Raw genomic sequence first — 57,234 nt, 5'->3', positions numbered from 1 at the left:
ACTCAAGGCCTGACATTGCATATTGTGTTGGGTGGATAAGCAGATTCATGGAATCTCCAAAACATAGCCATTTAATTGCAGCAAAGAAGCTCCTAAGGTACTTGAGAGGGACCTTAAACTATGGAATCATGTATCCTGCTGAATCAAGCAAATACAACAAAGAGCTACATGGTTTTTCTGATGCTGATTGGTGTGGAGACAAATCAGATAGGAAGAGCACTACTGGATATCTCTTCTTCCTTGGTTCTGCTCCCATTAGTTGGTGTTCCAAAAAGCAAGAGGTGGTAGCCTTATCTTCTTGTGAGGCAGAGTATATTGCAGCCAGCATGAGTGCTTGTCAAGCTGCTTGGTTGAGTGCTCTTATGGCAGAATTGAAGGTGGAAACAGAAGAGGTAAAGCTAAAGCTAATAATGGACAATAAATCTGCTATAAACCTGACTATGAATCCCTATTGCCATTACTATCCACTTGAGGAAGTATAATATACACAAAGTGGTATATATAAGATTATGCAAACTTTAAGAGTAAGAAATATGATAGTCCTCATATTATAATAATGACAATATTGGTAAAGAGAAATAGAGGATAGTATGATAATATATAGTCCTATATTATTAGAACAAATACAAAAATGACAAGAAATAATAAACAATGTTAATTCTTGGTTTTGTAATTCAGTTTTGTTAGTTGATGGAACTTTCTATTTGTAGGTTGTTAGTTAGTTAACCATTGCTATAAATAGTAAGGCATTTGTATTGTAAAATTCTGAATTCTTCTTCTCCTCTTTGATCAATACAACACACTAATACTCATTGAATTTCCCTCTTGTTAATTTCATTTTGTTCTTCCTTCTTCTTCCTCTGTTCTTCTTCTGCTTCTAACAAACAATACTATGACTAGATATAAAAAAGTTGACTGAGTGGAAGTATATAAAAAAGAAATAGATTATCTAAACAAATATATTATAAAGAATAAATATATAAAAATTTGTCAAAACGAGAGAAATTTAAGTGTTTGTTTGCCTGATTAAAAATTCTATCTATTAATGGAGAGATAAATAGATGCATTTTTCTTTATTTTAATGATAATAGTGTCATTTCATTATAATTAAAAGTGTAAATATCTCATTAAAGATTATATTTTTCTTTGCTTTTTGATGCATTTGTCTCTCCATTAATAAAGAGAAACCTACGCCGTTTGCATAGTTGCAAATTTTTACCTACGAGACATATAAAAATTGTCTTTTTGCAATAGTCATTTGTATGTATTGCATCTGGGCATTTTTCCTGGGCAACACGGACAGCCTGCAGATGCAGATGTGAGGTAAGAAAAGAAAATCAAATAAATTAAAATGGAATGTGATTTAATATCTCAAAAAAATTGTGATATAATATAATTTGTTTAACTTCTTATAAAATATCAAAGTTTTTTTAAATAAATTTCTTCAACTACTTTATATTTATATATATATATTATTCTTTATTTCTTCGACTACTTTATAAAATATCAAAGTTTTCTAAATATATATATATATATATATATATATATATATTATTGCATTATTTTTTTATTTTTAGAGTAAGTACTCATTTTAGTCTCTCATATTTTTCAACATTACCAGTTTAGTCATTCAAACAAGAAAAGACCTAAAATAGTCCCCAAAAATTGCAAATGTGGATCAAATTAGTTCTTTTTGGGGTCAAATTAGTTCGTATAAAGTGTTGTAAAATATGCTTAAAAGAACTAACTTGACCCAATTTGGTGATCATTTTAGGTCTTTTCTTTTTTGAAGGATTAAACGGTTAAAAAATATGACATACTAAAATGAGTATTTACTCTTATTTTTATATTGCTTATCAATGTTTGTTGGCCACCCAAATGACCTGTTTGCTCATTTGAAAATGAGCAAGACATGTCATTTTGTCTGTTAAGACAATGTGGCCATGGTCGAACATGCTTAAAATTTTAGGAGCATTTACAGGCATGGGTAAAATGGGTCAGAGATACCATTTTGCTGTATATTGATACTAACAACTTGTCATGTGTTTGGTGCATGAAGAGAACATAATATAATAGGATATAGATCCTTTGTCACAAAAAGACTTTGTCCCTAAGTCCCTATCAAATAATATTTTATCAAATAATTTATCATATTAATTCATGTTTTTATAACCTTTTTTAATTAAATGAAATATTTTGATTGGTTTGGACACCATTGAAAACATCGATGAGGATATGAGATCTGTATCCAATTGATATAGTGCCTTGCCCCGTTCTTTTTTATTTTGTCTTTTTAGGCAATGTTTGGGAGTTGTGAGAGAAATGAAAGGAGAGATCAAATGGTTAGGAAAGAGAGGAAGGAAGGGAAAAGAAAGACACTCGTACATCTTGTTGGGACTATAAAATTTAGATTAGGAAGAGTAAGCTAATTATAATGTAATTTTTTTTTTGTTTTTCATTTAAAAGTGTAATTAATAATGAGAAATGAACAATAATATATAATTATATAATATTACTAAAAATATTTAGGTATTTGGACATTTTATCTTTACAAAACCCCAAATAAGAGAACTTAAAAAATAGACAGGTTCGAGAAATCATTCAAAACTTTTACCTTTTCTTCATCCCACTCCTAAACAAGATAAAGACTTTACAAAATCATCACTTCATTTCCCCTCCAAAACAAAGCCGTATTGGAACCAAAATGTTCTTCTATTTAACTCTTCTATCTTCTGTTCTATTTTAAAATTGTGCCAGACATAGAACAGATGCAATACTGTTCCATCCAATTGTGACACTTCTATCAAATGTTACCGAAGGGTCTTACATAGATGCAAGTCATTTCTTGAGGTTTATGTATTTCATAGATAACAATTATTGAAAATGCATGGCTATTTTGTCTGAGAAATGTTTTTCCATTATTGAGCTGAAACTTGACTGAAACTTTTCTCTTTCAGGTAAAAAGCTTAATAACATGTTCCACACTGCACGTATCAATTGCCTAGCCTGGTCACCTGATAGCAACTTGAAAGCTACCAGTTCACTTGATACATGTGTGATCATATATCATATATGAAATTGGAAAGCCAGCCGCAAACCGCATAACCATAAAAGGTGATCATTTAGGAGGGGTGTATGGCTTGACTTTTATTAATCATGAAAGAGTGGTTAATTCAGGAGAATATGGTTGTGTTCGAGTATGGAATCTAGTTTCAGAATAAACTTAGTATTACAACCTCAATGCATAATGCAGTTTTGTGTTGAGAAACTGATAGTTGTGCTGCCTTATATGGTGATGATCATCATCATTCATCAATGTTCTGCAATGGTTATGTATTGCTGCAAAGGAAAGTTGAGATTACAATAGTGCTTAGATTAGGCCAATATTGTATTATCCAAGGTGGATTTACATCTGCAGAGGCGAGGAACTCCAAGTTGTTGGCAAAGAAATAGGCAATAAATTTGTCTTTGTCTAAGCAAAGCATCAATACAAGTAATAAAATAACACTTTTGTTCCCTAGTTTCAGTTAGACCAATATTGTCCCCTTGATATTTGATTTGAAACAACAATTACACTTCCTAATCTCTGTTGAGGAAGTGTAGATATTCAATTAGGCCTAGAGGTAGATTTCATCTTTAACTTACTTTATATAGCTATGTTTTACTCAAATATGGATCTTTCTTAAACCTTCCTTTGATATGCAAGAGTTTGTAGAGAAAGAAGTTGTGAGATAAAAATGATATATTTCTCCCATTTGGTTTACATGAGAAATAGGGAAGAGAGACTAAAATTGTATGAGACCCCTGCCCAAAATCACTTTCTCTTTGTATGCAAAGAAAGGAGAAAGGAGAAGAGAAATGTTTTACAATGATAAAAATACCTTTCACTTGTATTATTTTCTTACACAAACTACTATCCAATAAATTAACTGATTTAATGGGGGAAAAATGTTGGCAATTTTATTACAAGAACAAGTTTTGATACTTTATATCATAATATTTAATTTAAAATAAACTTTATAATATTAATTATTTAACTGATAGTAAAACACTTCTTTATAATCTATTTATTATATGTACATTTTTGTCATTCAAATATTTATTTTTATCTCTTTCTTTTCTATTTCTCTCATATCAAACAATACAAAAATCTATTAATTTCTTTTCTATTTGTCTTCTATCACTTTCTTCCATCTCTTCTCTCATTTTCACTCCCTCAACTAAACAAAGCTTAGTGGTGCAAGTGGCATCCGCGAGTTATGACAGGTACCTATGCACTGTTTCTATTTTCCACACATCAACCTTGTCAATTTGTAATGTCCTGAAACTCAATCTTCTCTGTCTAGCACCTATTTTAAAATACATTCTCTGCTATTTATTGTGAGATACGAAAAAAATAAAATGTGGTGGAAAGAAAAAGAACACAAAAATAAATTTGTTTTTGACATGTGTGGTCATGGTTTATGCAACTATGAATCTCTAAGCATGGATGTACTTGACTTTTTTTAATAAATTGAAGTAGATTTGTTATATGAAGGTTAACATGCAGTTTGAGAAGCCAGAGTTCCAAACTACCAATAAAGGATTTCAACTGACAAGGTACTTATTATGTTTCTCTTATGTTAACCATGTTTAATTTCCACTTTTTTCTCACCATTTTCTTATATCGTGATTCATTCTTATTATCTTCCTTCTTTCCATCTTCTTTATCAATCCATGCAAAACATGAAAGACACATGGGCATATTCAAAGATTTTATTGCAAAATATGAAAATTTATTTCACTCGGGCCTTAGAAATTAGGAACATGAAAACATGTGATACCCATTATGAAATAGGACTTGACCTGGGCTGAATCCCGAAGAGATCTGATGTCCCAAAGTATGTCCCCGAACTTGTCCCAGACCAATCACAATGAAGCAAAGACAGAAAAAGTCATGAATGTTTAACTTTTTTTAATTCGTGTGACATGTTATGATTAGTTTGGGACAGACTTTAAAATATATTTAGAGACATGAGATCCTTTTCCCTGAATCCCCCACTATAAATGATTAATATCCAAGACAACGACCCTGGGAAGGAGTGCTACTTCCCCTTGTCTACTTCATCTTCCAAGATCCCTTTCCCTAATTAGAATAGTCTACAATGTTTCACTTCAAATTCCTCACTTCAAACACATAGTAAGTGCATGTGCTCTATGACAATAATAATACACTACTCTTTCCTAACTGGTTTGGCTATCAGCATTAAATGTGCATGATTAGCACACTAGTAAATATATTATATCATCAATCTCAAGTTACAATGTGGTCCTGTCGGTTACACTGCAGGATTATACATGTGACATACGCGTGCTTTCCACCCAAAGAGTACTACTATCACAGTACTACAAACAATGTACATTGTCAAACAGAAAAGTGAAAAATAGTAAATTGTGTCACACCTTGTGTATTTTGAGAATATCCCACACCCAACCAAATATAATAATTGACAACCATGGACATCTCGACCTCGTCCAATGATAAACATCAATATTAAAACTTCAATTACATTTTTAATTGATATGACATGTTTTAATTTAGTAATATATGTTCTTCATCTTAACTTAGGAAATAGGATACTGAGAAGAATCAAATACACATTTTAAAAATAAAGACAGAACATCATCTTAAGTTAACTAGTACACTGATAACATTCAATCACAAATACTTCACCAACACAATTGATCAAAATAAAAATAAAAAACCAACCCCTAATACAGTCAAACATAAAGGACTTTAAAGCCAATCACCATGCTTTGTACGTTGTTTTGCTTTTTTTTTCTTCACTCTTTAGCTCTACAATCTATCATTACATTATTGAACAGTTGCTACCAGTGTAGTCATCACTGAACAAATGTGCTGCAGAGTGATCACTCCCTCCTTCAACTGAGTAACTAGGCATGGTGGCATAGTTATAATTTGCAGTGTGTTAAAATAGTTGAGCACCCTAACCAAATTAACTAACCGACTAACAAAAGCTCAACTATTTTAACAGGGTGTAGTTATTATGATTATGATTGTAGTAATAACCAGTGTTAGGAGAAATATAAGGGGTCCTGTTATACATCATTTGAGGTTGTTGTTGCATAGCATGCCTAGTCTGCATGTTCAGATCATTCATCACTAATGGTGATGGATGGTTATTGAAGCTATTCATGTTCATGATTAGAGATGATGGGTATTGTTGTTGAGATGTAGCAGCAAAAGCACCATTTGGTATAACAGCAGAAGATGCTGGAACCAATGTCCTGAGACTAAACAGGAAAACCTCCCAAACCATTGAAATTTGGGCCTAATACACTGCCACTAGCAACATTATTTGCATCATTCCCATTAAATGCAGCTAAATTTATCATAACACCAATAAAGATTCACATAATGTACAATTACTCACATTTTAGTTGTTCATTGTTACCACATGCCATGAAGAAGTATAATCTTCATTGTCATCCTAACTATCATCTTGTGTACCTCCTTATTCAAAGATATAACCCAAAAAATCCACGACTTGATTATTAATAATAAAGTTTCTTATCATTTATTGATAAGGAATGGTAAAGTGGAACTTGTCCATTTGCATACTGATCATGTGTATAATAATCATATGGATAATATGCCGGATGTATTGGATTGAACTTTTGATTGCTTTGTGATGTTTCATCAAATACTAAATCATTAAAACTTTGTGCAAGACTAGAATAATTTTAGAATAATTGTCATTTAATAACTTTGGATAATGATTTTTAATAAAAATATTATATCAATTAGTAATGGAGTGATTTTATAAAAAAAAAAATAATACATTGCCCATATAAATTAATTTCATGACCCTATGAAATAAAGAGGTGAAATGGTGGATGCATATTTTTGGCATTAATTTTTTATCTAGCTGGGAAAAATAGAAGGGTGTAATGTGAATCAATGTGATGTTAATTTAAAAATATTATGTTATTTTTGTAGTCAAGTCTAATACTTCATTTGGTTGGGAGAAGAAAATAAGAAGAGATAAATATGTGAAAAAGATAGTGAAAAGAGAGAAAGAAATGAGAAATAAAATAGATTTTAGTGTTGTTTGTTTGTATAGAAAAAGAAGAGAAAAATGTGATTTTTCTCCCCCACTCGGATAAGTATTTGTTGTCTCAAATTATGTTTCAAATCATGTCAAAAATTAATGAAAATATTTCATGTCAATTAAAAAATTAAATGTTCATTATTTTTTGTTTCAATATTATTGGTATAGGACATGGTTTGAGACACAGTTTGAGACAATATAGATCTGAGTCTCTCTTCCCCTCCCATTTTCTCCTTACATGGGAGGAGAACCTTGAAACTCCTAAACCAAATGAGAGAAAGATGATATCTCTTCTCAACTTCTCTCCTAAACCAAATGAGAGAAAGATGATATCTCTTCTCAACTTCTCTCCTCTCACTCTGTTTCTCTTTTATTTCTACCCTTGAAGCCCAAACAACACTAAACACCCTCCCCTCTCATTCTCCATAATCCCCAACATCCCATTCCAATTCACCTTACATTCTCTCCAATTCCATTCTCTCCTTTTTCATTCTCCAAACTCTTGAAAAATTCTCAAAATCACATTCCCAATTCACGTTCTATTCTCTCCACTACTCCTTTCTCATTCCCAAAAATTCCTAAAATCACATTCGGCCACTATTCCCAATCCATATTCCATTTTCTAATCTCTCTTCCTTCCTCTCCCAAGTTAACCAACAGCTCCACCGTGACACACATGCGAAAGAATCAGCAAGAAAGACTCAGGGAGTGAAAACAAAGTCACACAACAAAGAGATTATCGATCACACATAAGAAAGTTTGTCGAATAATTGAATTAATGGATGTACTTTTCACTACCTTCTACTCTATATCTCTTTTGCTTTTTCTAAAGTTTTTGTCTTAGTTTCTGACATGAAAGTGTAATTTCAAAACAAAACGGGATAGGATGGAAATAAACAATTTTGTCGTTACAAGACCGTTCCTTTGCGGCGCAACACTATTTTGTTGCGGTTTTTGCTATGAATTTCATTCACACCGCAATTGTGGTGCGTTGCCGGCCTGTATCCGCAATGTTGTTGCTGCGTTAAGTATTGCGGACCGCATTTTTAATCACTGTATAGACCAGAATGAGAAAAATGAGTGAGGACAAGACATGATAAGGTAAGCTAGAGAGAGGAAAATAAATGTGAGGGACAACCTTCAATTCTATGAATAAGTTTCTTCACTTACTGTTTACACCCATCACAGTGAATGAAATTATTACCTACCTGTAGTACTTTACTTTATATCCATGACTTTAATTAATTCATTGAAAAATATATATGATAAAATTTATCGAGATAATGTATCATTGGTCTATAATTTTATACGGCACTAGCAGTAGAGGGCCCCTCTATATGAGGAAGGATGAAATGTGAACAATTTCAAGACTACATGGGCAGAATAGATTAAAGTGGTTAACTAAACACAATGAGAGTTAGGACTAATCCAAAAATATATAAGATAAATTTCACTTTTTAACCTTTCTAAGGCCCCAGTTCCAATCCTTCCTCGTTTTAAAGCTATTTGTAGTAGGGATATATGCACAAAGCAAAATGGGGATGGAAAATGACTTTTGGTTTGGACCTTGTGTTTCACATAACACTGTTTGGTTTGGGAAAGAAAATAAGAGGAAAGAAAACTCAAGGAATGAAAATTGAAGGAAAGAAAAATAGTGGAAAGTAAAATGATTTTTTAGTTGTTTGGTATGAAAGAAAAAGAGAGAGGAAAGAAAACATGTGTTGAGACTAAATGACACAAATATCCACAATTAAAAAGATACAAAATTAACATACAAATATTCACATTTATCTTAAAATTAGTGATGTATAAAAATATATTTATATTAAAATTAATTAATTAAAATATTATTAATACAAATTTCAAGGCAACTCAATCTATTATGTTTATGTATCTTCACTATAATATCTCATCTATGATTCTTTATGGGTAAGATTGTAGTTTTACTTTGATTGTAGGTTTTCTCACCCAAAATTTTCTTCCCACCCTATTTTTCTTTGCTAAACAAAGGAGGGAAACATCCAAATTCATCTATTTTCTCTTTCCTCCTTTTCTTTCCTTTCCTTTTCAATAGAACCAAACAAGGCCTAAAAGTATAAATTCACAAGCATTGTTTTTAATAGCAATTGTAAATTGTTGTTCTTAAACTGTTCTCAATCTCAATAAAATAAGAATATTATTACTTTGTTCATTGTGTTCTTAAATAAGAACGAGGAGAGAAATAAGAACAATGAAAAAAAACGAAAAAGATAGATGTTTGGTTAAAAATGAAGTAGGTTGTGAGACTCAAATAAGAATAAGAATGATGATTGTCATTGTGGTGAAAAAGTACACATTGTTCTTATTTTTTGAGGAGTTGTAATAAATTATAAAATAATGTGTGAGACTCAAATATAAGAATGAAAATATTGTTTATCATTGTGATTGCTTCAAGGGTATAGGTTTAGAGAGTGCACACCATCACACAAAGGTTGTAAAAGAAGTACACCAAATGTGTAAGTGTGGACTTGGGAGTGAGAAGGGTGTGGGGGTCCTTCACCATTGTGTGGCCTTGTTTGTTAGGTCATCATTACTTGTTAGTCCCAAGCACCTGCATGCTGTCTCCACAAAAAATCCCTTTTTTCTAGTATTCATTTGTGCCTTTGCTTCTCCATGAAGTCTGTGATATTTCTCTGCCACGGCCCATGAGAGTAATATATTAAGCTTTATCTGTCTTATACATACCCCTGTTATTGTGTAAAATATAAATAAATGCTGACATCGTCTACAAAATATATGTTATCATTGGAGTGTTGAGTTAATTAATGATATGTTAAGAGATCAGTGATGTGAAAACAAAAAACAATTTATGAACATAATTTTTTACTCTATTTATTTAAAAAATTGTTATCTTGATTTGTATTTATTCTTTTAACTCGAAGTTCGTAGTTACTCCATTAGAAATGCTGATATTATGTATGAAATTGCGAAAGAATTGATAGTATGATACCAACATTTGCTTAGAGAGAATTTCAAGATTTTGGTTGTTTGGGAAAGCAACATACTGATTAAGTGATGGTAATGTTTCCACATTCGACTTGTTCGAGGTTCAATATAAATGCAGACCCTTATTTTGGCCCAAAGGGTAAGTCTATCAACAGGCGCGACCCTGCTAGGGACATGTGAACCAGGCAAGCCCGAACTTCGATATTCATAAATCATGACTTTTTTTTAAATTTTCTTACCCAAAATTTAATTCTAAATAATAATACCAAAAAAATATAAATACATTTATCTCTGATATATTATATATCTTTATTCAAATTTTTCTAAACTGAACACTGATAATAAATATCATGATGTTAGACAGAAATTGTAAAACCAATCCTAAAATAAAACGGGTTGATTTGATTCGCCACTAAAGTGGGCCGGTTTTTGAAGCAACCCGTAATGAGACACCTCTGTAACTTGTCTTCACGAAATCAACACAAAACTCAAAACGCTGAGGTTCCTTCTCCTCCTGCCGGAAAACGCCGTCTCCGTCGGCGTTAAATCTGAGAACAGCTCTTCCAGATCCCACCGAAACCTTCAATTATTTGGTGAAACTTTGTTAATCCCTCCCTTTATGGTTGATTTGATGAATTTAATTTTCTATTATTAGTCGGTGCTTTTAATCTAGAAAATTTGTGCCTTTAATAATTTCTTCTCATACATCCTTCCCTCTTTCAATTTCCTTCACTCTAAAATTTTCTGTGTTAATTTCCTATTAATTTATCTGGGTTTTGCTTTTGCATGCTTAATCGTGTTATTTTAATCTGATTATTATTACCATACAGGGAGTGTTACAGTATAGCAATTTAGAAAATGCTTTCTGGGGTGAAATTCATTCCCCGTGACAAGGTCAGTAATATTTGCATACTCCTATCATTATGTCATTGTTGTTATACTTATTCCTATTCCTAAGTTTGTTTGACTTTGTTTTCTACTCACATCACTGTGTTTACACTAGGTGAAAGATGAGGACTTGGATTCTATCTCGAAACAACGAAAAAAATCCGATAGTAAGAGGGAAAAGAATAAGAGGAAAGGGAAGAGTTCTAGGAATAGTTCTTCCGGTGACGAGGACTTTGATAAGATAAAGAAGGGTTCTAGAAAGAAGAAGTGGTATTCTTCTGATGAAAATTCTTCATTTTACTCACCCGAAAGTGAAGGAGAGAAAGATGATAAGAAGCATAGGAGGAAAGCGAAAAAGAAAAGGCATGATGGTTCATCAGGTGATTCTGGTGAAAGGTCAAGAAGAAGATCAAGGTCGAGGAGTAGTAAAAAGGAATATACATCTGAGGATGGCTCTTCATATTCTGATAGTAGTGATAGTTTTTCGGATCGACAAGGGAAGCACCGAAAGTCAAATAGAAAAGATAAGAGTAAAAAGAACAAGATTAAAGATGAAGCTACACATGTTTCAGAAGATCATGTAGGTCAGAAGGACATTGTGAGGAAGGAAATGGGATTGAATTGGATGCTTAGGCCTGAAAGTAAGAAGATCACAGGTTCAGAAACAATAGAGACATTGCCCGAGGAAGTTCCAGTTGAGGAGGTATGACTTACTGTGTTAATTTCCCCCCTTCAACTTCTAGTTCTCCTGTTGGGTTATATAGTTATCGTCTCATTGTTTTCCATTTTAAACCTTTTGTTGCTTAACTATGAGTTCTTAATCAACCAAAATTTGTCATTTTTTTGCTATTTTTGCATGAAAAATAAAAGGATTAATGCTAAGGGGAAGATAAAAGAAATATGAAAAAAAAACGAGTGACAAAAAAAGTCTATTGTTATAGTGGCATCATTCACCATTTATTTTTTAATGAGTAGAAAAAAATAAAATAGAGTTCAATGGGTGTTCAATCAGCGCATGATACATCATAAGTGTATATGAAGTTTAGTTGTAAGTCAATGGTGGTTAACACATTGCTGGTAGATTATGTGCTAACAGTGTAAAACGAAATATTGTATTGGACAATGGTCTTTGGTAAGCTGCTGCGTTTTGAAAATTTTATAATTTGAGCCTTTGCCCTATAGATGCATGTCTAATAGTATTCTTGTATGGATATTTTCTTATATATACCAGCAACTCTGTTGCTTCTGTATATCCTACTTGGCTCATTTATTGCAGAATGTTTTGTTTTAAGTTATGAAATGAGTTACGGTTTTGGTTTGACCTTTTAGACTCCAATAGATAAAAAAGTTTGTCAAAATTTGTGGTATCTCTAAAATGTTTTCATTATGCTTGCAGCTTCTCTTCACTTTTTAATCTCATGGGCAAGGTAATGTGTTAAAAAGACTAAATACTTTGTTTCCTTTTTCAGTCAAAGAAGGCGAATCCTAAGGAATTGAATCCATATCTGAAGGATGATGGAGTTGGTTATCCTGAAGAAAGTGGTGGTGCTAAAGTTGGTGTAGACCAACTTTTGTCTTCCTCCCTTGTTGGGGATGGGGGTGCAAGTTGGAGACTTAAAGCTTTGAAGCGTGCACAAGAGCAAGCAGCTCGAGAAGGGAAAAAAATTCAAGAGGTCTGGTTCATTGTTTGACTTGTTTCTACTTAAAAAAAAGAATTTCTCTATTCATCTTGTGAACATTTTGCTATTCGATTCATGGATATGTACAGGTTGTGGAAGAAAGGTGGGGTTCTCTTGGTGAGTTGACTGCATCTGTTGCATCACATGCAGCTGCTCCATCTCGTGCCCATCTACATGCGATAAAAAGTAGACAAAGAGGGATAACTGAAGAAAATTCTCCAGATTCCGATAAGCATAAGCGAAGGAATTCTACAAGGGTAACTTTGAGAACAGATACAGAACTAATTTATATTTATTTCCTAGTCCTTAAATGGATTATATCTTCAATAATCTGTTATGGAGCTAATCTTACTTTTCTGGATGTCTGAAGCATATTCCATTTCACTTGTCTAATTTGGCTCATGAAACACTAGCAGGACTACTTAAAGGATGTTTCTGTTCGCCAACGTGATATGAAAGCACCTAAAGTTCAAGATTCTTTATACTGGGGGAAGCGAAAAAGTCAACATGCTGTAGCTGAGGGTGCTGGGATCATCTCTGCTGCAGCATCTAGCCTAAATAAGTTTTCCAATGATGGAAGCTTTATGGGTGAATTCGCCAGCAAGAAGAGTAGTAATTCTGATGGTTCTGTCTTGAACAGCGTTGAACCGGAAAATGTTTTATCAGAAGCAAACACACCTGGTGAAAGCAGTGCAGTGCTCAAGACTGAGATGAGCGCAAACCAGTTGGCAGCTAAGGCTATGCAACTTCGTTTGAAAGGAAAGCATGAAGAAGCAGAGAAACTAATGGTAAGGCGTTAAACATAGAGTGTATTAAATTTGGCATTACATTCTATTAGTTTATTCCTTCTTACCAGATTAGATCAAATGGAAATATCCATAACCAACTGCTTTTTCAGCTAATGGTTTCAATATTTGTGATTTTGGTTTTTTCTCCTTCCAAAATGGAGACAAACTGGCTCAGAAGCCTTGAATAGTCTATAATGAATTATAATTGTCTCCATGTTTTTTCTCTGGTACATGCTGCATAAGCTAGTTTACTTTCCATCAGCATTTCACTATTCACTACTTGTTTGTAAAGTGTCTCTTTGTGAATCTTTCTTTATCATTTTCCTTGAATTTTATGCATTTTGTCCATGCTGGACTTCTGTTCCATCTTTTCTATTGTCTTCTGAGGTGGATGGGTGGATTTGTAAGAGGATGGAAGGGGACTGGGGAGTTAAAAGCTAGCTTTGTAGTACTACAAATTCTTTCTTTTGCCTTCATTTTATGTTGCTTTATATTGTCAACAAAACATATTCTTCTGGTTTTGTGATATTTTGATTTTGTTATCTGGTTTTTGATTCTCTTTCTGGTCGGCAGGAAGAAGCAAAGGTTATGAACACAAAGCAGGGAAATCAAGATCATACAATTAGACCAAGACCTGAGAGAAGTTCTACCAGGTATTTGCTGTCTTGGAATTCTGTCTAGGACACTTTTTTATTTCCCATAATCCTATACATATGGTTGATTTATTCATATATGTTGCGAAAACATTGTGCCTAAGGTGGTATTTTTTGTATACCATTACCAGCAAAATGGCAACTCTTATTCATCTGATTATTGTTGGTTTCTACAGCTTTATACGTATTATCATAAAACTTTATTACTTGTGTTGATTTCTCTGATGACATTTTGCTTTATTCAAGACATACCATGCTGAATATACCCGCTCAACAGAAGAAAGGAGAGGATGATGCTGATATGCATCTTGCTCGCACGATCATGCAGAACAAGCAGTTTAAGGTTTCTACTCGGGCTGATGATGAATATGACTTTGAAGATGGTCAAAGTAGAAAGAGTAGAAACAAGCAAGGAGGTGATGATCACAAGATTATCCAAAAAAATGTTCATGCAAATCGATTCATGACCCAGCAAGAGCGATGCCTCTTTTGTTTAGAGAATCCAAAACGGCCTATGCATCTTGTTGTGTCAATTGCAAATTTCACATATCTTATGTTGCCACAGTGGCAGCCTGTGGTGCCTGGTCATTGCTGCATTTTACCCATTCAGGTGAGTTTAATTTCAGCTACTGTCATTGTTTCTTTCAGAGTTGAATCTTGTTCTGAGCATGGACCTGTCTGTAATGAACACAGTCCCTGCAATGTGTGATTAAGTTCTTTAAACAATGACCTTTTCTTCTACAAAAAAAGATAGTTATTTAACAAAGAATTCAACACTTGAAGATTTTTCTTCATACCTATAATTTATTTTAAATTAACTTTATTGATGGAGGAAAATATTGAAATAGATCAAAGTGCTGAAGATTGAAGTGTTTCTAATGCCTTTAGGATGGTAACTTGGTAACATGTAATATTATATTAAGTTGTTCATATTTCATGTTTACTAAATTGGAAGGGGGTCAAAAGATTTTTGAGTTGGTTAGATTGTGCCATAAGGAACTATATTATTTTTATTGACTTTTTTTTACATTTGCAATTTTGTCTCATACTTTTATACGACAGCATGAATCAGCTACACGAACCATAGATGATAATGTATGGACAGAAATTCGAAACTTCAAGAAATGCCTAATTATGTTGTTTGCAAAGCAAGAGAAGGAGGTAGTGTTTCTTGAAACTGTGATGGGATTGGCCCAACAACGACGCCATTGTATGGTTGAGTGCATTCCTTTACCCAAAGACATTGCCAAAGAAGCTCCTTTGTACTTCAAAAAGGTGAGGTGCCATTAATCATTTTTTGTGGTGTTGCATTGCTTACTTCTCTCATCACAATCAACGCTTTTCATTTATACATCCGTGAAATTAAACAACTCGTCTAATTAGCTTGCTATATTTGTATCCCTACCTTCTATTCTAGAAGCCCAAATTAAAATACTTTACTGTTTCATATAATATGAGTTTGAGGCTCGGCGTAACATTAATGTTGGTTGCCTTGTGACCTAGAGGTTATTGGTTCAAATCCTGAAAACAATTGTTCGCATGTGAGGATAAGTTTGCATACATCTACCCTCCTTAGGCCTCACTAGGTAGAAGCCTTGTGTACCGGGCTGACCTTTTTATTGTTTCATTTAATACTTGTTTTTTATTTGTTGGTGTGTATTTTAAATGTTAAACTCATTTTCAAATTGAGTTCATCACAGGCAATTGATGAAGCTGAAGATGAGTGGAGCCAGCATAATGCCAAGAAACTTATTGATACAAGTCAAAAGGGATTGCGCAATTCAATTCCGAAGCACTTTCCATATTTCCACGTTGAATTTGGTCTAAACAAGGGTTTTGTCCATGTTATTGATGATGAAAAACAGTTTAAGAGCAACCTTGGGCTGAATGTCATAAGAGGCATGCTGCATTTGGCAGAGGAAGACATGTATCGGCGACGACAGTACGAGGCAGTGGAGGTACAAAAGCAAGCAGTCGCTAGCTTTTCTAAAGAGTGGGAACCATTTGACTGGACAAAACAACTTAATGAAACATCTTGACATTGCATTGTACAGGTTTGGTCTAGACCACTTTGACATTTTATGAATTGTCTCAGCAACTTATGTTATTCACAGTGGCATAATAACATAAATGAGTTTGTACCCGAAAAAATGAAATGAATTTTGTAATCCATATTAATTGTCTTACATTACAAGGAAAAGGGTAAGAGAATGATACTGGTTAATGCTACCTTTGTTCAATACAAGGATTGGTTCATTTACTATGTTTGTTCAAATCCTCATTGGTTTGGTCAATATTTTTAATGAAAGAAATGGTAGTGGAGTTTGATTCCACTGATTCAGTAGCTGATATGTTTCGTCGATTGAAGACATATAGTGAGAGATAATTATAATTTGCTACTGAAAGTAGTGGATTCAACTGTGAACTTTTATGGACTCCGTAAAATTTGAATCACCTTAAATTCATGGTTGTGTTCTTTTGTGCAGTTTGTAAATTCTCGAAGGTTGATTCTTTCCTTCCCCTTAGAATGAAGAGAAAAATGCTGAACTATGAAAATAGCAACAACAAAAAATCTAAAATATCACAGAAATAAGAGTAAGAAAATTATATTAAGTATTCTCTCCTCTACATATAATTGTGGGGATCTTCCTGGGATTCGCGTTTTTTAGATTAATTTATCTTAGAAAGTTCTGCATGTGTTAGGTTTTTTATTTCTTTTTTTGGTTATCTGGTTTTTTATTTCAAAAGAGTGCAAAACTAGCCCGTCATCAACCAAATGTTTATTTTTTATATAACAGTCATAAAAGATAATAATACATATATAATTAAAAGTTAAAACCATTGATCCATATATATGATAACGTCTCCTGAAACACAACCAATTACATTTAAAAAGTAAATTAAAGTTAGGAAAATATAAAATGTTTGGCGAAATATACTAGTATTGTTAAAAATTATAAGTGCAGTTTTTCCTTGAATTACTCTTTTCTTTCATTATAAGTGCAGTTTTTTCTTGAATTTTTTCGTTTCTATTTAAGACTAATTCTCAAAATTTAGGAATGTAATAATTATTGTTTTAATCATAGCTATTCATTAGTGCAGAGAGATATACAATTAAAGTATATTAAAATAGAGAAAAAATTTATGCACTCACATGCATCTTTGACTATTAAAATATATTTTATACTGTCATTAAAATATATACACATATTAATTTTAACTTTTCAATATAAATAATAAAAATGAAAGAAATTGTGAATAATATAATGAATATATATTAACCTTCACAATAAGGCATAGACATCACATTTATTAAAATAAGGAGACTTGGAGAAGAACATAATAGGAAATAGTTTGGGGCATGAATTTGGTGGATTCATGATCTAGAAGAAGGTTGGTGATTATTGAAAAGAATAAAAATATGTTAGCTATTTTGAGGATCTAGAAGCTTCACCTGACTCAGCAAAATGGAAGATGAGGTCGAAAATGACACTCCCATCCCATGCTATGAATAAATTCACTCTTACACTCTCTCAATTCCATTCTCCACTGCCATTTCTTCTTTTTCAATACTTTCTCTTCTCTTCCTGAGTTTGGAGCAAATCAAGATCAGTAACAGAGTGATTCATTCCATATTTTTAATCAAGGAAATCATAGTTGAGCTTCACTTCACTCATTCTCAACTATGTTTCCTTTATTAAAGATATGTACTGAATCATTATCATCTTCTTTCCATTCCAACCACATTCAATCTCAAATCCTCATCACGTCTTACTAGTTTTTCGTCGTAAATATCTTTTTTATATTTTGTTCATGATTGCAAGGTAAAGATTCAAACGGTAAACCTAAGTTGTAATATTATTTTTTATGGTTGCTGGATTGTTTTTTCGTTCTGCATATGACTTAGAATGGAACAAACCTTATTTAATCACCTGCATTTTTGTGTAGGGATCACATTCGGTGGTTTCGGTACCCCTACATATTTCATATTTGTGGTATGTATGTAATAATTAATATTTTATATACAATCCTTTTTTCAATCACATAATAAAAAACACCAGGTACTACTTGGCATAATAATATAATAAATCAAAAACTGAAAATATGCTTCACTTGTAAAATTCAGGAAAGAAGAGTCATAAAATCCAAAAAAAATATCATTCTGGTTCAATTCTAGAGATCAAGCACATGAAGAATCAGTGTGAGAAGAACATTAAGGGAACCAAAGAAATAATGAGCAGTCGAATGGTACTAAAACTGGAACAGCATGAAAATAGAATAGCAAGAAGTAATGATGGAGAAGAGAATAGCTTACTAAGAACGAAGGAAAGAGAGATTATGAGATTTTTTCAAAATGAATAAGTTGGTGGGTTTATTGTGTGGATTCATACGGTAGATGATGGGCCTAAGGCCCAAATGTGTACGGCCTAAAATTATTTTTCATATGTTGTTGTTTTAATAATAAAATAATAATCAACCCTATAATATTATTTGTGACAAATTTGCAAATTATCCTATCAAACTATAATCACATTTCTAATACAGATATTAAATCTTGTGACAATCAAGGTGTTTTTGTGCTGAGAAATGTAAAAACATATACTACATTAATGGTAGCAGAGAGCCAAGAGAATTGAGAGTAAATGTAAATGAATGTATACTTTATATTGTAGACTATAATATTTATTAGACACATTCATTATACCATTTATTATTCATTTGAATTACTTTTTAATAGTCAATGTTGATTATATATAAATAGTAGATAATATAATGACAGTATATTATACTCATACATTATTAATGTGTACATTTTATTCTCTATATTGTATAGATTTAATGAATATTACAAGGTGTAGTAATTTATATGTACAAGTAGAAGCTACATGATGGTGACATGGTCTCCCCATTCTCCACATTTAGCCATTTTCTTGCAATATATTTTATAATTTGTGGTAACATAAGATTCATACAAGGCTAGCTTTTGGTGCTTGAGGTGTTTCATTATCTTGTTTCTAACACTGGTAGTGTTTAGCATGGATACGGATCACATGTCCCATAATTTTCTTGTCTCCCTGTCTCGCACTAATCAAATTTTACAAAATAATATTAAAATATTAATTTCTGTTTTTATAATTTTTCTTTTTAAATGGATAAAACTTTCTTATTGATTTGGTACACCAAATGGGACACGAATGGGACATGCCATCCTTATCCGTTTAGCATACCCATATATTTATTCAGAGCGTACATTGAATTGACAGTTTCATCTCCAGATACTTTTACTTCACATGGACCATGGGTGTTCAATATCTCAAGATGACCACATTAGAAATTGGGTAATATAGCTACTAAATTTATTCTAAACATAAATATGTTACTCCTATTTTTACAAGGTTTGAAGTGTATTTTAATTTCTTTAGTATTAAAAGAACCTTCGCACCAAGTTTTATCTAGAATACTTTCACTTCAAAGTTTTCTCCACGCAAAATAAATTTTTAAACATGAACTAGTCTTCATTAAGTTGACTAAAAAACTCTAGAAAATATACATTTTGGTTTAAAGGCCCCTTGCCGTTAACGGTTAGCATAACTAGTTATATTGAATGATGGTAAAAAGAAGCTAATTCCTCCTTGGAGATCAAGAAAGTAAGTTTTTCTTGTTTGAATAAAGTCTTTTTTTTTTATGTTTGAGGATTTTTTTATTTATTGTAACGTATATACATTGGAGAACAAATCTACCACATTTTACATATTTATTATGTTTACATACACATTTAACACATGTTGAATTGTTTTATAATATATGTTTATTAGTCAGTTAGTTTAACAGCATCAACAAAACGTTCATGGAGTTCAACAGTCCAACGAAGGCGAGGTTTCGGGTCAGTGGTAAGGACAAGACCCGAGTCACCTTGAACACACATGGAGGAAAAGAAAAGAGATTCAAGAACAAATGCGATGCAAAATAAGGGAAGAATAGTGTGCGTTTTGAAGGGAAGAGGTGAATGGCTTTGGTTACTTCCTCTGTGTATAAAGCACAAATACAACAACAAGATCAACAACAACAATAGATCAACAACAACAACAAGATTAATAAGATCAACAATAACAAGATCACCAACAACAAGATCAAGTGATTGAGAAAATTCAATTACGTTAGGATCGAGATTCCGATCTATTACATTGTCACGATATCAAATTCAATTATCAAGCTGGAGTTAATTAACATTTATCCTCCAACTTGATGGGCTGCTAGAGAACAAAACTACCACATTTTACACATGTTGAATTGTTTTACAACATGTGTTTATTAGTTTGTTAGCTAGTTAATTTACACTAAAAATAAGACTTTTCATACATCGATAAATAGATATAAATTCTAACATTATATTTAAAATAAACCAACTAGTTATATTGATCCTTGTTGCTATGTTGTCATATGATTAAATAGCCATGTTTGAGTTAAAAAAGAAATCCAAAGTGATGATGCTAAAAGACAAGAAGCCTCTCTAGCGCAACAAACATTTAAATGAATACATTACGTCCACTCCAATTATGGGTTGGTTTTGCTAAACATTGCTTTAACGATAATGGTTAAGGAACCTTGAAAAAAAAGTAAAGCTAATGTTGAAACACCCCTTTAAAAGTCATAAATTATATTATCAAACAAAATTCTTTATAAACATTTCCAAACACCCCTTGAATGAAGATTTTTTTTGTAGCCCTACTTATTAAAAAAATGAATTTTGTTTCTATTAAAGTTTTTGTCTTCGCATACACTAGAGATAAAACATTTGTTAAGATTGTATGAGAGTCAAATATCTATATTCTATGACAAAAAAAATTACGTAAACATGGTCTTAGGAGTTTAAAAGTGCCATGAGTGGAATATGTATCAATGAGGTCCTTATAGACAATCAAATCCGAACTTATGAACTTATGAGATGTAATATTAATCATTATCAACTAAACAAACTTTCACAATTCACACTACACAACCTTACTTATGATATTAGTAATTTTAAAAAGATTATTTAACTTATGCATTAAATATACAACTTATTTTAAAAAAAACTAATAAGCAATCGAAATATAGAAAAAATGTATGCACTTATAACTTATGAGTTTTATACAATGTTATTATATTATTTGTCATCCATATTTAATACTATTCCAAAAAAATAATTTAAATAAATGATTAATAATAAATGATGATACATAAATCTTTATACTAACTATCATTACATAGATATTACACTCATCCAAATATTATATTGTAAATGGCATTATTGATGAACATAAATCTTCCAATCATGAAATAGTAGTTCAAACTTGGAAGAATCACATACTAATCTGTTAAGCAGTCTCGGTACTTGAGAAAGAGTTCCCATTACTTTTGTCAACACTTGGGGTTTGGTGTTAGTTTGCCATTAATTCTCATCGTTGGTGAATTAAAAAGCTCATCCTAAATCCACCAAATATTAATATATTACAACGTAGTTAAGACTTACGAGTTAAGATACAGAGAACCTTAAGCTGAGAGTTGAAGAAAAGTGACATCCTCTTTTTTTCTTTGATATAACAAAGTCAAGCATATCTGGTGCCTCTATGCCTTCTCCTTGGATTTCCTTAACTCTACCCGGGAGCACATCTGCTGTATCACAAAGTGTGTCACTCTACGGTGCACTGCTTTGATTGGTTGTAAAAAATACATTTAAGTTAAAAAATAATGATTAAGTATTTTCTGACCAACTATAAATAATAACACATAAAGTGATACACTTTTATGAGACAGTAGATGTTCACCCCAACACCGCCTACTTTGTATTTTGTCCATATTATATTTGAGCTTAAATGTACAACTACTCTCCCATCCATCCGTTATTATTAGTAGAGAAAATGATATATGCATTGACATTGTAAGAGTTTTTTTACAGAGGTAATATATCATCTATCATTTATCTCTTAAATAAAATTAATATAAATGAATAATAGATGATACATTGATTATGTATAAATTTTTGCATCATGAATGCCTTCGTATTATATTCTTTTCATATATACTAATGATATATGATCTCAACAGTTAAGCAATGAGCCTTCTAACATTGTAATTCTAGTTTCCCTATCAAAACAAACATTGTAACTAAACTAATACACTTAAAACTAATGTCTAATGCTATAAATATCAGTCATGATACAAATATTGTAGCTCAACCAGTGACTTACTAATTAATTTTCATACTAGTAAAACTAGTTAAAATGAACATAATATATTTCTATAGAATTACAAGCAGACGAATACTCAAATTTGTATTTCATATTTCATAGTTGACTTAAAAATCAAAATCACCAAAAAAAAACATGATATAAGAAATTCTATCTTAAATTGCAAAAGTTCAAACCACAAGTATTAATCACACTTAAAAAGCTCAAAATATAAATAAAGAAAAACACTTCATAACTTTATGATGATAGGTTCAAATACCCGTAACTCAACCACAACCATAGCGAAATAAAGTGGTTTTGCATAGTCTTTTTCTTTAAAATGTATATGGCTCAATTTAGCCTACATTGTCTGGTTCGATGATTTTCACCCATTCTGATACGTGAACAATGAAATAGACATATCATACCAATTATGAGTTTGACTCACCAGTTTTACAATTGATCTACTGTATTTATAAGACTGCTTAGAATTGGTTGGTTGGTTAATATGTCAATTAAAGTATATGATCAACGAGAAGCTCAAGTCAATACATTTTTTGCCCTATTATTTGTGTCATTTTTTCAAGCTGTATAAAAGTAACTCAGTTACCATTTTTCTACTCTCAATTACTGTAATAATATTTGTGTATGGTAAGTTAAAAATTTATATATAGTTTTTGTATCATTCACAATTCATTTTTATAAATAGTCAATGATTAATGAATGGTGAAGATAAACTGACGGTGTATAAAACTATTATAATGTTAGTAGATACAATTTTTCTCTTTATTTAATTATTATAGAAAATGAGAAAAACATGTACATATTGATTATGTAAGAGTTTTTTTTACAATATTACGTGCTATTTACTATTTATTTTTAATCATCATTGATTCATAAATAAGAGTAATATAAAATAAGATAAATGATACATTAGCCTATTTTAAGAGAATTCTGGGCTAATAAAAAATATGGATGCCGGGTTAGGACAATGATCCTAGGTCCAACGAAAAATCAAATTTTATAGAATAATGTACAAATATTAATTTATGTTATTATATTTTTATTTTTAATCAAATAAAATTTTCTGATTAAATGAGGACATCAAATGAGACACTCAAATGGGATAGGTGATCTCTATATACTATCCACTATCCACTAGGCTAATAATAATAATAACTAACCAACATAACTATTTTGTTGCAATTAGTCTATTTTAAGTAGGGATGGCAATAAAAACCGAATTCGTGGGTACCCGCTCGAACTGAATTCAAATTTAATGGGGAAAACCTGATGTGATTGGGTTCAGGTTTTACCCGAGTTTAAATTTCGGGTTCGGTTTGGTATAACAAAGACCCTAACCGAACCCACCCCAAATTATGGTAATTCAATTTAAAATTGAAATTTCTATCATTTGCCAGTTGTTTTTAATTTCTAATTTTACTTTACATACTATTGGATATTCAAACATAAAAGAAATGAAATAATACAAGAGAAAATAGAAATGTTATAGAAAAATTACACGAAAATAATATCATATTTTCCTTAATACTTTATCATTTTCGGGTTTTTTTCCGAGTTCGGGGATGATATTTTTATTTTTAACCCCGTTGAGTTTGGGTTCGGGTTTGCGTTTTGAATTTCAGGTTTGGGTATGTGCAAACCCGACCCCGACCCACCCCGTTGTCATTCCTAATTTTAAGAGAATTCTAAGAATTTGTTCGTATGGACCCGACCACATCAAATCATTACCAGATGGAAATTAAAGAGAGACACGATTCACTTTCATATTTTGACAAATTGCTCCTTCCTCGAATCTCACTCCACAATAAATTAAAACGCGGCTTAATAATTGAGACAACTAACTTTCTAATACATAAAACACACTTTTTTTGCACGTTGCTTATGCTTAGATCCTTCCAATTATTTAATTTAACAATTGCAAAGGGAAAAAAATTACTATCCCCTATGCTTATAAATATGAGATATCATTGCTCTAGAATTTCCATTACCAAATAAACACAGTATATATCATACAAAATATCCAAATCAATATGAATTCTACTTCTTTGATCAACTCTTCACAATTATACCACCCCTTTTCAACCTCAAATAATTCTAGCTCTAATAATAGCAGAAAACCAAGGTCCTATACTATAGTCATGTCATCAAATAGAGGAGCAGCAGATCAGAACTTTGGAGGAAGGTTAGTGGATGAGAGCATGATTGTGCTGAGGAAAAGGATTCATGAGATGAACATGATTGAGAGGAATTATGAGCCACCTTCTGAATGGATGGATTGGGAGAAGGGTTATTATACAAGCTATAACTCCAACATATGTGAAGCAATGGGTTTTCTTCAGACCCAATTGTTGAATACTAGGCCTAGTTTGGCTCTTGGGGTCATGGCTCTTGTTGCAATCAGTGTTCCAATTTCATCTGCTTTGGTTTTGTTTCATTTTTTGGAGTTTAGCAAAGCTGCTATGGCTGGTATTCATCTTAGTTAGTTAACTTGTTTTATTAATTACATGTCTATGGAATTAATGGTTTGATATTTGGATAAAAAACCATTTAATTAATCTGAAATAATTATAAATAGCATATAATTATGATGGTATGGATGGTTTGAAATATATTAGTTTATGAAGTCTTAAATATTGGAATGAAGTGAGATAAACTAATACAACATATTAGATTTAAATCTATTGTTATAACATGTATGAATTAGAAATCTTATATAGATATTTGAGTCAATAATTGTGCTATACTCTACTCTTTATGATGTAGGCACAATTTCTCGAGTATGGTTAAAAAAATTCTCTTATTTTCCTCTTTCTCACGATCTAATGCTATTTATTTGATTGTTTGAAGTCAATGATATACAATAATCACTTTCATTACACCAACAATAAAATAATAAGATTACATATTAATTAAGGATTGTGGTGATCGATCCTTTTACCTTAAATGTAATCGAGTCTCTATATGGTAGAAGTAATATTTGTAGTTATAAACTATTCATTTGATTCAATTTTTATATATTGCTTTTATTGTCAGATTCTCTCCAATGATGCAACTTTTGGAAAATTCATTTGAGAAATCTTGCACAAAATTATTGTTATCTCAATCATCATTACGTCAGCAGCTGTTGCTGAATCATAGATAAGAATAAAAGTGATGATAAATTTCTTCCCATCATAGTTTAAACATGTTTCCTTATATATTGTAATAAATCAAGAGAAGTAAACTTTCCAAAAATACATCATATTTCCTTCTCTTTTCTCAGTATAAAATAGGCCTGATTAAAAAAAGTGCATTGTTTGCTAAAAATATATGGACAATCATTACATCATTCACTATTCATTATTTGATTTTTTTTCTAATTGAAATCAAAGGAAAGGGGTCATTCTGACAATAATAAAAAAGTGAAACTACCTTTTATAAAATGTTTATCTTACATTCATTTTGGGGTGTCATGAGAGTTAGGAAAATATAAGAAAGAAATTAGTATATGTTCACTCATGTCATAATATAAAAGGAGGAGGGAGATAGGAAGTAAATTGAGGTGTAAATGATTATGTAAGAGAAATGAGTGTAGAAATATAAGGCCAAATAAATAAAAATTACTAGCATTGGTTTAACCTTGAGTTTCTAATATACAACAATAATTAGATATTATTTTTACCAGTACATAATTCTCATTTTTATTCAAACTTTGATGTAAAGTCTTATGTAGTTATTCTGGTAAATAAAGTTGGGATCTTAGTTTTTATTTTATCCTTATAATTTTTATGAACTCTTCACTTTTATTCAAACATTGGGTTAAAAAAATTCATAACTAATTTCTGTTCTTAAAATTAGAAACACTCATTCTTCAGCCTCAAAACTTAAAAATGTAGATTCCAATCTCGCTAAAATTTATTTTAAATGTTATTGGCATCCACCTAATTTAAAATCTTATCTCTAAAAGGAGATCTTATGGCTAATTCACTATACAGATGAAGTAAGTGTCTCGTTATGTGAATCAAAGTGACAATCAGACTTCAAGAAATTTCAGATGAATAACATTTTTGGAAAAAAAGATGCTGATGCAATTAAATTAAACATGTTAATGACAACAACGATGGTTACTCTTAAACGAATAAAAATATTATTATTCTCCACTGTGTCATTCTTATTTTTTAATTTTTGTTTTTAAATAAGAATAATTTTTTGTTCTTAGCCAAGAGAAAGTAAAGAGAGAAATAAATTTTGTGGGAAAAAATAGATGATATGATATCGAAATAAGAATAAGAATGATGTTTATCATTATGAGGAAAAAAACATATGTTTTTCTTATTTCATATGAATTTGTAATAAATTATAAAATAATGTGGGAGTCCTAAACCATAAAGGCTCTAACATATCTTCCTAAACAACAAAAAAAAGAGCATTAATTCAATGATATAAAATCTTACTAAATACCAAAACGATCAAAATGTCAAAATTTTTATTCAGCGATATCTAGAAATGATTAGTTTCTTACTATTGGAAAAGTCTAACATCAATTAAAAACTCTCAAGTAACTTACTTAAGGCTATGTTTGGTTTTGGAATGAAAGTAAAATGAAAGAAAGTGGAAGGAAAGAAAAGTAATAGAAAATGAGATGATAATTTTATTATTTGGTATGATTGAAAATTGAAGGAAAGTGAGAGGAAAGAAAAACACATTTATATATAATGTATTGAAAATGACATAAGTACCATCATTATATCTATATAATTATGTAGATATCTAATTTTTAAATTAAATAACTAAATAATTTATTTTTAATAATATTAATTAATATTTTTAAGTAACATATGATCTAAGTTCAATAACAATATTTGTTTATAAGATTCAAAGAAAATCATTAACATTTTACATACATTTTTTCCACAATAGTGTGTATAGAAGAAAATATAACTGATATTCGATAATCACTTTTATATTTTTAATCATCTCATTTCTACATATTTGTGTTTTGTCTTTCTAATTTATTTATTATTTATTACTTTGTTGATAATTTTAAGTAATGATATTTATTTTTTCTTTTCACTTCATCTTTTAGCATACATAATTACTATTTATTTGTAAGCTCAAAAGCAAAAATAAAATTAAGTTAACTAATTTCACATAAAAATGAATATAAACAAAGAAATTTACTGCATTGTATTTATTTTCACCTAGATTATTGTTTTTTCAATTTATGATGAACGACAATTTTAGAATTTTTGATGGTTTTCCTTCCTTCATTTATTTTTTCCCAACTTATGGAGGAAAAGTTTTTTGTGAGACCCATGCATATTTTTCCTTCCTCCCTATTTAATTTTGAAACCAAAGAGTAGAAAATAACCACTTTTCTTTCCTCCTCTTTTCTTTCCTCTTATTTTCAATAAAACCAAACCTAGTTAAGTAATTGAAGTTACAACAATCAATGAATGTGATGATTTCAAGAAAATCAACATGCATGAATCCAAAGGACACTCCTTTTTTATCCAATCATGTTGCATGAATCTAAAGGAAAGTCGTTTTTCTTATCCTCCTCTTAAGTTCCCCTTCTCATCCTCTATATATATATAAGCGCAATCTTCACTCCACAGCCAAACAAACCTCATGTTCTGCCTCCTCTCTTCTCTTCACTCAAACCCTACCTTCCTCTCATTCATTCACCGCCACGCATTCCTCTCACACCACTTAATATCCTTTATTTCTTCATCAATCTAACCCAATCCCTTTTTCATATACTTTTACTTTTCGCATAAATCATAACCCATTTGTGATTTTTCGTCCACAAGTTCAAACCTTTTTCGTTTTTTCAAGCACCCAATATGACTATTCCTTACCCCCATTTCATCGCATCAGAGAAAGCAGCAATGGAAGCTGGTCTTCTCTCACCTTCATCTTCTTCCCATCCCTCCCTCATTCTCACGCAAGATGATTTGAAGAAAATTGCAGCATACAAGGCCGTGGAATACGTTGAATCCGGCATGGTTCTCGGTCTCGGAACTGGGTCCACGGCGAAGCACGCGGTGGCTCGAATCGGCGAGCTTATCCAACAGGGTAAGCTCAAGGACATTGTAGGAATACCCACTTCGAAAATGACACATGAACAAGCTCTTTCGGTTGGAATTCCCCTTTCGGATCTTGATTCATACCCTGTTGTTGATCTTGCAATTGATGGTGCTGATGAGGTTGATCCTTATTTGAACTTAGTGAAGGGTCGTGGTGGGTCCCTCTTGAGGGAGAAAATGGTAGAAGGTGCTTGCAAGAAATTTGTGGTGATTGTTGATGAGTCCAAATTGGTTAACCATATTGGAGGTAGTGGTTTAGCTTTGCCTGTTGAGGTTATTCAGTTTTGTTGGAAATTCACTGCTTCCAAGCTTCAAAAGATGTTTGAGGAGTCTGGTTGTGAAGCAAAGCTTAGAACTTTCGGGGAAAAGAAGGAACCCTTTGTCACTGACAATAAGAATTATATTATAGACTTGTATTTCAAGAAGAGTATTGGTGATTTGAAGGTTGCAAGTGACGCAATTTTGAACCTTGCAGGGGTTGTGGAGCATGGAATGTTTTTAGATATGGCTACTACTGTTATTATTGCAGGTGAACTTGGTCTCACTGTGAAAAATAAGTAGTTTAGTTTAGATCAGAATATGAGAATAATAATGTAGGTCAATGGGGCAGGCTGAGGGTAGTTTAGTAGGTCATGTTTGATACTTTGACATGGGTTTCTAACACATTATATGGTGTAGTACTTCAATTTTTGTCCAATGAATCAATGGAAAGAGTTGTTTTTATCATAGCATGGGGGTATTTTTATTATAATCCTGTTATTAGTGGATACAATTGTTGGAGAAAGTATCTTAATCCTCCCCCATTTTTTGTTATTTTGTTTTTTACTTTATTTGAGCAAGCAGACAAAAATTTGAGATTTGTTGGGAAGCTGAATATTGAGCTCATACAATGGCTGTTGTATAGTTCTGAATCAGTTTGCCACAATTTCTTGTTGATTTGGTAGTGTTTAATGTAACATATTAATCTTGTGTATTTCAGATTTTGCTTGTTTATCCTTTGATTTGCTATTGTTGATTTGTATAATTGGTGCTTTGTCTTTATCCAAGTATGTATCTGCACTTCAGATATCATTTTTATTCATTTTCGTCCCTCAGTTGCGGTCTTAACTAATATAATTATAATAATCCGGATTAATAATTAAAGTCTGCATCTGCAACCTAATTATTTCCATTTTGATGGCATGTTACTTATGGGCGTTTCTGTGTTGAAGGTGGTAGTTATGTATCCGTTGACTTTAAAAGGATTGGTTGTTCCATCTTAAGAAGTTATGTTCTTTCTTTCTCTTATGAAACTGACACTCCAACTGTATCACATATGTCATTGTAAGACTAATCAAGTTAATAACCAGCAATACTTCTATAAGGGTTTTAAAATCTAGGTCCGCGATGGTCAGAAACGCTAAATGTTTTTTTAAGTCACTGAAATCATATTGTGCTGCAATTGTACCCGCATCAACTGCATTTGTCCAAAACATCGAAGTTTTTGGGATTTCCGGAACGCCAAGGTCTTTGGAGTTTCTCATATTTAATATCATCTATTTTAAGGTGCAAGATTCTCTGATGGATGATTTTGCTTATTACTTTCCACTGTCAGTAGGATGAAAGCTAGTGAGTATTTTCATACACTGAATTCTAACATATTAGAAACAATTCCAACTTCCCTGCATTTCCCATAGGTAGTTGAAGCAAAACATTCCATCATGAATACCTGGAAGCTGAAATATTTAATAATTCTTTGAAAAGGCTATACCAACTACAAAATATTACAAGGGTGTATACTGATTGATGGACATAGATGTTTTGCCTATAGTATTGGATAGCTCTCGAATTGAGATATGACTCTGCTTTCTGTGAAAAGCTTGGATGATCCAGGTCATCTTGTATATAGAGAGTTGGTCCTTCTTTCATTTTTCCTTTTCTTTTTAATACACTTTAAGGTGGCAGATACTTAGCTACTCTTGAATTTGCTACACATCTTACAGCATAAGCTGCTTTCTGTGTATACATATATAAAATATCATATTATACTGCTTTATTAATTACTGGTTATCGAATTACTCTAAAAAAACTCATGGCCAGAGCACTAAGTCTTTGCTCGATATTCATAGTAACATTATGATAAGCTACATTCTGGAAGTAACATCATGCACTTATAGTTATCTCATATAACTTATACACTTTCAAACCAGTCTGAACTGTAAATGAGACTCTGTCACATGTCAAAGAATTTATCTACCTACAGCATATTGATGTGAAGTAGTATATGATAATATGATTCCTGACAAGCATAATTAGATAAGATCTACATTTAACTTTCTGAGAGGAATGACTTCACCATGTTTTGATATTCAACATGTGATGGCCTACACAAGACTCTTAGCTAGTAGGATTTGGAGATGACAGATATACGCAGTTTTACCCTTGTAAGCGAATAAACTATTTCTATTTCTGTTTTGCTTTAAATTTAAGATGGTAAACAATGAAGGTCCAGGGCACAAAATTTTCACCTCTTAGGATTTTGGGAGGGTAGATGAACTTGGAAAATATTCTGCAAGTCTGATGACTTCTCTTCATTGTCTAATTCTTCTAGTTAAACAATCTATGTATGTTCATTCAATCAGAAAGCAAGACCCTTTATTCGCATTGAGTGCTGTTAGATCATGAAAGAGGTAAGGACTAACGCATTGAAATGGTAATTTTGTTTAAAAAATCATCTGACTTTTTCCTGTTAATTCTGTACAAATGGTTGACAATCGTTGATGTAAGTCATCTAACAGATACAACTGCCCATACTAAGTGAATCCTGCGGAGTTTTTTGTCAATCTTATATCAGTAAGTGTCTATTCCTCTCAAAAAAGGATTGATGGTCTTGTTTATTTTCTCTATTTGCTTAAGCCTTCTTAACATCATTTATTCACTTCAATTCCTCACCCCTGGTCCCTGGATATCAGATAAACTTCTTGTTTTGAAACAACATAAAAAGAGATGTATAGTAGTAATTTATATTTGATGGCATGATTATTTATCTAGATTTATAAATATTATATTCATTCAGGTATAACTAGGCATATTCTGCTTGATGAAGAGGTGCTAAAACGTGTGGAAGTAGAGGTAGAGTCACTTGAAGATTATATAACACTGAACCTTGTTAATATCATAAATGAGGTGAATCAATTGTTGTTTGAGGGGTTAACACGTGAGCTCCATATGTAAGTAGTCTTTTCTTTTGAACAAGGTTACATGGATGGTTGGAAAGATTGATGAGATTCTTATGCCAACATCAGAAAGTGGTCATAGTCATAATCACAATTCAATACTAGTTGAAACAAGGACAGGTGTCCGCGACAGAGTTCCTGAACAGACCCCTTGAAGATGTGGTGACATGTTACAAAAATACTTGTGAGATGTTGCCCTCAGCTCATGATGAGCTAGTGCTGAGATATGAGTATCAGAAAGATAGGTCATTGCTCGGTGAACATAAATTTGCATATAATGATGCTTTGCTAAAGAATAAGATTAGGAATTGTCTTGAGATTTGGCTTGGAGGGAGAGAACCAAAATATGTAGCTGTGGAAGATGAATATTAATGTGGGTTCTGTGATTTTGTTTCTGACCGTCCTGCTGCATCTTGAGTTAGAAGAGCATAGCCAAAGCTAGTGTGCCAATGTACTGTACCACTTTGGTCAAGTAAAAAAAAGCAATTTGATTTGTTTTTAGCTCTAGATGCATGCCTCCCTTTTTACAATACATGCAACTAGAGTAAGCTCACACACTGAAGCATACAGTGAAAATCAAAACATATAGAAACTACCACCACACCTCCATGGCTGGAAAAGAGTAATACTCATCCTCTATCAGTTTAATTCTGACAATGTAACACTTTTTTATGTGAATCATGTAAGATGCAGGATAAGAATATGATCACTGAAAAACCAATAGAACGAAGAATTCAGGCAAAGTGACGAACACGTTCGTTCTCTGTCAGCTCAACCTTGCTTGTCACTAAGCAATTTTCAGCAATCAAATGAGTTTGGATTTCAGCATATATTTAAAGTTAATTTATTTAAGCATGAAACAAATATGATCAGTGAAATGTGTCCACTCCTTCATTACCTCAATCTTAGATTTCAGTAAGCCAATTTCAACAATCAAGGAAGTCAAGTAACAACTAGCTTTGCAGTCACATCATATACATGGATAATGAAAGCAAAACACTAAGTTTGATAGCATCAGTAACTAAAATTTTACACAAAAGGCATTATCTCTAGAAAAGCGTCCTCAAAACTGACCATGATCAAGCACATTTTCCTCATCTACATTGAAAGACTCCACAGCCTGAGGGTTCTGCTTCTATTGCGCGGCGAGAGCATCACTAACACCATGAACAGCAACCTTATCATTGAAGAATATATCCGGATAGAAAACCTGCACTCCGTTCAGAACCAAAACGCCACCGTTTCTCGTTATGTTGATGGTGAACCCTTCTAAAAACGTAGGAAGCTCTGATTCATCATCGAAATTCACAAGATCGTTCCACAGAAGCTTGCATGGCACAACATGGCGACGAAAAAACCAAGGTAACTCGCTCAAATCTCCGATGCGATTCAGCACCATGTCGTCCGCAGGAGCAAACACCGTGATTCCACTCTGCTCCGATACACCGGAAAGTTGTGTTCCTAGAAACGACGCCATTGCAGAGAAACCTCCAGATTTTAGCGTTTCAATGGCTTGATCGAAGGAATCAGATGAATTCGCGGTGTAGTTCTTCGCCACACACGAGGGATTATTATTCGATCTCGGATTGGGACCGGTGTACTGAAAATTAGGGTCGAGGAACCGTTCGGTTCCGTAAATTAGGAGAAACCCGTCGTCGTAGATCGGTGATTCGGTGATCTTGATGTTGTTGATGGAGGTTATGCGATCGGACGATGATGTCGTGACTGTGAGGGATTTTCCGGGAAGCATGGTCGGAATCATGGCGCCGGCAGTAAAGAGGCGGAGGCTTTGTGGCGGAAGAGGGAGCGGAACGAAGTGGAAACGGAGGAGGTCGAAGGAAGGCTGGCCGGATTTCCTGAACGCTGAATCGGAGGGAGCGAAGACGGTGGCAGAAGGAGAGTGTGTGAGGAAAGATTCGGCGATGACTTCGAGAGTGAGGGCCATGGAGACGAATCCTGAATCGGCAAGGACATCGGCAGCGTCGAAGATAGCTTCGCTGGAAAGAGCGGTGGAGAGAGGGAAGTAGGAGAAGGTGATGAAGAGAAGAAAGAAGAAAATCGAGGACGCCATTGATGGAGCTTGATTTGGCGGGAAAATGGAAACTGAGAGACGTGGCCTTCTGCTATTGGATAGAGAAAAAGTAGTTATATAATCGTTTCCGTCATTTCATTGAAAAGACGAAACTACCCCGTTTGTTTATTTTTCCAATTATCTACATTTATGCTATATATATCTATATTATATATAAAGCTAAAACATGAAATAACTTCTCTCATAGTGTAATTTTCATTTCCTATATTGCCCTTAACATTATTTAATTTTTACAAAAAAACTATATAATCCTAAGCAACTACCACCAATACATTAATTAACCACATATCTCACCTTAAATTAAACATTATCATAAACACACACAAAATATAATATATAAAAATTGAATATGTAGTATCGCATAATATTCGCTGGCAGGCACGGAGTGTCTGTACACACTAGTATAAATAAAGCCAAAACATATAATAACTACCTACATGACATAATTTTCATTTACCTATTTTGCCCTTATAATTAATAATTATTATAATATTTTTTCATACAATAAAAAATATATATGAAGGTTAGATGAAAAATATTTTTATATTTTCAATCAAAAAATTATAATATCATATACGAAAAAATGATTTAATTCTCTAAAATGAAATATTCAATATTAAAAAACAAAATACGGGTTGGCAGACACGAAATGACTACCGCTAGTATATAAAAGAGCAAAACCCGTCACATTGGTGCCTAATTTTATTGATTTTAGTAAATTGCCGTTTTAGACTTCTTTGTTGTGCAAAGGATCAAATTTTTGTATCAACTGAAAGTATCATTTTAGACGTTGAAATTATAAACACAACATATAGTTTAGGGATATAATATAAAGTGCAATATTTATAAAGATTAATACATATTTAGTGTATCATTTATCATTCATTTATATTATTTTTGTTTAAGAGTCAATAATAATTAAAAATAAATTGTGAAATATACAATTTTACACTAACACTACATACATCTCTTTTTCTCTAAGAAAATGATTGTTTCATAAATAAACTAGCAAGTTACCCGTGCATTTGCACGAGACGATATTTTTTGCCGCATGATTAAGAACACATATTACATGTGCATTTATGATTAAAAATATGTATGTTGCTCGTGCATTCGCATGGTTAAAACCATATATGTTACTAGTGCATTCATATTGTTAAAAATTATTAATTATATATAAATTGGATAAACTTAATATGGGTCATCTACTGGTTTAACATCTTGCTCGACTTTCTCAACATTGTTTTTTACACATACATAACATGATATAATTAGTAATATCCTATTAATCAAAATGTCATGAGAGCTTGAGAGATTGACACATGTCATGAGGGCTTAAGAGATTTACACATGTCATGAGGGAGTTCTTGAGAGATTGACACATGTCATTGAGAGATTGACACATGTCATGAGGGACCTTTAGTTTTGATGAGAGGTTGACACATGTCATGAGGGCGTGAGAGATTGACACGTGTCATGAAGGAGTTTTTATTATTATATAGGTAATAGAATATATAGATTTGTGTTAATTAATTATATATAAAATCATACGGCCAAACCATACGATTTAACTGTTTAAATCGGATAAACTTAATATGGGTTATCTACTGGTCTAACATCTTGCTCGACTTTATCAACATTGTTTTTTACACATACAAAACATGATATAGTTAGTAGTATCCTATTAATCAAAAAAATCATCAATAAATTTATAAGATTTTAAAATAAGATTAGTATAAAAATAAATATTATTTAACTCTAAAATAGCTACAAACAATATGTTATGATTCATATTTATTATTATTTTAATATTGCTATAGTAACATTATATTTTAATATTGTATAGGTAATCATATTCCTTTTATTTTTAAATAAATCACATGTCATGAGGGCTTGAGAGATTGACACATGTCATGATGGCTTCAAAGATTGATACATGTCATGAGGGAGTTCTTGAGAGATTGACACATGTCATTGAGAGATTGACACATGTCATGAGGGACCTTTAGTTTTGATGAGAGGTTGACACATATCATGAGGGCTTGAGAGATTGACACATGTCATAAATGAATTTTTTTTATTATATAGGTAATAGATTAATACGTCCTCAAATTCAGGGACCAAACTTTTAGCCTGCAGATGGAAAGACAGTATAGGAAACGGATTTATGCACAAAAGGGTGCATGATTTTCTTTATTTAAGAAAAATTATATAGGTTTTAATTAAATTACACTCCACGTCTATCTTCTTTTAAAATTTACATCAATCTCTACTTAAGAGTTTATTCTATTATTACCGATCTCTCTTGATGCTATTGAAATTACACAATTTTCAGAAGAAAAGTGAGTATAACTTTCATTACCTGAACTATGGGATCGTTCGTATGGATATTAACTCATTACCAGCGATTGGATTAGTTGTCTTGGAATCTCAACCATTAATTTTCAAGTAACTGGGTAGAAATCTCATGCATGGAAGTCGTGAAAGACAATCACGACTTCCATATAAAAAATAACCTTTCATGGAAGTCGTTAAAAGCGTTAACAACTCCTTTGCGAAAAATAAATTCATGAATGATAGTCGTGTCTCACAATAAGACTTCTTATTAGATTTAAAACCAAAGTGTCTTGCAGCCTATTTGGTAAACATGAAAAAATTTAAGCCTTCATTTGGTATGCAAGAGTTTGAGAGTTTGAGGAGAAAGAAGTTGTGAAGAGAGAAAGAAGAGAGAATTAATATCTTTCTCCCCTTTTGTTTACAATAGAAATAGGAAAGAGAGACTAAAATTGGGTGGGACCCATACCTAAAATCACTCTCTCCTCATATGCAAAGAAAAGAAAAAGGAGAAGAGGAATATGTTGTAATGGCAAAAATACCCCTCACTTGTATTATTTTCTTACCCAAACTATTATCCAATAAATTAATTAATTTAATGAAAAAATGTTGTGGCAAATGTATTACAAGAAGAAACTTTAATGTTTTACATCATAATATTTAATTTAAAATAAACTTTATAATATTAACTATTTAATTTGCAGTAAAACATTTTTTATGACTTTTTTATTGTAAGAACATTTTTGTCATTCAAATATTTATTTCTATCTCTTTCTTTTCTCTTTCTCTTATATTTCTCTCATACCAAACAATACAAAAATCTACTATAATTCTCCTATCTTTCTTTCTCACTAATCTTTCTTCTCTCCTTTTCTCTCCCTCAACCAAACAAAACATAAGTGTCTGATTATGAGTTTGAATTATGAGTTCACCATTTTAAATAAACATTTTTGGAGGATTAATTATTGTAGGTTTTAACCTAGAGATGGCAAAACGGACATTGAAAATTTTAAATAAACTATGATGTAATATGATTTTTAATCCCTAAAAAAATTGTAATCTAATGTGTTTTGTTAAACTTCATATAAAATATCAAAAATTTTGTTAATTTTTTATCTTCAACTACTTTATTTAATTTTTTATCTTCAACTACTTTATTTAATTTCATTTCATTTATTATATGAATTTTTTATTTCTTTTAATTATTCAACAATGTCCGCAGGCCGCATGCAAGTCCGTTTTAAAACGGTCAAGACATTGAGTTTTGTCCGTTAAACCAATACGAGCATGCTCGTGCTCGCTTAAATTTTTGCGGGCATTTACAGGCGCAAGCTAAATGGGCTGTTGTTTTGCCATCTCTAATTTTACCTAAAAAAGAATTTAAAATAATGAACATGGGTTGGAACCCATAACCAAATACTTAAAATATTATTGTTTACCAAATGAGCTATAAAACAATTTTTTTATTAAACTTACCCAAAAGTCATATTATAGCAAACCAACTTTCATTTATAACTTTATTTCCCATACAAAAGTTGTGGATGCCTTTAACGACTTCCATGAACAACTTTATTTTTTTATATAGAAGTCGTAGATGTATTTCACGACTTCCATGCATAAGATTTTTACCTTTACCATAAGTCGTTTTTGGCCATTACGACTTCTACACTAAAGTGTATAATACCACCACGACTTCTAAACGGTAATTGATTGCCAAAATTTTCATCCAACAACTATAAAACAATTTGCTTTTAAAACGAACTAATATACAGTTCGCATATTAGCTTTGGGAAAAACATAAATAATAACATGCCCAAAAAATAGTGTGATGTGTGGATTTATTTGTTTATTTGAGCATTTCTTAACTTTTCACACTAACCCAATTGATTTGGTACTTCTAGCTAGCTTCATCATATTGTGCTCATGTCCTCTCTTCAACTTTGCGTAGAGGTAGCTTATGTGCACATCTAAATTATTCACTTTTGGCCCTGCCACTTCTTACTACCTCCTCAATCATTTCGGAAAATGGGAGGATTTCTTTGACGCTTTTGTAAATTACAATATCGTGCAAACATTATATCATATCCTTGTGTCAGTATTGATGTCATGTGTATACCAATTTGTTATATGAAAATATGTCTTAAATCATTTATCAAATCAATAATAATGAAGAAAAAGGTAACAAAATAATAAGTATTTAGTTATTTAGTTAACATGACATATTTTTATTAATATGAGAAATGACTTGTGACATGATTTAGGATACTAAACATTTCTTTATGGGGGAAGTAGAGGAAAAATTAGGTGTACATTTTTTTTAACTTCCTACTCTCCATCTCACAAAAAACAATCATACAAATAAGTCATATAATGAATGGAAGACCACAAAGTCATATGAGTAGGTTTGATTGACACAAACTCTTAAGCTTAAGGGTATTTAATGTATTAGATCTTACACATATGCTCTACAATTTCTACATTCAATTTGAATGTCACTTTAAATTAGACAAATTTATATCCATTAGATTAGATTAAAAAAATGTATAAGTGAACATTACATCATATTTTGACTTAAAACATTAATTTTATGTAAGTTTTGGTTTACATCTTTTCAACTTCCATTCCTTTTCTATTAGATATAAGTTATTAGAATATTTGACAAAGCATTATCGTTGCTTTTTTTATTTTTTATGACACGAAACTTAAAATGTATTAGCCAAATCAACAAACCTACTAACTCTTACGTAACATTAAACACTTGAAGTTTTTGGCCGTGTTAGCTTTATAATATTTTGGCTTATTAGAAGATTCTAAGTAGTCAAAGTAGCCTAGTCATGCAACGTTTCTTATATTCCAAGCTACATAAACACATAAGCTCTTAATTTAGTTCAGTAGTTCACCTACACATTAATTTGGATCCGATGACTTGTGCTGTTGACCCATAAGATTTTCATGTTTCCTCCATGATTAGAACTTATAATAGAGCAGGGGCCATATAGAACCACGATATATCAACCCATAGATTATTATTTTGTAAATATTTGGCATGGAAGCTAGCAATTTTCTCAAATTCCCTCTTCATCTAGGCTTCATTTTTTTGTTGGTAATGACATCTTGGCTTAATATGTGTCATCTGAATTTGGCACTCATGTATGGATTATCTCATTAATTGATCAATAATGGATATAAACAATTGACATTCATAATATAACAACATGCAATTATGATATTAGACTTTGCCCAACCAAACCATGGTCAAATATCATAGTTGTTGTGGGTCATCTACTAATGCTCGTGTATTCTTACGTTAATTAAAGGTTTTCCTGAAATGAAGAGTCGTTGTTTCAAATTATGGAGTATATTTTTTGTCCCAAAAAATGTTACTTAATGTGTAATTTTTTTATTGATCAGAAAAATACTTTATTATTAAATTTTAAATTTAAATATATATTTTATAATAAAATAAAACAAGTACCATATGAAGTGTCATACTCTTTTGGTATAACAAATGTTGACCATGTGATTCCATTTCTAGATCACCTCAATTTTCTATCATAGACAATTAGATAGAAATATTAGCAAAATGCTTGAGGCATTTACTAATGGCGTCATTTTTTTGTTAATATATCTGATTATTAATTGAGAATAATTACTTTGCTAATACACTGAGACGAAGTTTGTGTCATTAAATATCATCAATTTTATTTGATACCCATTCATAGTCCGTGTTTTATGATACCAAAAAAAGTCCGTGTTTTAAAATTTTATCATTGTTGGGTTTCTCCAACATGTTGATAGATTTTTGATTTGTTTGCATGAAAAATAATATGTTGGGTGGGACGTAGCTTCTTTGTCTTAAATGAATCAATATATGAATATCAACTCATAATAAACATAGGGAATGTTTATCTGGAGATATTGCATGTCTTGTAATTAAAAAATATTATTGTGATAACAATTTCCTTATTGTGATGGGTGGCTGTTACGTATGTCAATCCACATTTTTTAAATTAATATTTTTATACAAATATAAGTTTTGTTAAAAAAAATAGAAGATATAAACTTTATTATGAACAATAATAAATTTAATTTTGGAGACATAATGAGGTATATATATAAATGCAGAAATTATATATTATAGATAATATAAATATTAGAATATCAAAGCGTGTCAAAACGCTTTTATAAATAATTCAATTGTAATCCATATTTTATTATAATTACATCTATATTTATATTTTATTTATCATAACTAGCGTGTCTATCGGCACTTCGTGTCTATCGATCAACATTTTTATTTTCTGATATGTATCATTTTTATGTTGTATTCTTTAAAGAAAAATAATTTAATATAAGAAACGTTGCATAGAAACTTAATAAAGACCAAAGATGTATTGTGAAGATTAATCAAATATAGAATTGAATAAGAAAAGATAAAAAATAAGAAAATGTATGAGAAAATAATAATGTATCGTGAAAAGGATAAAAATAATATTTTGAAATTTATGATGATTATTAATTGAGGAGTTATAAAATGATAATTTTAAAATGTAAAAAGTTATGTCATGATAATTATTTATAGTAATAAAAAATATTTTAATAGAAAATATTCCTATATGAGCATTCACCATATCGTGTTATTCTCTTCCATTACCGTTAAAGAGACATAGTAGAAATCAAGCATAAAACATATAAATGTAATGATAAACAATGTTGTAAGGATTTAATTAGTGTATATTGATAGTGTAAGTATTTTTTATTGTTAATTATTATTGACTATCAAATAAAAGTAATACAAATTAATGATGAACGATATACTGACAGTATATAAAAACTTTACACGAACAATTTATAATGAGTCCCAAAGATGAGTGACGTCAAAATAGCAAAGATATCGTTTATGATTTATGGAATGGTGTTCTATTTCTTATGTGTCTAGACATTGATGTAGTTAATTTTATAGTCAAGAGTCGGTTCTAATTTGTAGTGTATTTTTAAGAATAAAAATATAACTTTAATTTAAAATAAAGAATATAAGTGTTCTTCTCCTTTGATTTTTTAACGTTGTTTTTTCATTATTTGAGAAGAGTCATATGTATGGGTTGAATATTTCATCTACTCTATCAATACCTTCTTTATTTGTAATTTTTTAATCATGGTCAATAAAATACCAAGACCAATGTCAATTAACCAATTTATATTCCTCCACTCAAAAAAGCATTTGGTTTGTAATTATCCCCTTAATCATTAATCAAAGTGATAATTCGTGAACAAAAAATATATCCTTACCTTAGTGCAAAAACAGAAAAAGTGGTAGGGTAATAATGGTAGTTAGAGGAACACGAAGAAACAAAAAGAGTGGTAGGGTACGCGCATGGAAAGAGAGAGATAAAATTCCATTTCAATCGTGGCGGTTCTATACATTCACTTCAGACTTCTTCTCCACCCTTTCAATATATATATATATATAAACCAGACATACACAGAATTAGAAAGAGCAAAATTCGCATCTCTTTTTATATTTTGCTTGCATTTTGTGCATCAATGCCACTCAATCTCTTGCTTCATTCCCAAACCTTAGATTCTCCTTAAGTTTTTATAAATTCTAAGTTCCCCTCTTTTTTTAAATACCATAAAAAAGTGAAACCTTTCTTAGCTTCAACGACCTTGTAAGATTCCTACTCCTTTCTACCCCTTTTCGTTTAATTTATGCTTCTTCAGGCTTTTAAGTCACAATCTTAATAAAGCTGTTCGCTTTTTGTTCTTTTGTTCCAATTTTTTCATCTGGGTCTATTTCATTGTTCTCCCTTTTCTGTGTACTTTTTTTTTCTATTATTATTTTTGTGTCTGGAATGTTTCTGCACTTGTTTCAACTTATTCGGGAATACCCTTTTTAATTTTGTTGCCATGTTTCTCACCGTGAATCAAATTCTCCATCTTTTTTCAGACAACTTTTCAAAATGATTGCTTTTATTGATTCAATTCAATTATTGTCAATTTCACTAATTTGGATACGGTGCTTCTGTTCCAGTTTTGTACATTTTCTGTTTACTCTATGTAAGAGTTATGTGGGGTCCAGTTTTTTTGTAATGGGAACTGGGAATTTCTGCACGAAGATAAAATTCTCCAATTTTATGAGCGCCCATAAAAGAAAGTTTACATTTTCTAAATATGCTTATCGATGTTGCTAACTTTTTTTTGTTTCTTTTGTTGCATGTATGTGTGTTTCATTTACAGAATTTCTGAAGGAGATTTGCTTGACTAAAAGGATTGGAGTTACAAAGAAAATATAAATTTGCATTGAGTATAGTGATGGGGGATCACTTTGTGTTGTTGGTTGATCGGATGCTGACCGAATCCACATTAGAATCTGCACTTCAAAGCAGGAATAGTTTGATGCAGGCTGCATCCTCAGCATTGAATGATATGGAAGTTGATGTCTCCTCGATGAAGAAGGGTCTGCATGGTGCAAAATCTCCAGGGAAATTGGTTGAGTGCAAGATATGCCATGACGAGGATGACGATTTTAATATGGAAACACCCTGCTCCTGTTGTGGAAGTTTGAAGGTTTGTTCTTTACTACTACATTTGAATGTTTAGATGTGTGGAAGTGACTGAGATTTTTAATGTGTATTGTAGTCATTGTAGTTGTTTTAAATTGAGTCCATTATGTATGCATTTTAATTTTTTAAAGGATTTTGGCTAAATGCTAGGGAACAAAGGTCTATGCTAAAAGTATGTCTATAACACTTACTTCCCCTTTTATCATTCATAATCTAGGCCAAATCAGATGCAATCTAGAGTATAGCCACATTTGAGATGGATTGTTAATTATATATTTATATTGTTAAATATGGAGCTCTTTTCTGCATGTTTCTGCTTGTGCACACAGCTTAAATAACATAAGAAATGCAAGTAGTTGTAAATGGTCCGGAATTCCCAGCTTCCAGTTCCTTGTATTTGGCTTCTGTTGTTGCTGAATAAGTTTGTGGATCAGTTTCTTGATAAAATCTTCTTTTTTGGCTCTTCAATTTAGAGATGTTGCACATATACTAACTTCAGATATTTATCAAATTCAACCAATGTTTAATTTTATTTGCCTCAAGTTGATCGCTTAAATTTTGTGCACTTTTATTGATTGATATTTGCAGTATGCTCACCGTAAATGTATACAACGGTGGTGTAATGAGAAGGGTGATACCACCTGTGAGATATGCCACCAGGTAACTTAAAATTGTTCCTTTTCCTGGTTCTCTTCTCCTTTCTATACTTGTCCCATTGATAGTTGATTTCAGATTTTCAGGAAATGGTAGTATCTAGATTATTGGGTTTATATTTGTGATATCACTTTTCACCTGATTTTGTGTTATGAATAATTATTTCCCCCTATATTATCATAAATCTCAGCAATTCAAGCCTGGTTATACAGCTCCTCCTCCACTATTTCGATTTGGACATATTCCAATGAGTTTCAGGTAACTCTCATACAAAATTCTAATTCATCCCTCGTAAATTAATATGTGACCACACCCCCCACATTTTCCAATGTGCTCCTGTGTTATGTCAGGGGAAATTGGGAGATTTCAAGAAGAGAATTGAACAGTGCTCATGTAGTTAGCATGGTTCCCACCGACCAAAACCTTATCAATTCTAACTATGACGAGTATTCAGCCTCTTCTACAGGAAGTTTGATATGCTGTCGTTCAGTTGCTGTCATTGTAATTATTTTTCTCTTGTCCATGTATGCCACTATTCCTTCACACCTACTTGGTATGACGTTTACCAATCTTCATTGCAGTTCATGGCTCTACTAATCTTAAGGCATACTCTTCCCCTCACAATTAGTGGTAATATGGAGTATTCTTTCCCACTCTTCATGGTATGTATGCCTAATTCAACTTATAATTTTACTAAGCACTAAGCACATTGATCATCCTCTTACTGACAACCTAATCGAATTTTGGTAGTTGTTATTATTTCGGATTGCGGGTATTGTTTTTCCTATATACTTCATGGTTAGAGCAGTGTCATTAATCCTGCGGCATCGACGACAGCATCGAGTAAGTTTCTACTATAGGTTAACCTCTTGTCTTTTTCTCATGATTAAATGTATCAACTAGAATAACCTAGTTGCTTATACTGAAGTTATGTTTTTGCTTGATCATGTGTAACTATTAGGACCATCCCAATGATTTGCTTAGTGTATCTGATGATGAAAATGAGGAAGCTTTGCCGCCTCTGCCTCATATCGTACGCGTACTATAAAAGTGCTGTAGTCAATTGAAGTAGACATGGTGTGAAAAGTTGTTTTTGCTTTGAGATGCTGCAATTTCTCCTCTGATTTATGGTACAAATTAGATGGAGACAACTTCCTTTAGAAACTTGAGTTTGCTGAGGAATGAGGATAAAAAACTGGTTAGAAGACACTGAAATTCTGCCACTTATATCACGAAGTTCCTATGATAGCCATTTCTTGGGAAGCGTAGATAGCAGCAAGTTGTACATTTAATTACTGTTTCTGCTTATATAGATATGAATTAATCAGGTTCACATCAATATGTTCAGTGTATATAGAATTTTATAAATTCACATGAAAGTAAAGATATCAAAGATGGGATGTCTTGTAAATATTGCCATGAAAATGGATACTTTCTTTTGGGTTTGTGTTATTTGTATCACCTCCTGACTTTTTAACAAAAGAAACCATAGAAAATGACAAGCATCTACAATGTTATTCTCATTGTATATTTGGACTATAATTATTTGGTAAGTTTTGTAATAACAATATCAAAATTGGGTAGTTATGTACTAAGGGTCTGTTTAGTGTTTACGAGTTGAGTTTTGGAAGGTAAGGAAGGGAAATGGAAGGTTTGGGAGTTACGAAATACACTTGTGAAATGACTCTCAAACTTTTATTTTCCATTCTTTCCTCTTCAAAATCAAACTCACAAACAAACCATAAATGAATCTCATACCCTTACCATGTGATAACTTGCTAATCAGACCTTACCACCCTCTACTTTATACGGCCACTTCTAGGCACTGTAGCATAGTTATATGTTGATCACATGTCATAATTTAGGATGAACGCCTAAACCAATACAAGACTCAAAATTCTTAGCAGTTGAACCAAAATTCAAAATGGTAATTATCATGTGGTTGCACCACTAAACTGGGCAAATTACTTTGACCACTTAATATTTCAGTAAAACTTTTGAAGCAATTTAACATGTTCTTTCCCACCAAATGACAGTCTACCATAGGCTACTGTTATTTCATTAACATATTTGGTAAAAAACTGAACCATACATAATGTAATTCATGCTTATAGTTTATCCAGTTACTTTAAAAAATTAAAAACAACCCAAAATTACAGAGCAAAAAATGTTGCTGCATGTCATGTGCTATACTAGATGTAAGTTCAACCCAAAAAAGAAAGTGCTACAGATCAGTAATGATCTCTAGGAGCAAGAATTATGTTCTGTACAATTCTACTAAGGGCCTGAGCAATGCTCATTGGAACATTAATTGGATGCCTACTAAAACTGCTATGCACCTCATAGGCCTCTATGTATACTTGTATGCTATTCCTACTTTCATGTTCTCCTTGGTCTGAAACATCAAACAAACAAATAAATAAGCATCTCAACACCTAAAGAATATAATCTATCTCTCCTTGTACCCCAACTAATTTTCTTCAGGACTCAGTCAATAGTTAATTTTGAAAAAATTTCATTACCACCCTATTTATCATATGCTCTTTGAAGAGTGTGGGTGGCGGAAATACTTCCGACTCTTTTGCTGTGAACGCCAGTAACAAGCAAGTGCTCCGAAAGCACAGCTAGCAATAGCAATTGCCAATGCAGCTCCCAGAGGCACCACAACTGCATTAGTTGCTTCAACTATTAAATCTTCAGCTCCTCCATCAGTTCTGTCATTTCCAACAATATTCTTGTCCCTGTACAGAGAAGCGAGAGTTTTTCCGTAATAATTAGTCAAAAACTTATAGACCTCATCCTGGTTCCATTCAATTTTCTTGTTCCTATAGTCATAGCCTAGGTAACAGGAAGGGCAAAGCTGCTTCGGAGGCCAAATTGTCTTTGGGAATTCAGGATCGCCAGTACCTAAAGATGCTTCTTCTTTACTCAACCTGTCATTCACCTGATTATGGGTACTCCACAACCAGAGAGCGTAGTCTTGAGCTTTGTGGAAAGTACTAGAAACGCTGAAAAATAATTTCAATATTAGAATTGAATGATATTCACATTAAAAATTCTAAGTTCCCTTACCTCGAACACATCTTGTAAAAATGCTGCCGGCATTCCTCACAGATGAAGAAGTTGTAAACAAAATCACATGTTGCATTAAATGCAAACTGGCTCTCTCCATCTTCAATCCTCACAGACAATGAATGCAGAAGAACCCATAAACCACAGCTGGAAAAGTGGAGAGAGAAAGATAAGAAAGGGTATACTGTTTATGTTGTCATTAGATATGGTTTGCAATCATTGCAGAACCTAAGTTTCACTTTAGATGAATGAAGCTCCATCTTTGGTATATTCAAAATATTAACATCTCAGAATATCGACAAGTGACACAAGACTGAAACTACTCATTGAGGGCAAGTAATATTAAAGTTGAACATGATAATTGAACGTGGAACTAGAAAAAACCTGGAAGGGAAGCATTACCTAAAGCCTCTGGTATCATTTTTACTGCCGCGGCAGAAAATCTACAAAAGAAAAGCAAAGTAAATCAAAATAATCAAGAACCTTCTTATACTAAGAACATAAAATTCCGTATAAAGAAATTCAACCATGTTCACTGATTAAGAGAGTGCTGTCTGTACTCTGTATTTCCCCATATGTTTGTTACATGATAAGGAAGTATGTTTTGGCTTCTTGTGGTTGTTTATTATAATTTCTGCTACTGATATACAACGAATTTGGACTGTTTTTATGCATTTCTCTGTAACTTTGTGCAAAGATTACAAAAATCCTTATGCAAGTATTGAGAATAAATCATGGCGTACACACACACATACTATATAAAATATTGAAGTTTGTTGACATGGGAGAATAATTTTTTATATTTTTCTATAAAAAAAATAGAAAAATATGAAGCCTGCTGACAAATACATCATAACAAGCAATAGAATATTACTCTCAGACTCTCAGTAATTCAAAATTCTAGTAAAATTAACATAATATGGTAACTTTCAGATAAAAATTGTTAATTAGTTCTGGCTGCTATGAATAGATCTTTCAAAGATTCATCTGATTACAGTAACCAAAAGAAAACATCCATACAAAATGAGTTTGAAGTGTTGTGCACATTATAGACAATACAAATACTTTATACAAAAGCCAAGCGAAAGTGCTTTATGGAAGTGGTCAAAAAGTTAAATGTGAGTATTGACTATTCAGATCTTCCTTTATAAAAAATAATATTAGAAAAGAAGGGAGAAAATTACAAGACGATAAGAAATCCTCAGACTCAGACACAAAGAAATACGAGAATTGAGATCTTACCCATTGTCCACGAGGTACATCTTTTCCACAAATCTGTAAGTTGCTAAGTGAAACCTCATCAATTTCCTGCTCATTAGTAGACCAAAAATCTGTTGGGTACAAGTCATCAAAGCTCATGAGTAATTTGGCAGAACCCTTCCGGCATCTGAAACAAACGAGCCAGAACACACAAAAATTTTGACACTAAATACTGAGCATACACGGAAAAAAGGAGCCTTTAAGAGGTTCATTACCTCATAGAAGGATGATGAGCAACAAGAAGCTGAAGAAACTTTATAAGTGAAACACGACTTTCTGGTTTTATCATCTGTCAAACAGAAAGTATGTATTCTATCATCCAAAAGAATGAGAACAAAACAAGAACGGTCAGGGAGAATTGATAAGCTACCTTGTGCCCTAAGATGATGTCAAAAGCTGTAGAAGTTGCCTCTTCAACATCATAGATAGCTTTTACAATCTTTCCAAGTCATGAAAGACAAATGTCAATATTTGCATATATAAAAAACAAGGAAATCATGTATATGACAAGCATAGAAAAGGACCTGTCCAAAGTCAGATATATTGGATGAAAGGTGCTCATTTCCAAACTTTTGATCATCCAGGCCAAATGAACTGTAAGTTTTGAACAATATAAGTTACGGACAAGAAAATAAGATCAAGCTAAATTTACGTCAAGTTTAAGCAAAATATATGATAATTTCTGTTTCCATCAGATGCAACTGAAATGTTTCCTCATAATTCAACACTCTTGCACTTAGTACTTTGAGTTTTCCTTCCTGCTTAATTTGTAATACACAAGTCCACAATGTTGCTATTCTAAATTCAAACGCAATATCTAGCTTATAAAATGTCCAGATACAATATCTTAACCACGCTAACAATAAATGTATGTATACCTCATACCTGCCTAATTGCTTGTTGATCCAATTAAGCAACCGATCAGCAGTGCGTGCATCATCGATCACAGATATATCACTTTTCTCTTGTTTAGGTTCCCAACTACCACCAACAAACTTAGGAGGGTGGCCCCAAAAGAGCATAGGATAATGACCCACAGAAAATTTATCACAGAGTTTATTATTTATCTGTGCTTCCGAAAAAGTGAACAAAGAGATACCAATCACCAAGGCATGTTTTTTTATAAACTCTAAACCACATATGGTGAAAAAAAATAGATAATGCACATACCTTAGATGCACAATCTACCCTTGTCATTAATATAATTCCTGGATGCACTGCATCAGGTCCATTAAATAATCTTGCAACCTTTTCATAGTGAGGCTGCAATATAAATCCAGTGAGATGATAATAGTGAGTTAAAATATTCATTGAATAAGCCCAAAAGTTTAATTACTTTTGAGAAAACAATACCTTATAATTCCGGCAAGCAGGGCACCTGACAGAAAATTAAGGGACACAAGGGAAAATAGAATTTGTTATACGAATTTCATTTTTATATCTACCTATGGCAGAAAAGCACAAAATATTTTTCCTTTCAATTTTGTTAGTGGATTAGCGTCTTAAATAGGACGCGAAATATCAGAATCCAGAAATAAAATGCTCCTTAAACATACAAAGGTGTAAAGGAGAGTGACATACATTGAATGGAATAACAAAAGGGCCATTTTCAAGTAAAGTCTCAAACTATAGTTCCATTTTCCCCTTCAACACTCATAGCAAGCACCCTCGATCACATAAACGATTAGCTCTCTCGAATATTTACCTACAGCTTGAATCGCCTATAACTGAATTAATTTTAATACTTAAACTAGAAAACAAAACCTCACCTTAAAAAAGCAAACACAACAAACCAGTCAACCAAATTTCCCAAAAGCCTTGTAATGCTCTATACTATGAAGTATGAAATATGAATTCTACAGTTCCAACTTTCTTGTCAGATATAATCCTATAATTTAAATATAATCCATAAAAAACCGAACTTTTCAATACGCAGTAGAGAAATCAATCAACTGAACGTGTAAAAGCACATAAAAACGAGGAAAAAAAATATAGAAATTATGATGACTAACCAATGGGCAAAAAATTCAACAACAGCAAAAGTAGCTGGGGTATCTTTAAGAACATCAACGAAATTGGTGGCATTCAGCTCAACGGCATAATCAGGATGATCACTTTTTTCATTGTTGCTAACCTCTCGAAGGATCGAACGCCGTGACCCAATTATAGAAAATGGAGTCACAGAACAGCACACAAGAAGAATGCACAGAAACAGACCCAGATATGAATACATTGCAAAACGGTGCGGATCAGAGGAGAGAGTGTTATCAGTACTAGGGTTTTGTCGGTTATTGGAATTTTTTTGAAGAAATGTGAAATTTTTGAAGAGAAAATTGGATCTGTGACTGTTTATGTTATTCTGTGTGTTGAGAAACTAGTTTTATGGGTTTGAGGATTTGATGCAATTATTATGAGAGGGTTAGAAGGGTATTATTGTTGTTGAGAAAAGAAGCATGAACCGGAAAGGGATGAGAATTACGTGTACTTTGGTTTGGATATGGAAATGGCGGAACCTCTTTCAAGTTTAAACCCCAAACGTTTTCAACTGTTTATTGTGTTACCTTAGTTTCTCCTTCTCGGTCGTCTTTTGTTTTTTAGTTCCGGTTTTCGTATGCCTTTAAATCTTTAAATAGTCAAATATATTATATTTATCTAACTTATAGAGTTTTTTACATGGGTATCCTTCACTAAATAAGGGAGAAAGAAAAAAATGTGAGAAAGAAGAGAAATAGAGTAAATTTTTGTAATGTTTGGTATAAAAGAAGAAAGAGAGAAAATGAATAGAAATAAATATTTTCTTATCTTTCTCTTTTGTTTAGTTAGATAGAAAATGAAAAGAAAGTGATAATGTTGTGGTTCAAATTACAAAAATGTCTATAGAATAAAGAAATGAGACAGAAAAATGTTGTTTTATTATTAATTAAAAATAAATGTTACAATTTTAAATTATAAATTTTATTGTATTTTTAATTGATATGATTTGTGACTAAAGTCTCTATTTCTCTTCTCATTTTCTCCTCATAAGTGGAGGAGGGGAATTTATGGGCTCACCCACTTTTTTCTTCTCTCCCTTCTTTCTCCCCTCTCAACCAATAGGGAGAAACTCCTCATTCCTCTTCTACTTCTCTCTCCCTATTTTCTTTCTTCTCTAACTCTGCGCAACCAAACTCAACCTAAGGCAATCAACTAAATTATTTAAGATTTCACGTCTCAATAAGTTTAACTATTAGAAATTGAATTTTTAGTCTTTATGAAAATCTAGCATAACTTATATCACTATTTCAACGACTTTTGGTAAGGAGAAGTTTGAATTCATATATCTTTGGCATGATATAATAAGTTGACTCTAAGGAGTGCATATATATTGTTCTACAATGATTATCACTTTGTATACCATGACTTTGTGATTAGATAAAAAATATGTATTTAAGTTAAAATTTAATTTTTGAGTATTTTTTTTTATTTGTAGCTTATGATATATGAAGTGTCACTCATTATAGGATAGATGAAGTGATCCCCGCAGAATAAGTATTATTTCAATTCATTTGATTTGTATTATTCTAAAATTTTATCACTATTTCTATTTATATTGATTTAAATAAAAAATTAATTATAAGTCAGTATGTGAAATTGACAAACCTGTTAATAACCATGAATCCTTATATCTATTTGTAAATAAGAGGACTACTCTTTGTAGTTAAGGAATGCTACTCTCAAAATATATTAGTAATGTAAGACTTCGTTAAATTATATGATAATTAAAAGATTAAACGTTCAATTTTTGTAAGTAATGTTTGTTAAAATGATCAGTTACACACCTTAAAAGGAATTAGTTCATTCACTACGTTAAAATAACAAAACAACAACGTTTAAAATAGTCATTTAACAGTGTTTTTGTGACGCTTTCTATGTGAGCGCATTAGTACATAAGATTATATTCAACAACGTTTTTATATCCCTATATAAAGTAGACATTTGACAGCGCTCACTAAAGCAAACGCTGTTAAATGTCTACTTTCTAAATAAGACAACATCTCTCACAGACATTCTATTAAACACATGACAAACATGTCCAATTCCACCACATTTACAATAGATTTGTTAAATCAGTAACGACTTCAATTACATTCAACCTTAACAAATTCTAATATTATAAAATAGCATATGAGTAATAGATCTTACACAAATTGTTTATTATTTCTCCTTCAATGTTCACCATATCCAAAAACCTAGAACACATAACTGTATACTTTCACAACAAATAAAGATCACACTATTAGTGAAGAGAGAAATAAATAAGCTAAAATAAGATAACGATTTACCTTATGCTTGAAGACAAAAAACAAAAAATTAATAAATTCACCATAACTGCATAACTTCACAACAAATAAAGATCACACCGTTAGTGAATAGAGAAATAAATGAGCTAAAATAAGATAACGGTTTATCTTATGCTTGAAGAGAAAAACAAAAAATCGATAACTTGCTTGAAGAGAGAAACTAAAAACAAAAGAAAAAAAATGTAACTTATGTAGAAGAAGAAAAATAAGAGAAATAATAAATTGAGTGATATATATTATTGTGTGAGGTTTTATTTTTAAATTTGAAAAGTTCACGCTCACTAAAACAAGCATTTAACTACACTTATTGAAGAAATATTGTTAAAGTTAAATATATGAAGTATGACATCTAACAACGTTTATTGAAGAAATGTTGTTAAAGATAACACATTTAACAACTTTTATTGAAGAAGTAATGTTAAATATATGAAGTATGATTTTTAACAGCGCTTGCTTCAATAAGTGTCGTTAAATATAACATATTTAACAGCGTTTTTTCCAATAAGCGTTGTTAATTATTTTCCACCTTACATTTAACAGCGTTCACCACATAAACGCGGTTGAATATGTGTTCTTAAATATCAAGGCAAAAGAGTGAGTACCGAGAAATATCCATTAGTGGTGAACTATTAGTGGTCAATTAAGGAAGACCCCTCTCAATTTTATTTATTTTTCTAAGAAAAAAAGGAAGCGAGAATCAAATAAAAACCAAGTACATCCTTGTAAAAAAAAACAAATATATCTTACCATCCAAATCTCATGTTATTCATTGCAGCTAAAAATAAAAATCAGTAGCTATGATTCTATGATTTCTATCCACTCAAATTTGTAAAAATTAATTTGATACTATAGCAAGCCACCACTTTGGATAATTTTGGACGTGTTATATAAATCTAGCTACCATATCCCTCTTTAACCTAAAGTTTTTTCTAGGAGCACAAAATAATTGACATCAAGAATCTATCACACTAACATCTAACATTGAATTCTCCCTCTTATTTTAATAGATTCCTCATTTATAGTTTCCAACACTGGCTTCCTTGATCTACAATAACTTAACCTATTATGAAACCCTATTGACTCCACTCCTTCTAAGCTCAACCTTGCAACTCCGTTTTTGTTGTTCTCTTGCAAACTCTCCTCTACTTGTGGCTGCTCTCCGCCGCCATTATCGGGCTGAACACGTGTCTTTCTGCCGGATATCCTCTTGGCGGCGGAATTTGCAGCCATCAAGAGCACTGCCACGTCAGCAGCCGTGACAAAAGAGTTGAATCGCCTTATTGGAAAGAAAATATAAACGTTTCCAAATTCTAACTCATCATCAGCACCAAGAGCATGGAACCTTCGACCAACGTGAAGAGAACGAGAGTTTGATAAGAAATAGTTTGGGAGCTCTAACATGAGTTCCGCAACTTTTACAATCTCCTTGAATTGTTTAACTTCACCGGTGGGGAAGATCACCCTTGCAGCTTTTGTGTTCTTCGTCAAAGGAGGTATGAAGGTGCATGAAATGTAATTGCCCATCACGTGAAACTAGAAAAGTTAGTAACTTTTTTGTGGAAGAGAAAATGGGTATTAGAGTATGAGGAAAAGAGAGAAGAATAAGTGGAGGTTCTTTGGTTTGAGAGTTTGGTTTCTGTAGAATGATGTATGTGAATGTGTGTTTATATAGGAGAAGAGAATTTTCTTAGGAAAGAGTCAAGAATGTTTGATTAATGAATAGAATATAGAAGGAGCATGTGAAAGTGGAAACAAGATCTGTCCCTACAAAATTATATCATTATATATCAAGTCAATCAAATCACACTAGATAATATACTAAAGTTACTTTATATTTTTTATTTTTATTTTTAAATAAATGATAACTTTCAATTGGATTGAAACACAATGACATAGAAAAAAATGAGACATGTAATCCTCATATCGTGATTATGAAATTGATGAGACTTTCTTTGGCTTTTGAGTATGCGCGTTGGGTGCTTCAAATTGGTGGAAAATGGGAAGAAGGTGCGATTGCATTTTAGTGCAATGTGTAATTTTCACACGCGGCTGAATTTTCGACTTATAATGCTGTTAGACCCAATCGACGTATTGCTCTTTCAAGCTTGAGTTGGTAAACCGAGGGAGAGTTGAAATTTTTGCAAATCATTTGAGCATTTGGTTTGACTCAACACTACGTGTACTAAAGTAGATGATTAATAGATTTTTTCATACCTAAAGAACTGTGAAGTGTAAAAATAATATAAACTTTAATATAACGATTGGTGTCAAATATGGGGAATTCTAAATGTGACTGAGGGTGACAATTGAATGGATTTGAATGAATATGAATTTGGATGGATATGAATTTGAGTCATAAAGGATGGATGCAAAGCTATCCACCAATTCATAAAATCACAATTCTAAACTATTGAATCCATTCATATATAATGGATTTCAATCCATTCATTCTATCCATATATCCATTTTAATAAATTGGATGGATGAATATCCAATCCATATTTTTTTAATTTGAACTAAATCAATTTTTGAAGGAAAAAAACATTTTAAAACATATTATTTAATAAAGCACTTTTAAAAATCAATCTAAAAAATATTTTTAAAAAGTGTTTTTTTAAAACATTTTAAAATAATCTCATTATTTAAATTTACTTCAAGCTCTAAAAGTCAACAGTGTAGGTGAGGTCAGAAATTATGCAATCATACATTTTTTCTTGTGTTCAATCATGATACAAAATGTTATATCAATCTTTATTGAAATTTTTTGAAAGAATGTTTTGATAAAAAAGTTAGAAAGAGAGTAATTTATATCAATGATATCAAAATTGGTTCATGTTAGTCGGTCCAACCGTGAATCGATCTCAATATCACTACGTTACAATGTTTATATTGATTATGCAATTATATCGGTGAAAATTGGTCATACTAGCCAGTTTTCAATTGAACTGTACTGTTCATACAGCTGGTTTCATTTAATTTTTTTTTAATGAAATTGATATATTTTTACCAAAATATTGGTATGAATGACCAAACACAAAACTACTACATTTTTTATACATCTAAAACATGGTCTACAACATACATTTTTAACAAGTGATATAAATAAAAATAGTTATTAACTTCTTTATTTATTTTTCAACATTTTAATATTAGTATACAAAATATGTATATTTAACTTCACATGTATGTGTTTTAATTAATGAACTATTGGTTGATGAATTGGTTGAACCATCATACCAGTACTCTGACCGATGTGGTGATCGATACGATATTAATAACATTAGTTTATATTTCGCACGTTGTGTTTGTATATCAGAGTTGAGTCTGTATTAAGGGTGTAAAAATTCAGTTCGGTTCGGTTTTGGTGCATTTTAATGATCAAACCGATAAAAAGCATATGTTTCAGTTTCGCTCGATTAACCGCAGATTTAACTATAAGAACCGAACTGAACCGCTCTTGAATGGTTCGGTTCGGTTCCAAGGTTTTTCCATTTACTTTTTTTTATAAAAAATATTCTATGAATTGAATATTCAAAATGCATTATAAGAGATATTGTTTATCCATAAAAGGATAAACATTACTACTACTATCATAAAAATTATGAATCATATATAACAATAAAATTCATGATTAATAACATATATATAAATTAGTAAAATATATAATAGTTACATTTATAACCTTACGTTTCATAATTAGTAACACATGTAACAAAACATGTGTAATAATATATGATATATGTTAGTTTCAAACTCAATATCACAAAAGTTGTAAATATGTTTCAAATCATAAGACACTAGGAAACAATTTAGTAACTAATAACATATATTATACTAACTTAATAATAATTTAGTAACATATATAACATTACAACTCACACAAAAATTTAAGCTAGAAAATTGGTTGAAGAATTTAAACAATAATAAAACATTATTTCCTAATCCCTTGTATATATTTCTTTAATATGCGGTTTGGTTCGGTTTCAACGGTTCCTAAATTTCTAAAACCATAAACCGAACTGAACATAAGCAGTTCCTTAAAAAATTAACCGAACCGAACAACGAAACCGAACCACATTTTGTGGTTTGGTTCAATTTGATTCCATCGGTTTCACGGTTTAAACCGAAACCGCTTACATCCTTAGTCTGTATGTTCTTTAATGGGAAAAAATATTTTTGTTTTTATTTTTTTGGATGGATTGGATATCCATCCAAATGGATATATATATGGATATCTATCTAAATGGCTATATCTATGGATATCCATTAGATATAATGGATGGATTCAAATTCATACATTATCAACACTTTTAAATCAATTAACTCTAACAAATGAATTTAAATGGATTGTGAAATTTTTTGCCACCTTTACATATGGTCTTACAAAATTTGTGATGATGTAAGCTTTAATTATTTTTAAATAAAAATAATTATAAATCATCAAATTAATCTCAACTTCATCTTTTAGTAGTGGAATATTTGGGGAGTCATCCGCAAATATGGCTGGCTCTTTTACACTTTTTTGACAAGTTCTGCACCCATATAGTGGTAATGCAACATTCTATCATGATCTTTGATTTATAGATAAAAAAGAGAGAATGGTTGAGATTAATAAGTAAAAAATATCATATAAAGATAATGAAATAACGAATTTGTCAACTAGGAATTATCTATTGTCCAATGGGTTATGGTTTTGTGTGCAAGACCAAGAAAATGATTTCCATATTTTTTCTCTCATGTCCATGTCCTGCTTCTTGCTCTATTTGGATTGGAATGCTGTTGCTTGTTGGCTAGGTGTACCTATGTTCTATAGTGGTTGTTCTTAAAGAAAAGTAAGGAGATAGATAAATATTTTGGAAAAAAAAGTAGATATTATGAGACCTAAATAAGAATAAAAATGATGTTTGTTATTATGGAAAAAATGTATATGTTGTTTTTATTTTATAAAAAAATTGTAATAAGTTATAAAATAATGTGTGAGACGTAAATACGAATAAAAGTATTATTTGCTACTGGACATATTGATACAAATATTGGTGCATGAAGTCAATTGTATGTAGTTTATATATGTTTTGTAAATAGATAGAGTATCTCTTATACTGGCATATATACACATAATATTTTAGAATCTGTGCACCAATAGTGTAAAGTATTTATACTGTTAGTATTTTATCCATTGTTGATTTGTATTACTTTTGTTTGAGAATCAGTAGTGGTTAATAAATCAATGGTGAATAATCTGCTGACAGTATAAAAACATTTATACTATCAATATATACATATTAAATCTATATATT

The 57,234-nt window shown here is 31.6% G+C and overlaps 7 protein-coding genes and 1 pseudogene across 14 annotated transcripts; 4 read left to right on the top strand and 4 right to left on the bottom strand.

Moving 5' to 3' along the window:
• LOC109353862 lies at positions 6,024-6,398 on the bottom strand (annotated as a pseudogene).
• On the top strand, positions 10,511-16,329 carry LOC109354409 (CWF19-like protein 2). Of its 4 annotated transcripts, XR_002108546.1 has the most exons (11): positions 10,517-10,690; positions 10,928-10,991; positions 11,101-11,688; positions 12,455-12,658; positions 12,754-12,921; positions 13,081-13,452; positions 14,026-14,105; positions 14,352-14,715; positions 15,168-15,380; positions 15,806-16,209; positions 16,254-16,329. XR_002108546.1 is itself a non-coding variant. In XM_019596893.1 (10 exons), the coding sequence occupies exons 2-10, from the start codon at positions 10,956-10,958 to the stop codon at positions 16,142-16,144; spliced, it is 2,364 nt and encodes a 787-aa protein (XP_019452438.1). In that variant the 5' UTR covers positions 10,517-10,690; positions 10,928-10,955; the 3' UTR covers positions 16,145-16,329. The 4 variants fall into 4 exon arrangements, 3 of the variants coding, with proteins under 3 accessions (XP_019452441.1, XP_019452438.1, XP_019452440.1); XM_019596893.1 differs by having other exon boundaries at positions 15,806-16,329; XM_019596896.1 differs by lacking the exon at positions 15,168-15,380 and having other exon boundaries at positions 10,511-10,690; positions 15,806-16,329.
• On the top strand, positions 24,321-39,419 carry LOC109354413. The gene is made up of 2 exons (XM_019596903.1): positions 24,321-24,838; positions 39,397-39,419. The coding sequence occupies exon 1, from the start codon at positions 24,370-24,372 to the stop codon at positions 24,820-24,822; it is 453 nt and encodes a 150-aa protein (XP_019452448.1). The 5' UTR covers positions 24,321-24,369; the 3' UTR covers positions 24,823-24,838; positions 39,397-39,419.
• Positions 27,950-29,134, top strand: LOC109354412 (probable ribose-5-phosphate isomerase 2). The gene has a single exon (XM_019596901.1). It carries the CDS (start codon positions 28,165-28,167, stop codon positions 28,966-28,968), a length of 804 nt encoding a protein of 267 aa, XP_019452446.1. The 5' UTR covers positions 27,950-28,164; the 3' UTR covers positions 28,969-29,134.
• LOC109354410 (putative fasciclin-like arabinogalactan protein 20) lies at positions 32,753-33,828 on the bottom strand. Its single transcript, XM_019596897.1, has one exon. It carries the CDS (start codon positions 33,691-33,693, stop codon positions 32,758-32,760), a length of 936 nt encoding a protein of 311 aa, XP_019452442.1. The 5' UTR covers positions 33,694-33,828; the 3' UTR covers positions 32,753-32,757.
• LOC109354411 lies at positions 37,141-44,770 on the top strand. 3 transcript variants are annotated; one of them, XM_019596899.1, is made up of 8 exons: positions 37,141-37,151; positions 42,286-42,615; positions 43,200-43,271; positions 43,456-43,523; positions 43,616-43,766; positions 43,847-43,927; positions 44,016-44,108; positions 44,227-44,770. In XM_019596899.1, the coding sequence occupies exons 2-8, from the start codon at positions 42,361-42,363 to the stop codon at positions 44,311-44,313; spliced, it is 807 nt and encodes a 268-aa protein (XP_019452444.1). In that variant the 5' UTR covers positions 37,141-37,151; positions 42,286-42,360; the 3' UTR covers positions 44,314-44,770. The 3 variants fall into 3 exon arrangements, with proteins under 3 accessions (XP_019452444.1, XP_019452443.1, XP_019452445.1); XM_019596898.1 differs by lacking the exon at positions 37,141-37,151 and adding an exon at positions 41,377-41,717; XM_019596900.1 differs by lacking the exon at positions 37,141-37,151 and adding an exon at positions 41,743-41,864.
• On the bottom strand, positions 45,343-50,186 carry LOC109353288 (sulfhydryl oxidase 2-like). 3 transcript variants are annotated; one of them, XM_019595499.1, is made up of 12 exons: positions 49,610-50,186; positions 48,951-48,975; positions 48,768-48,860; positions 48,483-48,664; positions 48,122-48,191; positions 47,968-48,036; positions 47,813-47,886; positions 47,580-47,724; positions 46,740-46,780; positions 46,338-46,484; positions 45,788-46,273; positions 45,343-45,660 (listed from the first exon to the last, which is right to left on the bottom strand). In XM_019595499.1, the coding sequence occupies exons 1-11, from the start codon at positions 49,828-49,830 to the stop codon at positions 45,799-45,801; spliced, it is 1,542 nt and encodes a 513-aa protein (XP_019451044.1). In that variant the 5' UTR covers positions 49,831-50,186; the 3' UTR covers positions 45,343-45,660; positions 45,788-45,798. The 3 variants fall into 3 exon arrangements, with proteins under 3 accessions (XP_019451044.1, XP_019451043.1, XP_019451045.1); XM_019595498.1 differs by having other exon boundaries at positions 45,343-46,273; XM_019595500.1 differs by lacking the exon at positions 49,610-50,186 and adding an exon at positions 49,175-49,570 and having other exon boundaries at positions 45,343-46,273.
• Positions 52,758-53,583, bottom strand: LOC109353614. Its single transcript, XM_019595947.1, has one exon. The coding sequence runs from the start codon at positions 53,459-53,461 to the stop codon at positions 52,913-52,915; it is 549 nt and encodes a 182-aa protein (XP_019451492.1). The 5' UTR covers positions 53,462-53,583; the 3' UTR covers positions 52,758-52,912.

This window comes from Lupinus angustifolius, chromosome LG08, assembly GCF_001865875.1.
Source record: "Lupinus angustifolius cultivar Tanjil chromosome LG08, LupAngTanjil_v1.0, whole genome shotgun sequence".
NCBI lineage: Eukaryota > Viridiplantae > Streptophyta > Magnoliopsida > Fabales > Fabaceae > Lupinus > Lupinus angustifolius.
The sequence above is the reverse complement of the archived record's forward strand: the minus strand, read 5'-3'. Positions and strand labels throughout refer to the sequence as shown.

Coding starts and splice junctions, on each gene's coding strand:
- LOC109354409 (XM_019596893.1), top strand. CDS start 10,956: ATGCTTTCTGGGGTGAAATTCATTCCCCGTGACAAG. Junction 12,922..13,080: donor AGCGAAGGAATTCTACAAGG/GTAACTTTGAGA, acceptor AAACACTAGCAG/GACTACTTAAAGGATGTTTC. Junction 14,106..14,351: donor CCTGAGAGAAGTTCTACCAG/GTATTTGCTGTC, acceptor GCTTTATTCAAG/ACATACCATGCTGAATATAC.
- LOC109353288 (XM_019595498.1), bottom strand. CDS start 49,830: ATGTATTCATATCTGGGTCTGTTTCTGTGCATTCTTCTTGTGTGCTGT. Junction 46,485..46,739: donor AATGATACCAGAGGCTTTAG/GTAATGCTTCCC, acceptor CCACTTTTCCAG/CTGTGGTTTATGGGTTCTTC. Junction 46,274..46,337: donor TTTTACAAGATGTGTTCGAG/GTAAGGGAACTT, acceptor ATTATTTTTCAG/CGTTTCTAGTACTTTCCACA.
- LOC109354412 (XM_019596901.1), top strand. CDS start 28,165: ATGACTATTCCTTACCCCCATTTCATCGCATCAGAGAAAGCAGCAATG.
- LOC109354411 (XM_019596899.1), top strand. CDS start 42,361: ATGGGGGATCACTTTGTGTTGTTGGTTGATCGGATGCTGACCGAATCC. Junction 42,616..43,199: donor CCTGTTGTGGAAGTTTGAAG/GTTTGTTCTTTA, acceptor TGATATTTGCAG/TATGCTCACCGTAAATGTAT. Junction 44,109..44,226: donor GGCATCGACGACAGCATCGA/GTAAGTTTCTAC, acceptor TGTAACTATTAG/GACCATCCCAATGATTTGCT.
- LOC109354410 (XM_019596897.1), bottom strand. CDS start 33,693: ATGGCGTCCTCGATTTTCTTCTTTCTTCTCTTCATCACCTTCTCCTAC.
- LOC109354413 (XM_019596903.1), top strand. CDS start 24,370: ATGAATTCTACTTCTTTGATCAACTCTTCACAATTATACCACCCCTTT.
- LOC109353614 (XM_019595947.1), bottom strand. CDS start 53,461: ATGGGCAATTACATTTCATGCACCTTCATACCTCCTTTGACGAAGAAC.